General features: G+C 34.1%; 1 protein-coding gene across 2 annotated transcripts; it reads left to right on the top strand.

Annotated features, from left to right (window-relative positions):
* The first annotated feature begins 43,951 nt into the window (after positions 1 to 43,951).
* On the top strand, positions 43,952 to 56,880 carry LOC105791090 (uncharacterized). 2 transcript variants are annotated; one of them, XM_052634425.1, is made up of 5 exons: positions 43,952 to 44,168; positions 44,268 to 44,430; positions 44,538 to 44,631; positions 44,948 to 45,147; positions 54,620 to 56,880. In XM_052634425.1, exons 1-5 carry the CDS (start codon positions 44,109 to 44,111, stop codon positions 54,667 to 54,669), a joined length of 567 nt encoding a protein of 188 aa, XP_052490385.1. In that variant the 5' UTR covers positions 43,952 to 44,108; the 3' UTR covers positions 54,670 to 56,880. The 2 variants fall into 2 exon arrangements, with proteins under 2 accessions (XP_052490385.1, XP_012474444.1); XM_012618990.2 differs by lacking the exon at positions 54,620 to 56,880 and adding an exon at positions 49,132 to 49,403.
* Positions 56,881 to 72,089: the final 15,209 nt, after the last annotated feature.

Here is a 72,089-nt window from a genome sequence, read left to right as displayed (position 1 = left end):
TTGTACATTTGTACGATACTTGGCCCTCGATTGCTTATAAACCTTTCTCCGAAAGAAAGTTTAATTCACCAAAGAAAATAATAATTATTCGTTCTTTTAGTTTTAGCCGAATATAAATACGTAATATTAATTTAAAATTAGTTTTACAAAACGACTCTATTGATATTTATAAATACTTAATATAAATATTATTACAAAGGCATTGCCGATTGATTTTAGTTTGATTAGTATGGGCATTGTTGTAAGAAGATATAAGTTCAAATGCATTAAAGTACATTAACTTTATATTTATGGGTTGGGGAGGAATTGATAGTATCACAATTTGTAATGAGATTATTAAAAAAAAGTTATTATAAGGGTATTTTATTTTTTATATAAAATGTTTACATTGGAATTTGAACTTAAGACATTATCATCTCTAAAATCACAACATTACCATTTTAGCTAAAACCTCATTTGTGTTATAAAATAATAATAATGCAAAGAATACAAAAATAATAAATTGAATAAAGAGGATTTTATTGTATTTTCTTCTTTTCATCATCATTCCAAGTAGTATACTCCTATATATATATAGGAGATTAAACTCCTCATTTTCTAATACATAAATAAAAAGGGGTTACAAGGAGATGAAATGTGAAGAGTTAAAGAAGATGAAAGGTAAAAATTGATTATAATAAACATCCACTTAATAGCATTCATAACCCTCCCCCTTTGATATTCATTGTATAAATGATATGCCTCATTAAAAACCTTAAAAGGAAAAACCTTGTGGAACAAAAACTTAATGAAGAAAAAAAGAGAGTACATAATCATTTGACACACATTATGTCACAACCTTAAAAGAAAAATGAAGTGCTAATTTACTCCTCTTCATGTAAGCATCACTTAAGATCTTTGAAATGACGCAACCCAATGCTGAAAATTAACTTCTCAAATGTAGCGATAGGGAGTGCCTAATTGAATTCTCGATTATTCTTCGCATCGGATGAGGGGTGTTACAACAGTACATTTTTTGCTCCCCTTATTTGAACATCATTTTATAACTCAATATTAAGACATTCAATATTATTTATCAATAGTAAATCATCAACATATACAATAAATTTTGTTGATGTGTAATAACAATAAAATTCAATTGCATTTTTATTCATTAAATGTTGCCAACAACTTTATAAAGCATGATGTATTGTATCATTCACTATTACCAATACAATGAGTGTATTGGACACATAAAGAATTGATATTTCGAGGCCATTATTTTATAACATCATTGTATGACCATTTGTTATTATTGAATGTTCGATCTATAGGTTGAGACAATTTAATTTTTAAATATACTTTCATTGTAAAGTTTATCTATCGAATAATTATTGCTCTTGAAAATTCTTCAGAACTCCAATGATATTTGATACATTAATATCAACAATGACGATAATAACTTATATGTATAAATACATTAATTAATAAAACTCTGAACAAAATCATATCCACATTTAATGATTTTCTCATGAAAGTCAAGTTTTATGCTTTAGGCATCAATATTATCAAATAATTTATATCAGTTGAATACAAATTCACTAGACCTAAAAAATAATTTTATTTGTGCCGGACTATTGCATCCACAACAAATTAATCATTCTTCATAACCAAATACAAGTGTTGTAAAATTTGTGTTACGAGTAAATTTTATATATTATGACTTGTATTTTTCCACTTTTATGCTAACAGTACAATTTATATCATATGTTTGGACTTCATGTCCGAGATACATTTCATAAGTTATAATAAAACGTTTATTTATTTTGATGACATGTTCTCATCTTAATGCTTTCAAGTATATTTTCATTCAAAATTTTTATTTTTCCATAATATTTCCTTTTGTCAGATCCATCATCTTTGGTTATGACACAACTAATTGAGATATCTCATTATATTCATAATTTCAGGTACCTAAACCTCTTCTGGGGGTTTTATCAAAAGTTATGCATTGGGTCTCTTCATGAGTACCCGCCTCTTTTAGCATGTGACCATATTCATTTCTTTATCCTTTTTTTCAAGAAATTTTCATTTTATAGAATCGATTGGTTTATCATGCTTCTAGCATGCCCAAGACTTATTTTTATTACATTGTCCTTCTGAGGCATATAATCATTTGGAGCATTTTAGTTGGTATGTATTAGCTAGTATATGCAATCTCTAAATGTCATCACTAAACATGTCTGGCAAATAATTTATCCTTCAAACTTTATGCATATAATATTAGTGAGGATCGCAAAAAAAAAAGACATAATTATTTAACCAATTTGTCTCCCCTTCATACTAAGAAAACTTGTAACATGACAATAATTTTTCAAAATTATAAATATATCTCCTTAAACTTTTTCACATCTAATGAAAATTCTATATTCTCTCAACTTCATACTTGATGGTCCATCTTAGTGCATTATGGTGGAATATAAAATAGATATTGCACATCCAAATATTCTTTAGATGAAATCTATTGGCTTATAAATGAATGTTAGTTCTCACAAGACAAATATTTTTTACATGTTGGCTTGATGCAAATAAAATTACATACTTATTGTAAAACTATTCTTATATTAATGGTTAAGCAATTAAATTAAGGCATAGTTTTGCTAACCATTAAGTATGAAATATATAGGCATAGGCAACTTAATATTATCCTAGCTAAAACTATGAAAATCAAGCTTGGGATATAATGCACCAACGTTGTTAGCACAAATTGCATACTATAGAGATTGTGCACAATTATTTCAAGAAAAACATTGTAAACTTCTGGTTGCACACATGTGATACATGAGCTCATATATTATTTGGTTATCATCCAAAAATGCAATCGACCTCTAACTTTAGCTAGTATTAGTTCAATATCTTATCCAAATAACTAGTATTGATGAAAAGTATTAAAATATAACTTCTAGTTATTCAATAAAATCATATAAATTTTCATCAAATTATTTTGCATCATCATTGACTCGAGATGGTCTAACCGATCATACCGACACTATGAACTTCTTTTCACTATCTCATATGTCAACCATATACGTGTAATGTATTCCTTCACGAAATATTTATAACACAAAACACGAGTATCTCATGTCATTTCTATTCATGATTTTAATGTAAAACACATAAAGATTTCCCTCAATATTTATATCTTCTCGATCTAAAAATAACAATATTATGTTCTACGAGATTTTCCATCATAAGGAGGTGCAACATTAGCTCTTCAAGAGCTTTTACAATCTAATACAATATTAATTAACTCTTGAGAGCCCGCAATAAAATATCACTTTGTCATATAACCTTAATAAATGTCTAATTTATTTTAAATAATAAGAAATTTTGCAATTTTTTTCAGCATGGATGATAAAATTTATGATCTTCAAAAACTTTATTATTTATATAAAAATAAAATGAATATGTATAAATAAAGCATATATTAAACATAACAAATAATAAATTCATGTTACTAAAAAATCACTATGGTTAGATAATATTTTTTATATATACTATAACACAACAAATTGCAAAATTTTACAAGGTCGATCAAAGTAACTTTACACTATAAAGGTTTAAACACAAAATTTTCTAACCTCCACTCAATCATGAAACTATCCAGATAGGGTGAATATCCCAAAGTTCATGACAATTAAGTAATTTTACTCACATTCTACAATAATCATATATTTTAATCAAAATTAAAACTAAACCAACCAATTCTATTAAAATGAACAAATGACAAAATAAAATATTTATCTCCACATAAAATCCCAATAACTAAATGAGTGAAGGGTTTTAAAATTCATAGAATTACAGATAGAGAAATATATAAATTAAGCTTATAATAGAAATAAAATCAAATTTCAAAAGAAATTGATTAGATTGACTTTAGATTACCATGGATGAGAAATAGTGATTATAAGCATCATTTGTAATGAAGAGAAAAAGATCATCCCCAAGCAAATATCAAGTAGCCATTGATTCTAATGATTCTTAAACCAAACAATTACATTTCAATGCTTGGATCCCAACAAAATTTTGGCACATACTAAGAACATATTAATTGTCATTGTATGCATGGTCAGCTTTAGCATCGTAGTAAAAATTTTCATCTTTTGCCAAAAAATTATCCTCCATTTCTTTATTTTGGGATAACGAAATTTGTATCAATATTGTTTCCTTTTTTTTTCAATTGATGCTTTGATAAAGTTTTACTAGATGCCTAAACATACGACAGGTATGTGACCAATGCATTTTCATACCGCACTGGTAGCATGAATTTTCAATAACCTTCGTGTCGAAACCATTTTTTTATTTTTGGAAAAAATAACAAAAATTAGTTGTCGATGAAAATTTGGAGTCGCCACCAATCTTTTATTAAGGTGTGATTGGGTCACCTAAAAACGGCTTTGGTCTACGAATTTTAGAAAAAATAGGTCCGGGAGTCGGTTACGTATGAGGAAGGATTAGCACCCTCATAACGCCCAAAAATTGGTACCTAGTTAATTAATTAATGTCTTAATGTCAAAAATTTGAAAAATATAATCCTAAGCAAAAACTTAAAAATGTTACGTATTAAGACCTTTATCATTTCAGAGAAAGAAAATGACACACCCAATACGTTAGGGCACGACATTCTAATTTCCTCAAAAATGAATTAGGCCAGAATACTCGTGTAATAAAAATTTAAAAGAATATCCATTTATTCAAGATTTAAGAAATCGCGACCCAATACGTTAGGGCACAATTCCTCCAAAATCCTAAACTTGGAATACTTCCTTTATTATTTTAGAAAAATCTTCATTTCGAGAAATCAATGCGTCACATCCAATACGTTAGGACACAACGTGTTGAATTCCCAGTAATGAGTTCTTATTTTTTTGATTAAAGAGAAATGCTTGATTGTTAGATTTAACGAAGAAAATCGGAACCCAATACGTTAGGGCTCAATTTCCTTGAAAATCTTAAATACAAGCATTATCTCAATTTTGAAAAGTTTGAAATCGAGTAAAAAAATGATGTGATGCTACATTAAATATACAATGCAATAATAAATATTACAATGGCGAGAAATAATATGAATAAATGGATAAACAAAATCGATAAGATGCAAAGTATCAAATAAATAAAAATATGAAAACATAAATCAACAAAAAATAAAAAAAAAAAAAAAAGAAAAGAGAGTGCGTAACATATGCATTGGAATTATGAGAAATAAAACACATGATTTACATATAAAATTTGAATTATAAAATTTATATAATGCATTTATGAAAAATAAATAAATATACATATGTAAAAATTTTAAATATATGTGTTAAAGATATAAATATGCATTTAAGCATATTCGAAAATATAAAGAAATGCGTATGTATATGAAAATATAATAAATATTCGAGAAAAATAAATATATATATACATGTAAAATATATTAAAATAATATCTACATTAAAAAAATATATGTATTTATAAATATGAAAAATATTAGTTAAAAATAAATATGTACATGTATAAAAATAAATATACATGTATATATATAGATTTAAAAAATAATAATACTTACTTTATTAAAGTTAATTAATTTTAAGAAAAAATATTAAAAGAGACTAAATTGAACTACAAATATAAAAATCTGGGATAGATTCGCAAATTAATAAAAGAAATGACAAAATTGAATGCACGAACAACAAAGGAGGACCAAAACAGAAATTAATCCCGCCCTCCAAAACGCTGCGCAGCGACGGACCCAATTGAAACGAAAATGAAATATACGGCTAAATTTAAAAAAAACAAAATGGGTTCGATTGAAACGCGTCGCAAAAGGGAGGGTCTAATTGCGCAAATTTCCCCTTTAGGCCAGAACGCGCGGACCCTGCTTCTGGGTAGGGTCAACGCGCGGATCTGCCTTAGTAAAACGACACCGTTTTGATGTCTTTATTTTAACCCCCCTTTTAGAAAACCTCATTTGCAGCCAAACAAAATAAAATAAAAAACTCAAAACTCCTTGTTCTGTCTGCTAGGGTTTTACACCCATTCTCAGTCGCCGCCGTTTCGCCACTCTTCCGTCGCGGCTTCACCAGGATCGGTGACCGAAGGCACGCCGAGCCTTTTTTAAACCCCTCTTAGCAGATTCGAGGGCAAAAGTAAGCCTCTCCCTCTTTTCTTTTTATTGTTTTAATAAAACATGAAATGGCGACCAAAACTGAGAGAAGGAGACTCGAAAAATGAAAAAAACCCTCCCTTCTTTTATATTATTCGTTTGTAAAAATAATCAGCATAACAATAAAAAAAACCGCAAGTATCAACCTTTGATCAATTTTGCTCTCTGTATTGCGGAAACAATAGCCCTTTTTTATTTGATTTCTCTCCTCCCGTTACAGTATATTCGATGGCCATTTATAGCCCTAATAAAATAATAATAAACAATCAAGAAACAAATTTGTTTGATATTCATTTGATCTGTAAATCCTTTTTCTTTCCATATGTTGTTGTTTCCTTTCTTGATGTGCAGGTACGAAGATCGTGGGAGATTCGGAGGGCGAGGCTTTGGCTTGCGGCGCGAGTTTCCCCCTTGAAACCCTAGGGTTTCCTGAATCTGTTTTGGGCCACCGTATTTGGGCCTCAAAAATCGGGTCTGGATTTGGGCCCTATAGGCCTGTTGTAGTTTGGGCTTTTTAGACCCGGGCCAAAATCGGGTATTACAGCCTTCGAATATTTGGATCACCATTTTCTTGTTTTTCCTTATTATTCTTTTTATAGTGGTTAGAAGTACTACTATTACAACCACCATGATAACAATTATTAGTACGTCTCCAACCACATCCTCAATTACAACGACAACCACGATCTCTATATTTTGATTTTTCATAATTGTTATATATTATTACATTCACTTCAAAGAATGAAGCCTTTTTCACCAGAAGGCATGAGATCGTTTCAAAATACTTTTTAAAGTCTTTTTCACAACATTGCTGCTGTAGGAGCACATAAGATATTTCAATCATATCAAGCTTTAGAGAGTATTATCGTTTTCTAATGGTCAAATCATTCTTTCAAATTATTACGCAATTCAAGAGTCAAGAGGATTTTTTGCAATTACATATTCAACTTTTAATCATTCATGAAGATGATATTAGACAAAAACAATGGTTTTGCTTTGTCTATATAAAAGTCATATTCATTTATACTCATAAATCATGTGTGGCTCTATTAGAAATAATCTAATAGGCAACATAGTTATCATATCAATAACATATGTTATGAAATATATACATATTTAAGCAAAAATATTCAAGTTGTTGATATATTTCAATCTTATTCAAAATCTTATATCATAAACAAGCATACCATGGAATATATAAAACATAAATCCATACTTAAATACAAAAAAACTGAGCATCATTTTTAACTTTTTTTTATTAAGAATATTGAAATCTCAAAGCCTTTCAAGCACGCATAGAGAATCACATACCTTAGGATCATTGCTTCAACAAGGGTGTTGTATGTCTAGATTACTTGTTCTCCAACAGAATATTGAATACTATCGAGCAAGCTCCTGCTAGTAACGTGTTATAAAATAATAATAATGCAAAGAACACAAGAATAATATATGAGAATAAAGCGGAATTTCTATTGCATTTCTCTTCTTTTCATCATCATTATAAGTATACTCCTATATATATAGGAGATTATACTCCTCATTTTCTAATATGTAAATAGGAACTGAGTTATAAGGAGATGAAAGGTGAATAGTTAAGGAAGATGGAAAGTGAAAGATTGATTATAATAACATTCACTTAATAACATTCATAACAATTTGCTTTTTATATAATTTTTTATAAATAATGTTTACTCAATGTTTCACTTATATCTTGGATGGGCCTTAATATAGTCTTGGCAAATAATAAGCTATGCTAATAATAAAACCCTTAATTGAGTTGGTGTTATAAGATTACCAAATACTAATTTAGTCAAGACAAATACTAAAATACCCCTAAATAATAAAATAAATAAATAGTAATTTGCTTGTAATAAAAATCGGGTAAGTTACTTAGTAGGTCACCCAACTTTTAGGGCACTTTCATTTTAGTCACACAAGCATTAAATCTTTAATGCCAGTTGATTGTACATGCCACATCATTTTTATACTTTTAGCCTGGTCACCCAACTTTTAGGCCACTTTCATTTTGGTCACCCAAAAAAAATATTTTTAATTATTTGATTAGAGTAAAAAAATTAAAGAATAAAGAGAAAAAGCTATAGAAGCTAAAATAATACATTAAAAAATTTCAAATTGTATTTGTTTTTCCCATTGCTGAAAATTCTAATTTTTTTTAATATTGAATTTTTAAATTTTAAAGCATCAAAATCAATTAAACAATTTGTTGAAAATTTTTTATCTTTTGATAACGGAATCAACTCAAATTACTCATATTTAATAATTGTCTACAAAACTTAAATTTCTTTTGGTGATATAATCTTGAAGCTTCCACGCTATGCTAAAAGTAAAGAAAAAAATCTTTTCAATTAATTAAATTAACCGCTTGATCTTCATTTGGGTAAAGAAGTGATAAAAATAATATGAGTTTTACTTGACATGGACAATAAAATTAATTAATTGCAACAGCTTTTTCTTTACTTTTAACTTAGCATGAAAGATTCAAGATCACATAGTGAAAAGTAATTTAGGTTCCGTGAGACAATTATTAAAAATGAGTTATTTGAGTTGAATTTAATTTGGAAACATAAAATAGAATTTTAAATTTTAGAAGATGATTAAATTAATTAATTTCATTATAGTAAAAATCATTTGACATTATTGATGGATAAATTTTTTCAATATTTTATTTAATTGATTTTAATTATTTGAAATTTAAATTTCAGTATTGAAAAAAAAGAAGTTCGGTGAGAAGGTTAACAAGTACAATATTAAAATTTTTAATGCATTATTTTAGTTTTAACTGCTTTTTCACTTTAATTTTTAATGTGTTTTTACCCTGATCAATACTTAAAAAAATTTGGGTGGCCAAAATGAAAGCAACTTAGAGGTTGAGTAACAAAAATGAAAGTATAAACATGATATGGCATGTAAAGTTAACCACTATTAGAAATTTAATGCTTCTGTGACTAAAATGAAAGTGCCCAATGTTGAAACCATTTTTTTATTTTTTAAAAAAAAACAAAAATTAGTTTTCGATAAAAATTGGAAAAATTGGGAGTCGCCATCAATCTTTTATTAAGGTGTGATAGGGTCACCTAAAAATGACTTTAGTCTACGAATTTTAGAAAAACGGGTCCGGGAGTCGGTTACGTATGAGGAAGGATTAGCACCCTCATTACGCCCAAAAATTGGTACCTAGTTAATTAATTAATGTCTTAATGTCGAAAATTTGAAAAATATAATCCTTAGCAAAAACTCTTAAACGTTACGCATTAAGACCCTTATCATTTCAGAGAAAGAAAATGACACACCCAATGCGTTAGGGCACGACATTCTAATTTCCTCAAAAATGAATTACGCCAGAATACTCATGTAATAAAAATTTAAAAGAGTATCCATTTATTCAAGATTTAAAAAATCGCGGCCCAATACGTTAGGGCACAATTCCTCCAAAATCCCAAACTCGGAATATTTCCTTTATTATTTTTTTAAAAAAATTTCATTTCGAGAAATCAATGCGTCACATCCAATACGTTAGGACACAACGTGTTGAATTCCCAATAACGAGTTCTTATTTTTTTGATGAAAGAGAAATGCTCGATTGTTAGATTTAATGAAGAAAATCGGAACACAATACGTTAGGGCTCAATTTCCTTGAAAATCCTAAATACGAGCATTATCTCAATTTTGAAAATTTTCTATTTTTAAATTTGAGTAAAAGATGATGTAACGTTATATTATATGTACAAATATCGTGATAACAAATACAACGATAATAAATACAATGATAATAATTTTAACGATGACATAGAAATAATATGAACAAATAAATAAATGGAACTAAAAACAATAATCCATGACATGCCAAAATGCCAAATGAATAAATAAATGAATTTAAATACAATTAAATAGCAAATGAAGAAAGCGACCAAAATAAATAAAGAATAGAAGGTATATAATATACACGTTGAAATTATGAAGCTTAAAATATACATATGATTTACATATAAAATATTTATATAATATTTATATTATCAAAATAAATAAAATATGTGTATATATATAAATATGAGAAAAATATTAGTTTGAAAAATAATATATAAATATGTGTAAAATATATATGTATATAGATTTTTAAAAATAATTACATATGAAAATTGTGAAAATATATAAAAACTATTAAAATTAATTAATCTTAAAAAAAAGACTAAATTGAAGCGCAAATAAAAAATGGGAAATCCGTAAATAAATAAAGTCTGGAGGATTAAATTAAACGCGCGAATTACATAGAGGGGCTAGAAGGGAAATTTTCCCTTTTCCTCTAAAACGGCGCCGTTCAAAAGGGTTAAATTGAAATTTAAAATAAATTAAAGGACGAAAACAAAAAAACTTAATTGGAAATATATTAAAAGGCGGAGGGGCCAAAAGCGCAATTTGCCCCTCCGCATGAAAAACACGCGGATCCTAGGCCGGGTCGGGTCGGATTCGAATTACCCAGGTTCAAAACGATGCTGTTTTGAAGGGTTATTTAAGCCACTTACCCTTCCCAAAATTTCATTTTAAGCCTCCTTTAAAAAAAACTACAAAAAGCTCTCCCCTCTCCCCAGACGTCCGACCTAGGTCCGGTCATCGGTGGATCAAACCTTCGCTACGGCCGCCGATCTCGACGCAAGCATCGCCATCTCTGGTGGTGAAAAAGAGAAAATTCGCAACGGTCTCTTTGACCTTTTTAAACCCCGATCTGAGTTTGAAGTTTCTAGAAAACCCTCAGAAAACGCGAATGAAGCACGAAACCTTTCGGTTTCTGACCACCGATCCTCGGAGTCGATCCTCCTACGGCGTCGTCTTAAAAGCAAATAGGTTGTTTCCTTCCTTTTTTTACTTTTATGTTATTCGTTTGTAAAAAAAATAGACATAACGATAAAAAAATGAAAAAAATATAAATATCAACCTTTTAATTGGTTTTTTGCTCTCTGTATTGAACCTTTTTGTTTGCTGCAAAAATAATAGCTAGTTTTTCTTCTTGATTTCTTGAAAATCGGGTCTCTGTTACATTGTATTGGTGGCTTTTTTATAGTCGAATGAAACAAATCTAAAGAAGAAACAAATATGTTTCTTTATTTGATCTTCGGATCTTTGATTGTGTTCCCTTTTTTGTTTTTTCCTTGATGCGCAGGTATGAAGATCGAGGGAGATTTGGAAGGCAAGGCCTGGTTTGCGGCGCTGTTGATCTTGAGAAACCCTAGGGTTTCTGATTTTGCTTTGGGCCATTTATTTTGGGCCACCATATTTTAGTTTATTTCAGTTTGGGCCATATAGGCCCACTTATAATTTGGACTATTTTATTTTCTTCATATAAGCCGGGTAAAATTGAGTTATTACAGCTGCCCCTCTTTGCTCGTTATCGTGTAACAGGAACAGAGCAAAGACTTTAAAATGCCCAATTTTGCCCGGTCGTGTTGGACCTTGGTACTCTTCAAGTAGCCTCATTCCTTCCTATTGCATCTTCAGAGGTATAGGAGCTAGTGCTTCAATATACTCCATTAGTCTGCTCCACTGCAACTTGAAGGAGATAAGACTAGATGCGATATGCTCTCTGCAACTTCAGAGAGATAAGATCTAAGGTTTTAATCCGCTCCCCTGCAACTTCAGGGAGATAGGATTATCGGCTCTAATCTGCTCCACTGCAACTTCAGGTAGATAAGATTTGCTATCTTCAATCTGCTTCACTGCAACTTCAGGAAGATAAGACTTGCTTACTTAGTCTGCTCCACTGCAACTTCAGGGAGATAAGATTTGCTATCTTCAGTCTGCCTCACTGCAACTTCAGGAGGACAAGACTTGCTTGCTTAGTCTACTCCATTGCAACTTCAGGGGGATAAGACTAAATGCGATCTGCTATCTGCAACTTCAGAGAGATAAGATCCTTGATTTTTATCCACTCCACTGCAACTTCAGGGAGATAGGATTATTGGCTACCGATCTATTTTCTAGGGAACATGACCTGTAAAAATCTATTTTATGAACTTAATTATGCCTAGTGATTAGGATGTTATGATCAAAATGAATTCAATGCTCCTAACTAGACATGTATGAATGACATTTGAATGAATGCAGAATGTCATTTTTCGAGAATTATTACTCAATTTATCATTTAAAGTTTATTAAGGTTTTGTTGCTAACGCCTTTTGCTTGGCTGACATCACCAAAGAAACACTCAATCAAATCGCCCTCCATTGTGAACTTCAAAGCTCAATCCATTAGGACGCATAACTTGTACCATCTTCCTTCCAGTGTAACCTAATGGTAGGAAAGTTTGACTCTTCTCAATCCTCTCCTATCGTAATTCAAGGATGCAGATCATGAAACTCTTTTACACCATTCCCCGGGTGTCCTACCAAATGCTCATGCATAAATGAAGGATTTCCTTTCTAGAGGGAACTTCCAAGACTTCTTGCCATCTCATTCGATATTTAGACAACCAACTCCAAAAAAAGCAATCTTAACTTAGACTTTCTCTTTTAAATTTGGTGTGCTCTAGACAATAGTCTTATTTCAGGTTTAGAAATTCTCATAGTAATATGCAAAACTTCTTTTGTGAAAGTTTATTAGTCCGTCCATCATTATTCTAATGTGACATGTTTGCACAAATGATCAAAAAAATATTGAGTAAAAAAATGAATTAATTCAGGTCATAACTCGAATAAATAGAAAAGGGATTTATTGATAGCAAGTGTCTTGAAAAGAAAATGTATTCAAGAACAGCAAAGAATGAAGTATTTACAAGAAAAAAAACAAACTTGGTACAAGTAATATGAAGACTAGGTGCCTTGGATATCACCGCTTGAACTTCTCCGTGCGAACCAAGAACCATTCTGAATTTAACATGTGTTTAGGGGATCTATAGTACTTTGTCGATGCCCCAAGACGTCGTATATCCTTTTCTTGTTGACTTAAGTGTAGCAGGATCACTATATGCCCCAATCTGACAATGTTTGAGCCACCCTTTTTGGGTTTTCAACTCAAACCTCTTTTGGTCTTAAGATGCCCTTTTCGGGTTTTCGCCTTGGCTTCTCTATCTTTTTTAGGGGTCAAAGTGCCCTTTGCGGGTTTTCACTTTGATTCCTCTTTTTGCCTTCAAGTGAAATATTTCTTGACTGAATCAGAATTTACGGGATTCGGTAAGTTTTTACCATCCATTTCACTCAAAATCAAAGCACCTCCAGAAAAAACCTTTTTTACAACATAAGGTCCTTCCCAGTTTGGCATCCATTTCCCTCTGAAATCCTTTTGTAAAGGGAGTATTTTCTTCAGCACTAAGTCCCCTTCATGAAATTCTCTAGGACGGACCTTTTTGTTATATGCTCTCATCATTCATTTCTGGTACGTTTGACCGTGACCAATAGCTTTTAGTCTTTTTTCTTCTATTAGACTTAACTGATCATACCAAGATTGGATCCATTCGGCCTCATCCAACCTTAGCTCAGCCAATACTCGGAGAGAAGGAATTTCAACTTCAATGGGTAAAACTGCCTCCATTCCATAAACCAAAGAAAAATGTGTTGCCCTAGTAGAAGTCCTGACAGATGTTCGGTAAGCAAGAAGAGCGAATGGTAACTTCTCATGCCAATCCTTGTAAGTTTCAGCCATTTTCGCCACAATCTTCTTAATATTTTTGTTGACCGCCTCTACTGCATCATTCATTTTTGGACGATACGGTGACGAATTATGGTGTCTAATGTTGAACTGACTGCAAACTTCTGCTATTGTACTGTTATTCAGATTCAGCGCATTGTCAGATATGATTCTTTCAGGGATTCCATATCAACATATGATCTCTTTCTTCAAAAACTTACTGACTGCTGACTTCGTGACATTAGCATATGAGGCTGCTTCTACCCATTTAGTGAAATAGTCAATAACCACAAAAATGAAACGATGTCCATTAGAAGCCTTCGGTGATATTGGTCCAATGACGTCTATAACCCACATGGAGAAAGGCCATGGAGAAGTCATAACATGAAGAGGTGAAGGAGGCGCGTGCATTTTATCCCCGTAAATTTGTCATTTATGGCATTTCTTGGTATGATTGATTCAATGTCTTTCCATAATGGCCCAGCAATATCCAAATCTCATGATCTGTGTAACCATTGTGAATCCATTGGCGTGCATTCCACAAACACCCTCATGGACTTCTTCTAGAATTTCCTTAGCCTCTACGGCGTCCACGCACCTCAACAGTATTCTATCCTTTCCCCTTTTGTATAGGATCTCTCCATCTAAGACATAGTCAATAGCTAGTCTCCTCAATGTCCTCTTATCATTCTCCGTTACCTGATCAGGATATTCGCGATTCTTCACATATAGCAATATATCTTGGTACCAGGGACGATTATCATTCACCACTTCTTCAATGCTGTAACAGTGGGCTGGGATCTCATAAATACTAATTTGAATGGGCTTCATGTCCTCTAACTGATTCACTTTAATCATGGAAGCTAAAGTAGCAAGAGCATCAGCCATCTGATTTTCCTCCCGTGGGAGATAACAAAAGGTAATGTTGTCGAATTCTTCAATCAATTCCAGAACCAATCTCCAAAAATGAATCAACTTGGGATCTCTCGTTTCTCATTCCCCTCTTAATTGGTATATTACCAATGCTGAGTCTTCATACACTTCTAGTATCTTAATCTTCCGTTCTATGGCTGCTCGAATCCCCATGATGCAAGCTTCATACTCGGCCATATTATTAGTGCAATCGAAGTCTAATTTATTGGTGAAAGGATAATAATCTCCGTCTAGAGATACCAAGATTGCCTCAATCCCATTGCCTAACGCATTCGATGCTCCGTCAAAGTTTAACCTCCAAGCATGATTTTCTTGGGGATTCTCTTCAGCATTTGCCACATACATCAAATCTTTATTCGGGAAATCAAAGTCCAGAGGCTCATAATCCTCTAAAGCTCTGCTAGCCAAGAAATCTGCTTTCGCACTTCCTTTTCTGACTTACATATAATTCCCTATACGACATCAGAATCGGCGTAAATTGAAGCTTCTTCGTATTTTGCCTTGTGTCAGATTCTCGTTTTGATGATCCTTGTTGGTTAACAGTCACTTTTCCCGGTTGATTCACTGTAATCGTATTTGAATATGAACTTGTGTTGTTGACCTCATTTTCCTTCTTCTTCGAGGCCGACCTTCTGCTACCCTCTCCAGTATCTATCTTCCCGCTTCTGATAGCATTTTCTATCATTTCTCCATTCATAACTATGTCAGAAAATCTTTTAGTAGCACTTCCTAACATATGTGTAAAAAATGGGGCCTTTAAGGTGTTAACGAAAAGCATCGTCATCTCTCTTTCTAGAAGAGATGGCTGAACTTGTACGGCGACCTCCCTCCATCTCTATGCGTATTGCCTAAAAATTTCTCCTGGTTTCTTTTCCATATTCTGCAGAGTGATCCTATCAGGTACCATGTCAGTCACATGGCTGTACTGCTTTATGAACGCTTGTGCCAGATCTCTCCATGAATTAATTTGGGTGCGGTTCAATCGATTGTACCACTTGGATGCTACCCCTGTGAGGCTATCCTGGAAGCTATGTATCAAGAGTTGGTCATTATTGACATAACCGGTCATTCGTCTGCAGAACATGGTAATATGAGCTTTGAGGCTACTATTTCCATTGTACTTCTCAAACTCTGGCATTTTGAACTTGTAAGAGAGTACCAAATCCGGGACCAGGCTCAATTCTTTAGCATCCACCCCATAGTAGCTCTCTGCACATTCCATCGCTCTAAATTTCTCTTCCAGCCATTTGTACTTCTCCTCTAACTGTTTTGGCAACTCATCATTCATTTTCTTCTTTCCAGCCGTCTCATCGAAATCAGGGATAGCAGGATTAACAAGGTTGGCTCTGGGGTTAGAGTCTGATCCTGCCTGAAGATTCATTAGCATTGCAGCGTCGCTCTGAAATTGCTGAGGATTAATGGTAAAAGAGGTCCTACGCGGGTATATCTCAACTTGCTCGGGGGTAAAGTCTGGAGGATAGACAGGTCCCTCATTGTCTCCTTCTTCAACATTGAGCACATAGCCTTTTCCTTTATCAGTTCCCTTGTTGAACCATTGAGTTAACTGAGCCATCATACTCCCTTAAGATTCCATCATTTTGTCTATCATTTTTTGCTGCTCATTCATTTGCTTTTGAAGCTGCTCCTGCATTTCCTTTTGGGACTGTTCTAGCCTTTCCATCCTTTGATCCATATCCTTAGTTTTTGATCGAGTACCGTAGCAGTGTTTAGTAGGCTGGTTGGTTTCCAGATTAACTGAGAAGTGATTTACATTAATTAGAATCTTTTAATATTTTTAAATGCATATGAAGTAATGCAATGCATGAATGCAAAAAAGGCGTCAATTTTGATTCTATTCCATTTAAGAAAACTTTACTAGAAAGCAAATTTCTTTGCATAAAGTGAATTAAAAATAAAGCTTTGCTCCCGATCTGATTCTAATTCATACTTAACACTCAGCATGTCTGCTTGTACTGCCAAAGCTTGTACGTGATCAGCTACTTCTCGGATCTGGACCACAGCTTCCTCCATAATATGATCCTTGCTCCTAACTTGGTTCTGAAAGTATTGTAGTTGTTCCTTATTACGATTTTCATTTGCTTCCAAGTGCTTGATCCGATTTTCACAATTTTTCAACGCCGTTTCTAGCTCTTCGATTCTTTGCTTCATTTCCTCAATCTTGCTCAAACTTGCTTTCAACTCTATTGTGGAATTTCGATTTCGATACTGACGAAGAGATCCTTCCAACACGATCACCTTATCCTTTAACTTGCCCTTTTCCTTTTTGCTTTCTGACAAACTCTTTTCTAAAGCCTCGTTTTGCCTCTGCATTTCTTGGAATTTCTGTTCCCATCTATCAGCTTTGTCCTTTTCTTCTCGAATTTCTTCTCGCCACTGTTCTGACGTTTTTCCCAGCCCGACAGTTCTCATTGACAGACGCAACTTTTTATAATCTGTCTTTAGACTACCCAGCTCCTCATCAGCCTTGTTTTTCTCTTTCCTTAATTTCTCAGTTTCAAGTTTCTGAACGTCTACGTCCAATCTCAAGTTGTCTTTTTTTCCTCCATTTGCTTTATCTTCTTTTCTAAATCTGCATTTCTTTTCTCAAAATCTCGTCTTATGATTTCCAACTCAGAAGGAATAACTCGCAAATGCTCCTCTATTGGCTGGCGACCTTCTTGATTTACCTTGGGTATATTGTCATTGATTCTCTTACCCCACCATTCATTATACTCAGGAGTTGTCATCGGACCTACAGCTAACCCCTTCATTCGGCGAGTCTATTTCCACGCGCTAGACATCTCTTGAATCTTCTTTCTATAACCATCATCTTTGTATGAAAATTCACAATCAGCTATCCCTTGGGTCGCAGGTATAAATTGTCTTGACCTATACTGTCTCAGCACCAACAATAGGGCATATCCACTAGCTCCCCAAATCCCAAGTAGTGGAACCCAATCAAAATTACCACACCTATACAGGATCTCATCTGGAAGTAACCAAGGAGCTCTCCACTCAACATCTTCCTCCTGAAGACTTTGAAGAATCGCCATCCACTTCTCCTTTAAAATGTCATCTCTCCTCGGCGTAGCTACTATCTCCTTTAGTGGTGAATAATTTTCAGAGAAAACCTGATACGAAACCTTATCCACCCTCCAAAAGTGACTGTGAAACCACACAAGTAGAAGTTGTGCACATCCAATAAATCTGCCCTCACCTGTTTTTCGGCATTCACTCAATGACTTGAAGGTTTCTGCCAAAATTGTCAGAATCGGTGTGACCTTCTTATCAAGCCGGTCAAATAAATAGGTGACTGCTTCATCCACATGCCCCAAGGCCTTGGGGAAGACAATCAAGCCATATATACTTAAAGCAAAGACATCTAACCTCTTTCTCACATCTGGATGTGTTAGAATTGCATCTTTCAAACTTCTCCAAGGAACGCATTTACTATCCCCCATTTGCTTAATCCGTGCAGCAACCCATTGCTCACTCATCCCTGTTATATCTATCAGCTTCTTTGAAAAGGTCGGCACATTTACCGCTCTCGAGTAGACCCTGTCCACTTGAAACTTTGAACATCGGAGTAAAGCCACATATTCTTCTATCGTAGGCACCAAATCGACATTCCCAAACGTGAAGCAACTGTAAGCAGGATTCCAAAACTGGGTGAGGGCTTGAAACAAATGCTTGTCTACCTTCACATCAAGCAAATAAGACAAATCCCCATAATTGTCATAAAATAACTGTCTAACCTCATTATTCCACTGATCCCAGATTTCCTTCAACTCCTGCAAATTGTTTTCAGTTACACTGATGCAAGTAAAATCCCATAATTTCGATACATACCCATAGGCCAGGCTATCGCCCTTTTCTTGCTGCGTTGTTTCAGACCAAGTTCGGACAGCCGCATTGTCCTCCACTTTATCAAGAAACCCTTTTTCCATGACAAACTTTCTATCTAGCAACTGAATCTGAACTGACGCCTTTCATGATGAAATGAAATGTCATGCCATGCAAACAAAATAAAACACAAAAGTCAGTATCAAATATAAGCATATAATCAAGGAAGAGTAAAACGTCTATTAGGACATCTACTAGGGTTTAGTGTAGTTCTACCTAAGGCAAGCTCCTAAGGCTCATTATATGCGGTTTGGCTCTAAAGTAAAGGTACCGAACAGTGATTCCTTGATCTTCACCCATTATAGGCTCATATAGATCAAGTTCGATTCGGGGACACATTTTCCTATGACTATCTGAGTTGAAAATCTCACGAAGGCATAGGTACCGATATATCCCGAAAGCGATCCACTATCCTATACGAAGGTGAAAACCTCACGAAGGAATAGCTTCTCACTCCCACTTAGAGGGTAAAATTATCCAGTACATGTAATGTATAATGCAAAATAATTTAAAGTACTTAAATCAATTAAGCATGAATGCAAGAGGATTTTTAAAAAATGAATTTCATTTTTTCGACTATAAGACAAAAATTAATCAACTTTGCGGCTCGACTCTCTTATTATTATTATTTTTTAAAAATGTTTGGTCCCCAGTGGAGTTGCCAAGCTGTCGAAACCATTTTTTTATTTTTATTTTTAAAAAAAATTAGTTTTCAATAAAAATTGGAAAAATTGGGAGTCGCCACCAATCTTTTATTAATGTGTGATTGGATCACCTAAAAACGACTTTAGTCTACGAACTTTAGAAAAACGGGTCCGGGAGTCGGTTACGTATGAGGAAGGATTAGCACCCTCATTACGCCCAAAAATTGGTACCTAGTTAATTAATTAATGTCTTAATGTCAAAAATTTGAAAAATATAATCCTTAGTAAAAACTCTTAAACGTTACGCATTAAGACCCTTATCATTTCAGAGAAAGAAAATGACACACCCAATGCGTTAGGGCACGACATTCTAATTTCCTCAAAAATGAATTAGGCCAGAATACTCATGTAATAAAAATTTAAAAGAATATCCATTTATTCAAGATTTAAGAAATCGCGACCCAATACGTTAGGGCACAATTCCTCCAAAATCCCAAACTCGGAATATTTCCTTTATTATTTTTAAAAAAAAAACTTCATTTCGAGAAATCAATGCATCACATCCAATACGTTAGGACACAATGTGTTGAATTCCCAATAATGAGTTCTTATTTTTTGATGAAAGAGAAATGCTCGATTGTTAGATTTAACGAAGAAAATCGGAACCCAATACGTTAGGGCTCAATTTCCTTGAAAATCCTAAATACGAGCATTATCTCAATTTTGAAAATTTTCTATTTTTATATTTGAGTAAAAGATGATGTAACGTTATATTATATGTGCAAATATCGTGATAACAAATACAATAGCAATAAATACAATGATAATAATTTTAATGATGGCATAGAAATAATATGAACAAATAAATAAATGGAACTAAAAACAATAATCCATGACATGCCAAAATGCCAAATGAATAAATAAATGAATTTAAATACAATTAAATAGCAAATGAAGAAAGCGACCAAAATAAATAAAGAATAGAAGGTATATAATATACACGTTGAAATTATGAAGCTTAAAATATACATATGATTTACATATAATATATATATAATATTTATATTATCAAAATAAATAAAATATGTGTATGTATATAAATATGAGAAAAATATTAGTTTGAAAAAAATATATAAATATGTGCAAAATATATATGTATATAGATTTTTAAAAAATAATTACATATGAAAATTGTGAAAAATATATAAAACTATTAAAATTAATTAATCTAAAAAAAACTAAATTGAACTGCAAATAAAAAAATCTGGGGAAATCCGTAAATAAATAAAGTCTGGAGGACTAAATTAAACGCGCGAATTACATAGAGGGGCTGGAAGGGAAATTTTCCCTTCTCCTCTAAAACGGCGCCGTTGAAAAGGGTTAAATTGAAATTTAAAATAAATTAAAGGACGAAAACAAAAAAAACCTAATTAGAAATATATTAAAAGGCGGATGGGCCAAAAGCACAATTTGCCCCTCCGTATGAAAAACACGCGTATCCTAGGCCGGGTCGGGTCGGGATTCGGGTTAACCCAGGTTCAAAACGACGCCATTTTGAAGGGTTATTTAAGCCACTTACCCTTCCCAAAATTTCATTTTAAGCCTCCTTTAAAAAAACAAAAAAAAACTACAAAAAGCTCTCCCGTCTACCCTCTCCCCAGATGTCCGACCTAGGTCCGGTCATCGGCCGATCGCAACCCTTCTTGGCCGTTGATCTCTGCCTGCCAAACCTTCTTGTCGTGATGGCGAAAAAAGAAAAATTCATGATCGGTCTCTTTGAACTTTTTAAACCCCGATCTGAATTTGAAGTTTCTAGAAAACCCTCAGAAAACGCGAATGAAGCACGAAACCTTTCGGTTTCCGACCACCGATCCTCGGAGTCGATCCTCCTACGGCGTCGTCTTAAAAGCAAACAGGTTGTTTCCTTCCTTTTTTTAATTTTATGTTATTCGTTTGTAAAAAAAATAGACATAACGATAAAAAAATGAAAAAAATATAAATATCAACCTTTTAATCGGTTTTTTGCTCTCTGTATTGAACCTTTTTGTTTGCTGCAAAAATAATAGCTAGTTTTTCTTATTGATTTCTTGAAAATCGGGTCCCTGTTACAGTGTATTGGTGGCTTTTTTATAGCCGAATGAAACAAATCTAAAGAAGAAACAATCTGTTTCTTTATTTGATCTTCGAATCTTTGATTGTGTTCCTATTTTTATTTTTTCCTTGATGCGCAGGTATGAAGATCGAGGGAGATTCCGAAGGCAAGGCCTGGTTTGCGGCGCTGTTGATCTTGAGAAACCCTAGGGTTTCTGATTTTGCTTTGGGCCATTTGTTTTGGGCCACCATATTTTAGTTTATTTCATTTTGGGCCATATAGGCCCACTTGTAATTTGGACTGTTTTATTTTCTTCATATAAGCCGGGTAAAATTGAGGTATTACACCCTAAACGTTGAGTGACCAATTAGAAATTTACCCCAAAAAGAACCATTACATAAAATCACTTCTAAAAAAATAACTTTCCAGGTCTTTTATCCGAAAATTAATATATCTAACTACTCAAACATTATTTCATTTCTATAGTTTTAAATTTAAATTTTTAAAAATAATTAAAATAACAATTTGTTGAGTATCTTTTTTTTCTCTTCCTTCCCTTGGATTCTATTCTTCATATCCATAACATGTGGTTCCCAGATGTGACGTACTAGGGACAACTAAGTGCCATGCATGACAACACATTACCCTTCATAGGGGTGACACATGTCCAGAGTGATACTCCCAAGGAAACTAAGTTGATGAGCTTAATGCAGACAAGTAGGGAGTGGGCAGGCTAGACAGTGGTGACCTGAGTGGAGTGTCGAGCTAGACGGTGGTGAGCTGAGTGGTGTGGCGAGCTGAGCTGAGCTAGGTGGCAAGCTGAGAGTTAGGAGATCCTATAAGCAGGGAGGTGTAAAGTGAACAGGGTCGGGTCAGACACATAAATTTTTTTCCCTCGCGTTGTTAAATAAGATTTATAAAATGACTCTTCTGAGATAAGCTTACACGAGTGAAGCATGTGATTGAAGCTTAAAACTTGTTGCGTAAATTTTTTTCATACGTGTCACGCCCCATTTCTTTTATTTAAAATTTGCTAGTTCATGAGCAAGTAATAAGCATTGGCCTAGTGGTTAAGAGCATACCTAGTTCCCCTTAGGTCCCAAGTTTGATTTCCCTCTATCATTTTATTTTTATTTCCAGTTTTGACTCCTTAGTCAACCCTCTATGCCGTCCGACCCACTTACCTTATAGGAAAGATTTTTTTCCTCTCTTATTCCTCTCTACCTTCCTTTCTTCTTCCCCTTTTTTACTCCCCTTGCTCCCCCACCTTCTTTTTCTTCCCCTTAAGTCACTCCTTAACATTTTCCCTCCCCCATTGACCTTGTTGTCCAATGCACCTAGACAAACAAAAAACATTTTGTTTTCTCTTCTCATCCATTTTTTTCTCTCAATTTCTTCTCTCCTCCTCCTTTAACCACCACTCTTCCACTTTTTTTCACCACATCACCACCGCAGGCCACCATTCAACACCAAAACACCACTATTGCACCATCATCTCCTCCATATCTTCCTCTACTTGTCGCCACCACTGCACCACCACTATCGTCTCCTATCTTTTTCTCCGTTTCTCCTTTTTTCATCTCAATGACTGTAAATGAATTCTATTCACTATAACACCTATATTTTCAATTATAAAATTATTTTTCCTCTAAATAATCTATTTTTAATTATTTATTTTGTTTCTTTAGCCACTATCGTTCCTCTCTAATTAAGCTCACCATCAAAACGTAGATCATTCGATATAACAGATAAGTGTTGGTGTTGACTGTGGAATAAAAAGGATTCAAGGCCCAAATCTACATACTTGGAGTGCTGGAATTGGAGTCAGTGTGGACGGATTTCTTATTCGAGGTGTGGGTTTAAACAAATAAAATTTGTACAATTATTTATTAAAAAATAATTATTTATGATTAATATATATAATACGCTTTAAAATGTGGTTAATCAAATACATTGAGTATTCATAAAGATTAACAAATCCCTTAATTGGATCGTTACCAAGTAAGTAACTCTGATTTGTTATCCATGATGTCACAAATAGGTTTGTGTGTTGTATTATGATGGATGAATTTATATGTTTGTTCTAACACTCATGTTATGTGATCAAATGACACATTTGTGATTAAGTAAATCTGATATCATGATAAATCATGGATACTGTTATTTCTATTCTGATAAGCATGCCAATTGATATATTTCTATTTCTGTATGCCATATCACGATGTATTGGGTTGGGACGATATTGAAAGGAGGAAGTTTTTGGAAATTTAATGATCGACACATTCTGTTGGTATATCCACATATTCTGGTGGCTTGTCCACATATTTGTATGTTCTAGCAGCTTGTTTGCAATATCTGGTGGCTTGTCCGCAATTTTGGTGTGTTATTGGATGGATGGGTTCTATGGAACTCATGCATATTGATATATGTGAAATTGGACTGCTTATATATATGTTGCTATATTCTAAAATGTACGCTTCAATTACTGTTTGTTACTTAAGTTAAGACTCACACTGTGATTACTTAGCTCATTCTTTAGTTCTTTAACATTTCAGATAATCCCCAAGGGTAGGACTTAGACATGACGATCGGTGGAGTGCTTCGATGGTTTTTATTTCAAATTCTTAAAACTTTATTATATGATAATTTTTAGACTCTACTAATCTTTTTATGGACTGTGTCATGGGACATTATATTTGGAAATTTTTAATTTCTTCCTGCATGATTTGAGGTTTTAAATTGTTCATTGATGTTTTATCGAATATGCATGAAAAAGACATGATTTTTAACAAAAATATGATTTTAATAAAATTTTTCTACTACAGTAATATGAAGTTTGATTTTAACAAAATATACTCTATCTTATTCAAAATAATTGATGTTTTATTGATTTTGCATGGAATATTTATTTTAACAAAATATGGTTTTTGCAAAATTTTCGATGCGATATTTTAAAATATGTTGTTTTTCAAAAATGCAACGTAGTCTTTCTAAAATATTCAATCTTTACAAGAGTAAATCTAAAGATGCTTGACGAGTTTATTCTTTTGAAATTAATATAGTTTTCTTAAAACAAAACAAATAAGTTGAGATCACTATTCTAAAATTAAAGGCAAGTGATTTTAAAGAGAGAATAAAAATAGGAACGTTTTTCCTGCAATTCCAATGGCCAATGTATTCTTCAGGTTTTGGCAATAACGTCTAGGCTAGATTTGAGAGGTCATAGTACGTTAGTGAGTTACAATTGTAAAAAGATTATTGGACTTGTTTCTTAAGGAAAAGAGCCGTTTTGAAAAAAAAAAATTCTTTGTTAAAATAACTTCTGCTTAGCCCTAACTTACACTTATCTTGTGATTTTTCAAAGGGGCCGCTTGTGAAAAGGAACTCATCATTTATAGGTAAACACCCTTGAATTTTCAATGATCATTTTGATTGTTTTAAGCGTGATAGTTTATTATGGTTATAGTCAGAATGCGTTTGTGTGGAAAGGGTGGTGGTCGTACTGGCCGTGGTAACCAGGCTCATGGGTCTAGATTTGTGGATGAGGGTGATGTCTGTCAAGTGTGTTATGAGGCCTGTGTACCTGTGCAGGAAAACACCTACTTATGCTTGATAAAATAGGAGGAGATGGTTTGTCATCTCTTTGTTCGAGATTTTGAATTGCTAAAATTCTCCTTTGATTTTCGATTGTCTAAAGCGCAAGAAGATTTAGTGACACGGAGGAAGGTTTCTTCACGTATTAGAGGTAGGTTTCCACCTTCTATTCACCCTTTATTTGTATTGTTCTTCAAGAATATGGGATCACCTCGGACAACTAGCTAGTTTCTTGTAGTGGATTTTGGTTGCCTACTTCATCAATTGCTACCTTCAGGGTGAACCTTCGTTGTTATCTATCTTTTAGCATATTTACTAGTTAAAAGCTTCTAATCGAAGGAGCTCCCTCGGGTTGGTCTATTTCACCCCTCGATAATGGTGCAAGTCTGTCATTCGTAATTTTTTGTCGAATCTTCATCTCAATCGTTGTGAATACATATGGATAAGGAAGAAGCTCGAGAATGATTTCGAATTTCCTATTAAGTGGTCCATTCCAGGTGAAGTTGTATGCATGCAGTGCCAACCCATCGACTCTAATGTCAGCATGGCTTAGCTTAAGAGATTATGTAAGGGCCATGTGTTGCAACTTGAAGACTTTTTTACTATAAGGAGTATATTTCGATTCTGTCTTCTAGAAAATAACCCTAATAGATGGTGGCTTATCGATGATAAAAATGGTGCAAACACCGATACTGTACTACCTGCAGAGCTTGTATGGCCTTACGATGCCACCAATGACCTAGGTTTAATTTTGTTAGGAAAAAAGGGATGAACCTTTAAACTTTTTGTATTCTTACTATAAGTTGCGTTCACGCCACTAATCTTCCATATCTGCTAGCGGTCAAGAAGGTTGTGTGAGCACTCTTGCGATAACTATTGGTGTTAATGATAATGTTATTGGTGATGCAGGCACTATAGGTGTTTACGTGGAAGGTTGGCATTCGAAGTCTAACACCCTATACCGACCCGATCGCTAGGTCCATGTACTGAATGTCACAACAAATCTGAATATCTTGACAAAATTTTTACCTAATTTTACTATTTACTTAAACAACCCAACTTCTCCCATAAGTAACTACTGCTAAGACTCATTTCATACTAAAAATAAATCCTTACAGCTTTGGTTCCTTAAATAAACATGGCAGTTATTTACAAGTTTTAAGTTATTGATCAAATTACAAATGCAAACATTTAGACCCTGAGGCGTGGCCTCTAAGGGCGCCCCTCTATATACGTGAGTTAGCTACCATGTCCATCTCTTAACTATGATGAAAATTGGCTTGGTCCCTTCAATTGATTTCCAAGTCTTTATCTACCTTGCATCCAAGCAATAATTTTTAATAAGTTCAAAGGAACTTAGTGAGGTCTATACGTAAAAATTTATAAAAGACTACTTAGTTTCTAAGAAAAAGAGATTTTGTGCACAGAGTTAAACTCCCTGGATTTTTTAGGGGAACCTACGAACTTAGTTGGCGTAACCAATACTTCAATCACTCTGAGCAGAATGTTGGCAGGTATAATTATTGGTCTGGTTATAACCATGTTTTATCTAGGCATATTTTCATAAAGGTCTTACCCCCGTTATTCACTGCCTCAACTTTCATTGTACCCTTCTTGGTATGCCTCAATACTACCCCATATTTGTCAGTACAGTCAGTGAAAACTATTGGTGATTATTCAATTAATTGCTCTAACTACGGGTCCTTAACTTAATCCCTTTTATTCTTGAATAAGGTCTTTTTTACGAAACTAAACTATAATGCTTGGTTGGTTTACACCTTATTTTCCTTGGTGGACTCGTGCCCCCAAAGTAATCCTATGGTACTTATTCTTTTAGTCCATTCATTTAGGATACTCCAATAGTTAGATAGTTCCCAACATACTTCTTTTACTTAGGTATCCTTTGACTGGTCCCACCCTTGGAAGACCAACAAGATCTTTCCAAAGCTTTATGGCCCTGATGGACTTCTGCTTCTTACTATTCCTCGCAAACTTTATTGATCATTTAGCCTTGAGCTAACATTTCCTCCCATGAATACCCTTGTTGTCTACTCATTCTTTCAACTACGTATTTTTCAATTTCCAAATTAAGATTGTTTCTTATTATAGCTTATTCCATATATGCTTAAACAGTATGGGATTCACGACTTCTCTGGCAGACTCTTATTGGCAGACATGACATTTACCATATTGTCTAAGGAATTCTCTCTCTTTTCATGCATAACTAAGTTTAGACACTTCCTTGGATTCACTCATTATTGTCTTTAGTGAGTCCCATTTTTATCTTGTTAGCCTATGTTTCCAGACGTGCCAAGTCCACTTCGTCTTGTAACTTATCGTGCAAGTCGCACCGCGACTTCTTTTTTATACATTGGCAGATCTCCTAGTTTATTGATCTGTAGACTTCACATGCTGCCATAGTCGAGCTATAGTCTTCCACATGTAACTGTATGTTTATTTTCATAGAGGACTACCCCATGTTTACGGTCTCGACAGACTCCCCATGTTTCCATAGCCAAGCTATGGTCTTACACATGTAACCCACGTTTAATGTCCTGGTGGACTACCCCATGTTTACGGTCTCGACAGACTCCCCATGTTGCCATAGCCAAGCTATGGTCTTACAGATGTAACCCATATTTAATATCCTGACGAACTACCCCATGTTTACAATCTCAACAGACTCCCCATGTTGCCACAGCTAAGCTATGGTCTTACACATATAACCCATGTTTAATGTCCTGGCGGACTAACCCATGTTTACGATCTTGACAGACTCCTCATGTTGCCATAGTCAAGCTATGGTCTTACACATGTAACCCATGTTTATGGCCTGGCGGACTAACTCTTGTTTACTATCCCGGTGGACTCCTCATGTTGCCATTGCCGAGCTATGGTCATACACATGTAACACCATGTTTAATGTTCTGGTAGACTACCCCATGTTTACTATCCTGGCGGACTCCCCATGTTGCAATATTCAAACTATGGTCTTACACATGTAACCTCTTTTAAGGTTTTGCCCCGAAAGATCTTACCACTGTCGAGGTGTTGCTCCAAAAATTCGATAAATCATCGTCATGATGTCGCTCTAGCGAGCCAGACGATAACATTCCACAACGCAGCCAAACTCCCTTGAATTCCCTTAACAATCCACCCATTCCTCCATTCCGCCACTTATTCTAAATTCATCTACCCCGTCAAATAGACTCCCTTCGTACTTCGTCCACAATATTAACAAGTATTTTTATATGTTTCATTCCACCAAATATTATCATAAACAATATGACATTTATCTAGTTGTTAGTCACAACCAATATTATTCAGCAACCAAACTTGGAAGAGTACACACTCACAATATTATCCATACACCAATTACTCATTTTCCATAACTATGAAGCTTACTAGTTTCACAGTCTCTCCTAAGTTCTCTTCTTCTCTAGAGCAACCGAAAAAGATAAAACAAGTAAAAAGAAACTTTCAGATTGAATTAAAGAGAACTTTTTTCTTCTTCTCCATAATGTCCACTTTCACCTATTTATATCTCATATACATGGTCTTCCAAACCATCTTAGCCAATTCCCGAAAATCATTATGGCTCCCACTGTGGAACCAATCGATTCCATCCTAACCAAACAAAAATTGGAACTCAACTATTTACCCAACGATCACAAAATTTTCCAAAATTCCTGGTAGTGTTCGTTAACTTTCCATGCGTTCAAATAGGTCCCAAAATTCCCCTAAGTTCGAGTTCTTAAAGATATCTGAGTGTGACACAGAGGAATCTACAAGTTCATCAGAAAAACTTAGACACATCATGGATGTCAGGTCACTTATGTAGAATTTGCGAGGGAGAAATCCTAGTACCGTAACCAGCAAGGGTAGTGGCTGTGCTTGCAACAAGCAGAAGGAGGTGATGAGCTCTGTAAATACTAAGGTTAACAACGATGATCGAGTAACGGAAGAATTGACTGAAGCTTGATGTAAGAAGGGGAAGGATCGCACGAGAAATTCAAGAGATATAATGGTAACAGTTGCCCTTCCTGCCCCACAAATTGATCCCATTCCAAAATAACTACCTTTTCGTGTTCCTCTAGGGGGTTCACTGAAATTAACATCCCCGGATGGTGAAGTAAATACCATCTTTCGTTGGTCTGATTAGGTTGACGCGAAGAGGTATCATTATTCTCCTAACGATGTGAAAAATAAATGGGAGGAATATATGCCCAGAGAGGTCAAGGAGTGTGTGTTTCCCTCTGGACCCTTATCTTGTGCCAAGAGGCCCTTGATAAGGGAATTGTTATGGTCACTTCAAGTGTCTGTCTAGGAAAGTGAGGTTATTAGTTAAGGTATACGATGAGTTACCAATGAAGAAGAAACTAAGAGAAATGAGTTCACGAGTGCACTTGAAGCTAGTGAGTGAGCACTAGATAAGGTCTGCAAGCTTTATAAGGAAATGGAATGGATGAGTAAGGAGATGGAAAAATGTCTCGCTGATTGGCAAGAGAGGGGAAACAGATGAATGAGGAAATTAACTTTCTAAAAATAGAGAAACTGGCATTCAAAGAGAACATAAAGGAGTTGAGGAAGAAGCATAGTGCTAAAATAACAGATATTAAAAAGCAGCAAAGCGAACCATTATCGAGCTACCAAGTAGAGACGATAAAAAATCTTTAAAATTATTTTCTTAAGTTGAAATCACACATCTTGTTGCATGCTTAGGTTGTTTTTGGGCATTTCAATGTTCAGCGCGTAGACTTCGACGCTTTAAGTCACCTTACTAATGCCAAGTTAGGTTTCAACATTTTTCCCCTTCTGGAGCAAAATGGAAAGAGTTTGCAGAAGATTGGAAAAAGCCAAGGAGACTTTTCTTATCTAATGAACTTGTTGACGTGAGCGTTGTTTGCGCTAAAGAGGCAGCTGAGGATAGGGACGATGAAGAAGAAGACACTGCTGCCACCGTGGATGGTGTACACCAAAACAACTAGCTTTATATATGTCGACCTATATTTGATGTGTTTTGTTCTGTAATTTGAATTGAATTGTGTTAGATTGATTGATCTTTAATTTTGAATCATTCACTATGTGTTTAGTTTATTTTTTGTCAATCTATTATTTGCATGATTTTGAATTGTTGTGATCAAATTTAATTTAATAAAAACACACCTATAATAAGAATTTCGAAGAATTCAAATACACAAACTAATAGAACATTATCAAAGATTGAGTGCTTGTGTTTAACAGCGTAAAGATATATATAATTATGCGAGTTATATTTCCATGATTAGGCTTGTTTGCCACACTGCACAACGATAATGTGTGAGCAATATTGGTTGTTATATAAGTTGAGGGAAATGATATTCTTAAATTACTAACACTAAGATTCTGAAAATCTTTAAAGTTTGAAGGTTGTGATCTTAAATCGGCGAACTTTAAAGGGGAGTTACCATCTTAAATCGCTAACTCTATGGTTTTGAAAATCTTTGAAGTTTGAAGGTTGCGATATTAAATTAGAAAACCATAAAGGAGAGCCACGGTCTTAAATGGCTAGCTCTAAGATTCTTAAAATCTTTAAAGTTTGAAGGTTGCAATCTTAAATAGGTGAACCTTAAAAGGGAGTCGCGATCTTAAACGCTAGTTCTAAGATTATGAAAGTATTTGAAGTTTGAAGGTTGCAATCTTAAATCAACAAACCTTAAAAGGATGTCACGATCTTAAATCACTAGCTTTAAGATTCTGAAAATCTTTGAAGTTTGAAGGTTGCGATTTGAAATCGCAAAACCTTAAAGGAGAGTCGCAATCTTAAATTGCTAGCTCTAAGATTTTGAATATCTTTAAAGTTTGAGTGTTGTAATATGAAATCGGTGAACCTTAAAGGGGAGTCGCGATTTTAAATCGCTAGCTATAAGATTCTAAAAATTTTTGAAATTCGAAAGTTGGCAATTTTTTAACAACACAAAATTATTACTTCCAGTGAAAAGAAGCTTAATAAGACCAAATCATGCTTACACATAATATTTGTTTATGTGGCATGTGTTCCATGTGTAAGGAAGGACGGAGACATCTATTTTTGCAATCTTATAAGCATCGAAACCTATCTTTTCTACTATCTTGTATGGTCCTTCCCAATTGGGAGTCATTTTTCTCATTGAGATGTTGGTAGACTAGTTTCGGTGTTTCGTAGAACTAGGTCGCCGACCTGGAATTGTTTGCTCTTCACCATAGTGTTGTAGTACCGAGTGACCTGTTGAGCTCGAATGACATTCTTTGTAATATCCCTAAACCAGGTCTAGTAGTTTCGGGTATATTTTTCAAGTTCGGAGCGTGAATTTAGGAATTTATCAGGTTAATAATAATTTTGAATTTAATTTAGAAGGTTAATTTCATCTAAAATCGATTAAACAATAATCCAAAAAAATAAAAATATTTTTGGAATATTAATTTTAAAGTAATTAAATAATTATTAGTGAAAATAATTAATTTGGGTCAAAAAAGAATTTTAAAATAATTTTTATTGGGGTTAATTTGAGTTAAATTTAAATATTAATTAAATTAGATTTAATTGTAAAATAAGGGAAATTTTGGAGTATTTATTTGGAAAATAAACCTTTAAATTCAAAATTTTGGAGGGAAGGATCAATTGGTAAAGTAAGGGAAATGTGGGAGTGGCCATTGGACAAATTTCCCAATTTTTAAATTTCTGGTGGGTTGTTTCAGTTTTAAACACAATGCATCTAGCCTACTTTTCACACCATTTACATCAGATTAAAGAGTTATAAAATTTCTTTTCTTTGCATGGTTTTAAAGATCTATCATCAGAGAATAGATTCAACAAATTTCCTTCTCAAAATACTTTCTTTTCACCCGAAATTATTCACAAAAGTAGCTAAAAATATTCGAAATTTCTCAAGATTTTCAATCAAAGGATTTAGAATGAATATCAAAGGTAACTATTATTTCTAAATTTATTTTTATGATGATTAGAAGCATATTTACATGATTTGAATGACAATTACATGATTTTTTATCAATGTCATATTCTTCAAAAGCTTAAGGTGCTTTCTTGGTAGATCTTGAATTTTGAGAGGAAATCCACAAATCAATGGATGTTGCAACTCAAAATGAATCTATTAGAAGGTTTTTTATCTTATTTATCAAGATTAAACATGTTTTATAAGGTAATTTAAAAATATTTGAATTTCATCATCTTTATGAACCGATTTTCTGAATTTTTATGAAATTGATTTAAATGTGAAATTGATGCTTAGTATATGTTTATTTGGTATAATATTGATGTCTGGAAGTGATTAGGAGGTTTGGAGTCATCAATTTTGTGAAAAATCAAGTTTTCGACTTGATGATACAAATCCGGTAAGGTAACTTTGAGTGAGAATTTCGTGTAGCCTAGTTGATGAAAATTTGTGTTTATTATATCTTTTGAAAGGTGGTAATATCTATTTTATCTCTGTTGAAGCTCTAAATCTTGAAGAGGATCGAGCTAATCGAAGTTGAAGCTTGGATTTGCTTGGTTGATCACTTAGTTGTAGTTGAGTTAGTTGTGTGGTGAGTGTTATTAAAAGACGATTTGGTAAAGTGACCCTTACTTATGCTTAATTAGTGATTAATTACTGATTCCAAATATTTAATTGAGTTTTGCTTGGTTAATTTTTCAAGATTATTGATATGTGTTTAGGTGATGAAATTTTTGTTAAGTGTTGGTAAGTGAGCATCTAGTGATTTTATGTGCTTGATTTGATTGATTATAATGGTGAGCTAAGCAAGCATGCTGGAGTTTTTGGTTCATGGTATGTTGATATTTCAATTGATAAATGAACATTGATAATAGGTAATTGGTATGCTAGATTTAATTTGATGTTAAAATGGCTATGTTACATGATTCACATTTGCATTTTGGGACTTTAAATTGAGCACATTATTGACTGAAATTATGTTATGATTGATTGATTATATTGGCATTATAGCATGGTGGATCCATTGGATATAGTTTGCAAGCTATAGAATTTGTAAGTACTCACCATATTGATATGTTATTTGTGAGCAATGAGGCTCTAGGTGGACTAATTTGAAGTAGATAAGAGAGTGTTAAGCTTGTGTTTCCACTCAATGGGACTGATTTGAGGTGATATAAGGGAGCATGTGGCCTTGGCCCACTCAATTCGAGACTGATTCTGGTTTTAATTGGGAGTAAGAAGATCTGTTTATCCAATGTATGATCACCCGGTTAAGCCAAGATTGTATATGCCAATATAAATGTATGAAATGTTATATTATAAATTGATGATTATATGCCATGATTAATTATGATTTTTGATACATGGTTGAGCATATGATATTGAACTATTATGGATTGATATTGTGATTGAAAAGTTGTATTTGATTGGTTTCGATTTAAACATAATTTGGGTGCTAATTTACTTGTTGTTTTATTAAAATTCACTGAGATTTTTAAGCTTACTCCTTCATATTCGTGCAGTTAACCGACGTGATTGAGGAGTTAAGGAGCCGAGCAAAAGAGTTCCAAGAGATTAAGGCTTGGTAGAGATTTAGTTACATGTTTTAGAGATGTTAATCGGACATTGTAGAACTTTTGAGACTTAGTTTAATTTTGGTTGTAACTGAACTTGGACATTGGACATTTTTAATTTTGGGTGGTTTTATAATATCATATATGCATGTTTAAGTTTGATTATTGAATAATTTACGGTGTACTGTTGCTTGATAACATGGCGATTGATAACACGGTGTGTGATGCATGATGTTTACACTAACCATTGTTTAAATGAAGCTTCCATGGAGTGGTTTACTAGTGATTAAGGTATGCCACTTGTTTGAATTAACCGGTGGGTGATATGCATGAAATTGAATATTTAATTCTATTTAATTGATGCTTAATTGGTGTTAATAAATTCAATTGAAGGTGTATAAATATGTATGATATTTAATTGTAGTTAAATCGGGTTTAATTGGCCATTAAAATACTAAAAATCAGGTTTAAGCACAGAAAAACTGCAATGCTCTGTTGGGGGTTTGAATTCTGGTCTTTTTAAATTGGTTCTCTAGTTTGTTTAAATTACAAATTAGTCCTATAACTTGATAAGTCTAATTAGAGCCTTAAATGATAACAAAACTTGACAAAATTTTAGGATTACACTTGTAATTGATAAAATTTGTTAGAAACGCACTCAATTTAATATTCGGGTATAGTACTGATAGTTTGAAATTGTTACAATTTAGTCTTTAATGATAAAACTTGAATAAGATATAGAAAATAAACTCGGATTAAACTAAAATTTTTAGGGCTTACATAAATTGACTAAATTTGGGTTGGTAATTTATAGATCTAAATTCAGATTAGTTTAACTATAGGTGGTAAAATGACAAAAATGCCCTTAGGTTAAATTACTTATAAAAAGTTTAAAATTAGTTCACAAACTTCTTCTGCATTAATAAATAACTAATAAATAGATAAGATTGAGGTGTTATAAGGTCGGGGTGTGTCTTGGGAGGTCGTTAGCCGGAGAGTCACTTAGGTGGCTAATGTAACGCTTCAAATTCGGGCTAGTTCGTCCCGGTTGGGTTTGGGGTGTAACATTTTTTACTTTAGTTGTTTCCCTAACTTCCTCAATAAGGTCTAAACTAAGCAGCAAAGCTTCTTGGTTGGTTTCATCATTGAAATGAGATGTTTTGTTAAAGCAAAGGCCTCTTTTAGCAAGTATTACGCTTTCGTGCCATATACCAACAAAAATGAAGTTTCTTCTGTTGTTGCATAAAGGGTGGTTCAAAGGGCCCACAAAATTCCTGGAAACTCTTCAAGCCAAGCACCCTTGGCATCGTTTACCTTCTTCTTCAAAGCTATCAAGATCTTCTTATTTATTGCTTCAACTTGACCATTTGTTTGAGATGTTTTTATTGAGCTTTGATTGAGCGAAATTAGTAAGGCCGCACAAAAATCTTTGAATTTCCCCTGGAACTAAATCCCATTGTCTATTATAAATAGATGTGGAACACTGAACCTACAAATAATGGATTTCCATATGAAAGACTCCATTTTCCTTTTAGTTATTGTTTCTAAGGCTTCTGCCTCTACCAGTTGGTGAAGTAATCAAAAGGGACAAGTATAAATTTCTTTTGTGTTGTTGCCATTGAATGGTCCTAGGATGTCGATTCCCTACATCGCAAATGTTCAAGCTCGGACATAATTTGGAGAGGCTAGGCTGGAGATTACTATATAGGTGCAAACCTCTGGCAGGCATTATAAGGGCGCACTAACTGATGTAAGTCCTTCTGTATAGTTGGCCAATAATAACCTTGTTGAAGAATCTTCTAGACTAGCGATCTTCCTCCTAGGTGATCACTACATATCCTCTCATGGATTTCTCTCATGAAATATTATGCTTCACTAAGAACCAGACATCTCAGCAGTGGCTGCGAATAGCCCTTTTTACACAGTACACCATCTAACATGATGTATTTAAAAAAAAGGGATTTAGGAAATTTAATTGAGCAAAACTACCTTGCTGCCTTGTATTGTACCTTGGCTAACTCTTTCTTACTAATTTCTTGATTCTCCTCTTATAAATCTTGGATGATAAGAGTCATCCATGTTTGTTCATATAGTCTGTTAGGTAGTTTTTGGTTATCGCATTGGGAGTGGCTTTGTATTCTAACAAAATATTCCCTATTTATTTTATCACAATGGAAGAAGCTAACTTGGACAGGGCATCAGATTTAGTGTTTTCTACTCTAGATAACTATCAAACCTCTTCCTTCTCAAACCAAGGGAGTAGTTCATTGGCCATAGTATGATACTTTATTAAGATGGGCTTTTTTACTTCATATTCTCCTGTCATCTTTTTTGCGACCAATTAGGAGTCAGTAAAAAACACTACCTCAACTACACCCAATTATCGAGCCAATTGTAAACCAAAAATGAGTGCTTCATTTTTGTACTGTTGTTGGACGTTTGAAAACCAAATGAGAGTTTGTACTACCACTCATTTCCCTTAGGGTCCCTAAGGAGGACATGCTACTACTCTTTTTTTTGTTGTGGACCCATCCATATCGATTGTCCAACATTTTGATTTTGTAGCTTGATTACTATGTTATTGTGGTTGGGTGACAACTTCTACATTTTGTATATAAGTAAGATCTTTAGCATTATATTTGTAACTTAACTATAATAAGATACTTTAACAGAGGATATGTATCATAAAGTTGTTATAACACCCTATACTCGGCCTGGTTGCTGAGCATGAGTAACAAGATGCTACATCAAATATCAAACTCCTATATATTCACACAGTCTCCAATACATCCAACCATCGTCACTTTCAAATATTTAGAGGAGTAATGAGTCTTAAACACCTTAGGCAACATTTAAATCAACTTATCAAACATTTATCGACATTAATAACAAGTTAATCATGCATGGAGGCCATCTCACAAAAATTCCCAAAGAAATCACTTAGGTATCGATACTCAATCTTAGGTAACGATATTTATGAAGATAGGTATCGATACCACTTGAAAAACTGGTACCTTTTTAGCATTTTGTTTCTTCGCAAAATAATGGAACCAAACAAATTATCGATACAAAGCAAAAAGTATCTATATTTTCATCACGAGTATCGATTCTCGAAGAAGGGTATCCATACCAATTTAAGCTACTGACTCCCTGCACATTCGTTTCAACATAGAGGTATCGATACATATGCTCCGAATATCGATAGCTCTGTACATATAAGCAAAAATTACAGCAAAACATGGCATTTAACACAACCAAACATACACCACTTCAACATGCATCTATAACCTCAATATTCAACATCAAAACATCCATAATTGCAGTTCAAAGCATCATTAATGTTTTCAAGCCAAGACAACCCAATCATAATAATATCAAACATCCATTAATTCCTAAGAGTCTAAAATCATATCAACAATTTAAGACATAATAAAAATCAACCAAAAACGTTTACCACATTGCCTTATTCCCATAGTTCAAAGAATAATATGAGTTTCACCTACTCAAAACCTAAAGCCTAACTTGGATCACTTTCTTAGAATTTCGAACCGTTCACACCGCAACACTAACTATCTACAATGTTTGGAAAAAGTGGGTAAGCTTAAACAAGCTCAGTGAATGATTAGAAAAACCACCAAATAAACATGATGTCATACATTAAATGAGAACATCTAAAGCACAACTTCATACATATTTAACCAAAGTGACATACTAGAATATTCATGCATCAACTGTCATCTCATCTTACTTTGAAATCACATAATTAGATATACATCACAATTTATAATATTTCATTTAATGATAAATTGAAACTTGAGGCTATGAAACACAAAAATGGGCTCTATCACCCCGCATTGGATACACAGATCTCCAACACACCAATGACTCGAATAGTTACACATATCCCAAAAGCGTAGTGTTTAGTTAACACTCTCCAACACACCAACATATCTCGATGAATGGAGCTTAGCTCACATTCTCTTATCTCTCCATATTGTCATGGGCCTCAATGCCCCAAAATCATAACACATGGGTGAGTACTCACAAATCCTATAGCATGCCAACTATATCCAATGGTCTCAAAAGCTCACAAGGCCAAAATATCCACAATAAAACACATATGTATACTTACCATTTTTTGCACAATTTAACTGCACATTTACATCATTAACACATCATCACAGTCATTCAGCATGTTTAACATGCCCGCAATTAATATTTTTCATAATAACCATCTCAAGCATATATCTCATATCACATTAACACTTCATAACACAAAATCCATATTGCATAATCACATATCACACAAAAGTAACATGGAGAATAAGAAAGCTTACACTCAGAACTTAAGATAGGGGTTAGGTTACTCCTAAGCTTCCATTTAACACTATGAATTGTGTCTACACGTAGCGATTCCAAACACTCACTGTTCCAAACAACTGAAAACCAAAAGTCTCAATTCCTACTCGTTCTCAATGCTTAAAATTGATTCAAATCCTCTAGTTACTTGCCTAAGAATGATTCCAAACCTTCATACCACTCAAAACTGCTCAAAATCATGGTTCGAAATTTTCGACATACAATGGCCATCTTTCATGAAAACTTAACAAAACCTTGAAAACTTTTAATGAAACTTTTAATGAGAGTTTAGAAACCTTCTAATCACTTTAAAACAAGTTGAAAAACACTTTGAAACATCAATTTTATTCAAAATCCCAAATTTCACCATTAACTCCCTAAATTTCGGTATTTACACAAAACCTTTGATTCAATAGATAAAAACTCGATTTAAATAGCTAGAGTTCATAAAAAACTATTAGGAAAATGAAATATTACCTTGATTTATGGGAAAATGAGCGTTTGGTGCAAATCCATGAAAATTCATAAGGTAATTAATAACAAAATCAATGGTGTTCTTGATGCGATTTCTCGAGACTTGGAAAGCTAAAAAAATTACTTGAATGCAAAGGATCATCTTGAATGGTTCAAACAAGGGTGGAGACCTTGACCTGAAGCATTTGAATGCTTTAAGGAACCAAAGTTATAATAGAACTCGACCCGTTTAAACTTGACAATTGCTTGAAACTTGGTATGCGAAGTCGTCACACTCTGGGGTGGTGGATCGAAGTGATAAGACAATAGGTGAACACCACAAACTTGTAAAATGTTTGATAAATTCAAGAAAGTTCAGTTAAGAACCTTGGAGAGAAGAATCTCTCAAAATAATTTTAATATTCAAAATGTCCTAAGTTGTTTACAAATGACAAGCTTAACTATTTATAGGACTCTAAAATGACTAATGAAATTCGACAATAATGGTGTTCATACACAGCTTAATCATGTTCACACTTAACTTTAACATGTTCACACACAAATATAAAATTCATTTCATGTATTAAGGTTTAGTGCATTCTTTGGCCGAATAGACATGTCTTGTCCCTTGGTGCATTCATGTATACTTAATTAAGAAGCAATCACTTTGCTCCATGAATGTTCAGCCTCTTAATTCCTTTAAGCCCCCTTGGCTGAATGTTCCTTGCATGGGACTTGCACCATATTAATTGACACCATAATGAACATGTAGGTGCTTGGAAGTGAACATGCTTCTAGAAGGTACACTCCCCACCGTCCATGTATCTTCATGAATGTATGTATCCTTCTCCATTAAGTTAAGTTTGAGAACATGCTTTTGTTCCCCCATAAATTTAGTCACATGAACCAACATTAAGACTTGAGTTCTTGAAAATTCTAGAAAGGTCTTGTGCATGAATTTGGCTTGAATGTAGGAGCTTAAAGAGTCATTTTTGTCCCAATTGAATAGTCACATGCACAAGTATAAATAGACATTAAACTTGGCACAATTCACTTCACAATTAAGCTAAGACAATTAACAAAAGAATTTAGACACTTGACTCTTGATCCACTTGCATATATCATATATGCATACCATGACACACACACACACACGTCCACTTAAGAACAAATGAATCAAACATGCTAAAATAACACACAAATGCATGTTAAAAATAATTATCAAATCAATTTAAACATAAAAGAAATATGACAACATGTATGATAAAATTTGTGGATAAAACAAAACAAAAATAACTTGACACATGACATATTAAGACATCAAACATGAAAATATTAATTAAAACACTCGCTTGACGAATTTTATTTTAACTTTAGGCCCCTTGTGCTTGGGCTAACTTTGAGTCCTTCGATTCAAAACACATGATGTGATCGGGATCACATCAATTCTTGATGCTTTTTATTTTGTAATTCTAGGGAGGTTTAATGTTTGGAAGATGATAGAAAATAAAAGATTAGAGTTTTAAAAATCAAAATCGATAAATGGGGTTTTGATGATTCAATTGACGGCAAAAAAGGGGAAGGGAATGTTTCTATTCTCTCTTTTCTACGTCAATATTAAGGTGAAAGGGGGATAAATTGGGCTGATTTTAAAACTTGGTATATTTGCTTTAAAACTACTCTAAAATTAACCCTTCTGTAAAATAATCCTCTTTTTAAAATTGGAAGTCTTTTTCTACATCATTTTCAAAAATTGATTTAATTTTCAAAAAGCCATAGGCAAATATATATTTGGTTTACCATACTTCAAAATTTCTAAACTCATTCCAAGCCAAAATCCCTAAATTACCCTCGAAACTTCTAGGCCTAATTTTGAGATGTGACAGTGATAGTTTAACAAAGAACATGTGTAGATAAAGTCACACTAAATAAATATGTTACCTGAAAGTATTGATGATTTGTCAAAGGAACACTCTACCATGAAATCTGTGAGGATCTGAGCTTTAATGGCTTTTCGTGGCGAGTATTCTATTCAAAACTCTGCTAGCTCAATTTCCCATTTTTTCATTCTTCTCTAGGTGTCTACCTTAGACAAGATATCCTTGATTGATTGTTCCATCATGATCCACACGGGGTGGGCTTGGAAATATGGGAGCAACTTATGAGCGGCTACCACCAGGGCAGAAATGATCTTTTAGCTTTTGATTATCTTTGTTTGTCATTTTGTAGGACTTGCTAACATAATACACAGGGTATTGCCGAGTGCTTCTATTCTCACTAACAACGCTGCTACCGTCTCTTCGAAAGTAGCCAAGGGAAAGAGCTTCCCCTGGCTGCGGTGACATTAATAGTGGTAGCGAAGTCAGGTACAACTTAAGTTTCTCAAAAGCACATTGACATTCTTCCATTTATTTAAAAGGGGCCCTTAATGCCTTGAAGAAAGGTAAACATTTATTTGCCATCTTAGAACAAACCTATTCAAAGCCACAATTCTTCCCATCAAATGTTGAACATCCTTGGTTGTTCTCGATGAAGGCATGTCAAGAATAGCACGAATCTTTTTATGGTTCGCCTCCACATCTCTTTTAGGAAATCATGAACCCTAGAAACTTTCCCACCTTCACCCCAGAAACGCACTTTTCTAGATTCAACCTCGTTTTATAAGTACGCAGAATGGAAAACGCTGCTATCAGATCCTAAATATGCTGCTTTAAAGTACTACTTTTATCAAATGTCATCAACGTAAACCTTCATGCTACGACATATTTGCTCCTTGAAAATTTGTTCACTAACCGCTGATGGGTCGCTCTCGTGTTTTTCAAGCCAAAAGGCATAATCCTATAACAGAAAATGCCCTCCTCCATCACAAAAGTGGTTTTATCTTGGTCTTCCATCTCCATTAAGATCTAGTAGTACCCTGAGAACGCATCCGTGAAGCTTATAAATTTATGGCCCGCTGAAGCGTCCACTAACTAGTCAAAAAACAAAAAAAGGAAAACTATCCTTCAAACATACTTTATTTAAGTTTTTGAAGTCAACGCACATCCTCCACTTGTTATTGGCCTTTTTCACCATTACCATATGTCCTATTCATCCTTTATACTGAACTCAATCCTCCACTTCTCTTGTTGGTGCGGTCTCTTAGGTTTGTTAACTGACATCACACTCCTAAGATGTGTTTTCCTCTTTGAACTAGAAGTTTCCCAGTCATCATCAGCGCCTATAATAACATGTATGGTGCCTTTGACATGTATTTTTCCTCTATCCGCAACCTATGATCCTAACCCTGATGTTGAAGCATCTTCCGTCACAAACTATTTTAGCTCACCATTTCTGACAGCTTCTTCGATGGCCTCCTTCAGAGAAAAACAATCCTCGGTCCTGTGGCCCTTGTCATTGTGAAAATTGCATCTGTCCCTAGAGTTGGATCTCACCTAGCTAGGTCGCATGGGGGGTGGGTTCACCAAAATTCCTAAGTGTCTGACCTGACTCAGGATGTAGGCACACGATGCATTTTGTGGGGTATAAGTTTCAAATTGGTCGTAAGGAACATACCCTTTTGTGGATTCATGTTTGGGCCTCTGAAAACTCTGTGAGGAACTACCCTGCAAACCCTTGTGTTGTCTCCTACCTTGTATACACAGGCTTTGGGAAGAAAGCCCTGGCTGACTTTGAAAATTCTACAGCCCTCTAGCTTGTCTTTCCTCCCTATACAAAACATCATGAGTTGTCCTCTTTACCTCCTCTACCTTCGCGAACCTGTGAGCACTCTCATAAAAGTCTGCCAAACTCTGTGGCCTATCATTTGTTAAAGAATATCGAACATATTTGTTTATTACTGACCACTCCTATCTCTGTCCTCTCAAACGAAGAGAGAAAAAGAATCAACACTAGGATTAAAACGAGTATAAATATCACGGCTTTACTGTAAGTGTAACAGGTCAGTTGTAATATTTGTAGTGTTACAATGGAACACTGGAGTATTCCAAGGATCATGAGTTGTCCTCTTTACCTCCTCTGCCTCCGCAAACCTATGAGCCCTCTTATAGAGGTCTGCCAAACTCTGTGGCTTGTTATCCGTGAAAGAATATTGAACATATTCGTTTATTACTGATCGCTCCTATCTCCGTCCTCTTGAACAAAGAGAGAAAAAGAATCAACACTGGGATTAAAACGAATATAAATATCGCAGCTTTACTGCAAGTGTGACATGTCAGTTGTAATATTTGTAGTGTTACAATGGAACACTAGAGTATTCCAAGGATCGAACCCAAGAGAATCGTGGATTGAGCAATTTCTAAATGACATGCGTGCGAAATAAAGAGTCTAACCAACTAATCGCAAAAATTATATTACGGCAGACCATAAAATCAAGTAGAATTCAACTAATCTACTATCTAGCTAACAAGTACAAAATTGTAAAACATGAAAAATTATGAAATTAACAATTAAATAAAAAACGATGGTTGGTTGATCTCGATGTGGTTCACTAACCCTTAAATTAGGGATCAAAATCACTTAAACTTTGAAAATGGTTCCATATTAGCTCTCGGCCTCTGTAACGCCCTTAACCCAACCTGATTCACCGGATCCAAATCTCCAATGTTACACCCTATAATACAAAGCAAAATTTTTAAAAGAAGTCAATGTATACTCGACTTAAAACATACTTCTTATTAATTTATCTAAGGTCTCATTATTAAAGAAAAAAATGAAAGTACTTAAAAATAAAATAATAAATCAGACTTGTTTTAACTTATTACAACACAAAAGTTTGCTAAAGACAGACACTTTAAGGTGTAATTCTACTATACGCCATTTTTTCCAAATAGTCCAATGTAGGCATAATAATCCGGATCATCGCTTTGGTTGCGAAAAAATAAACTCTTGCGGACGGTTGTCGATCTCATCTCTCGTATTTTGGCATGAAGATGGTTGCGTCGGGAATCTCTCGTTCGGGTGAGTCATGTCGACTTTTTGCTTACTCTAATGGTCGAAAATGTGTCCACGCTCACCGCACCAATTGTTGAGTATCTTTTTCTCTCTTCCTCCTCTTGGAGTCCATTATTCATATTTATAAGGTGCGATTCCCTGATCTGACATACTAGGGACAACTAAGTGTCATGCATAGTGAAATGTTACCCCCTAGGGGTGACACGTGTCCTGAGTGATACTCTTGGGAAACTAAGTTGAGGACTTGAATGCAGGCAAGTAGGGAGAGGGCTAGCTGAGTTAGGCGATCCCAGAAGAGGGGAGGTGTAAAGTGAAAAGAGTCAAGTCGGACACAAATCTCCAATCGGATAGCGGTGTGCCCTATAACAAATTGTCAGGTTGGACAGATCTCGAGCCGCGGCATGCCCTATAACACAATTCATTTAAGAAACTTTCAAGAAAAAAATCATTTAAGAAAAATAATTACTTTACGTTTTCCCATGTCTTTTTTTTATTTATAATTACATACATTTTTATTACCCTATTATCAACAATTACTGTTTTCCAAAAAGTAAATATTAATTAAATTCTTTTTATATTACTTTCGTTCTCTTCATCCAGACTATTCGTGTATTAACATCAATCAAAGATTTAAAATCATTTCTAGAGTCTCATCTTGGCGCTCTCTCTAACGTCACTTTTGCCTTGCTCCGCAGCACTTGGAAAACTAGAAATTAAGAAAATTTAATACTAAAAACTAATGAAAAAAAAAAATAGCAAGTAGCTCTCAATTCAAACCAACAATTTGGACTTTAGATTAAGAGAATCAAGATGGAGGATTCTGGAGCAATTCTCTACCAAATTTCATGCCTCAAGGAAATGCTTGATCAGGTACTCTTTCTTTCTTTCCCTTTTTCTTTTTTCAAATTTAATGGGATTTCTAGTGAAGAATCCCACAAAATTTTCATTTAGGTAAATCTTATTGGTTAGGTTAATGAAGAAATCGAATCCAATATTCAAGTAACGCGGGAGATTGAATCAGAGATGGTCAAGTGTACGGAGTTCGAAGCTGCTCTCACTACTAGAGAATCCCTGCTTACCAAGTCGCTATACATTTCTCACTTCGAAATCGATGGCTTGCTCTCCTTCATCGGTATTTCTTCTTTCGTAATTTGGTACTTATCTATATACATACATATACGGATATATTTTTTTTTTCGGCTGATTTCTTTGGCTGAGATCTTTTTCTTTGGATTATAGCCGATTCAAGAAATTCGCTTAAATTTTTGGAGGAGGAGTTGAGTTGTCTAACCACGAAACGAGATGAGATGCTAAAGAGGATTGAAGATAAACGGTATCGTTGGTTTATTTTCTTTTTTATTAATTTGAATTAAAATTTTGCCCGATTAAATCATTTTCTGCAGTTATTTAACATTATTTTCCCAGTTTGCAACTAGGATAAAATGAGTATTAGTTAAAAATTAATGCAGCTTATATTCCTACAAATTTATCTAAGTAATTTGACCTTTCATATATTTATGCCGGTTTCATATACTTTTATTTGTTATAATTGTGTTTAAGGTTTTATATAATTATATAAATTTGATAGGCTAATTGTATTAATTATATATATATATATCAATATCAATTGCTCATTGTAAGTTTAACAGAGACGGATTTACCAAACAGTGCTTCGAATTTCAAAGGGAGATTGACAAGGGGGAAAACAACGAGCTGGTGAATTTGCTGTCAGAGAAAGAGCTTCTTGAGAATGAAATTCATCTCTTGGATAAGAAAAACAATGCTTTGAGAAATTCGATGTCCGCTTTTGTGGAAGAAATTCTTGAAGACCTTTATACTTCAAATGCAGGTAATACTATATAACTTATTATTTTAGTATTAGTTTCCAAATTTTGAGGATTAGTAATACATGCAGAATTAGCTTCTTACTTAAGTAGAACATTGAAGAATAGGCATGTTTTTGCCTTCTCTCCGTTGTTTGGATTACATTCTTTTTCATTCCCAGGATCACTTTTTATTTAATGGCCTGTCTTTAGACTATAGCAACACTACAACCATATGGATGCATTTTCTCCCTTCCTTTTTATTGGACCCGGAAACCTGATAATTGGGGAATAGTAGAAATGTACAATTTCCACGGTATCAGATATATAGAGAGAGTTTAGATAAGAAGCTAGGGAGCATTACAAATGAACTCCATCTGCTCAACAGGACACGAAACACTCGTTTGTCACAACTTACTACTAGTGACCTTCTATTGTCATTCGTCAATGTTCAGCATCTGTTTTGTCAATATCCACTTTAATTTTTAAACTATAGAAACCATTATCCCTTACTAAGACTGGGTCATCTCTTAAACCCACCCTTGGTTGCCTGATTAGGAGGGACTATCTAAGTTGTGTTTGGCCACTATAGTGCTGGTGGTTTCTAGTTGGTTTTAAGAATAGATCTAGACTGAAGAACCAGATGAATGTTGGATTACATATTAGCAAGGGATTTGTTATTTGGACCAGTACATTTGCTTGATGTACGTGTTTACGTCCTTATTCTATTGGCCGGTTAATTCTATGTTCCCCATTCCTTTATCCTCCAATCCCACGGTTCATCCCTTCCATTACTTTTCAATACGTCCATCACGTAATGAAGTTGTGCAACACGCCAAAAGTTACTAAGAAATTTAACATCTCTATCTCTAACAATGGTCCTATGAATTTCATGCAAACGTACCTCCTCATGGCTAACGCCATGGAAACATATATTGTGCTCCTTACATATGTGAATGATGATTAGAGTATGATTGTTCGTTGATTTTTTCCTATCAACCATTTGTTCAATTGCAACTAGATAAATTAACTTCAGGAAGAAAATAGAGATGAATATTAAAAAATTATTCACAATTTAAAACTTCCAACTTCTACGGGGCCTACCCATAGAGTAATCTACTATCAACAACGAGTACAAGTTGTGATTTAAGTTCTACTCCTCACCAAGTAACAACCTTACTCCTAACTGATTGACTCAATTCAATTTACATACAAAATTTGCACTAAAAAGTAGTTCCTAGTTGAACAAATAATTTGCTCTCTTACCCCTAACCTAGGCAAGACATACAATATATAAAATTAAAAAGGCTTGTTGAATTACAGTAACTTATTCACTAAAATAGTCACCTAAAAAAGTCTTCAAATTATTAGCATACTAGCAGTGATCTAGAAATCAAACTATTTTAATGATGAGATCTTCTATTTAAAAAAACTTCAATTAAATTACAAGTTTGATTTCTATCTTTACATGTCTTGATTCTTGCACATAAAATCTTCTAAAATGAGTTGCTAACCATCTTCAATATCCAGCAACTAAAACCCCAAACTGACAATCAAATAAGTCAAATTATAATGCTATGTTAGCTTTTTCTTACTGGCGTTAAAGCTGACAATGATAACCGACACTAACAAAATTTTATGCAAACGACATAGATTGAGCGATGCAACTTTTAATGACGATTGACAGTTTTGAAATGTCTTTAAAATTTGAATATTTGCTTTTATCTCTTTTATTTTATTTTAAAATTTGATTTTCTAATTCTGTCTTTTGTTTAAAATTTGATTTTCTTTTATCTTATTAATTCTTGAAGACTGTTTACTCATTGTATGTACCCTCAACTTATGCCAATCAAAACACAATTCACTCTCATTTTATCCCTTTACTCTCTTTTAGTTCTTCTTTACTCTTTATGGTAATCAAATCCACCAAGCTTTAACAAGCCTAATTTTTTTCTCCATCCCTTCCCACCGCCTCACTCAAAAATATGATCTCTAAATCTTTTGTCGTCAACGTCGATAACATTGTCACAGTTGCGCAATTCAATCTTGTTATTCAACTACACGTTAAATTGGCTAGTAGTCACAACTTCTCTTTTTGGAAAGCACTAGTGTCCATGCTTATGCGTCGCCACAATCATTATTGACATCTCAATGGTTCCACTCCTGCCCCTACACATATGTGACCCAAAACAATAGAGAAATTGATAATATCAAGTTCTTTGGTATCACCAAGATCAACTAATCCTAAATGCTATATTGACTTTTGTTGATCCAACTCTTGTCGGCATTGTTATTGTTGTTGCCACCGCCAAGGCAGCCTGGAATGCTTTACATACTGCGTATGCTAACAAATCTCAAACCATAATACTTAGTTTGAGCGGTTGATTAGCTCATCTCTCTAAAGATTCCCATCCTGTAATAGACTACCTTCACCAAGTTTAATCCCTTCGTGATGAACTTGCCACAGCCAGAGCAACAGTATTTAATGAAGACTTTATTGTTAAGATTCTCAGTGGTCTTTGAAAGTTAGTTGATTTTCTCTTTGCAGATATAAGTTTAGACATATGGTATGTTGCAACCAGATTAAATGATCACTATAAGTAAAATAGAGATGGATACCAAAACTCTGTTTATGCAGTTCAAAAATTTCCTACATCTGCAAGGTTTTGAGTTAATTCACTATACTTCATGTGATTTAAGTCCCACTTATTTACAAAGTAGTAACCTCACACCTATACTCGAAACAGGATCACTCTTCCTCTAAGAATTTTTTCCTGAAAGTTTAGATGTAAATTAAGTAGCTCAATTCAATTTACTTACAATATCACGCTTAATGTAACAATTCCTATATGAACAAATAAATTGCTCTCTCATTGCATAACCAAACCTAAACAAGCTAAGTATATAAAGAATGAAATAGGCTTGCTAAGTTACAATCGATCACAATTACTTATTCCACATAAATAGCCACATATAAAGGTTTTCAATTATCTTCATAATGAGGAGGTCCTCCCGGTCTTAATATCTCTTTAAGATCCAATCTTCTATATAAGGAAACTTGGATTGTATTGAAAGTCTTTAATTCAATTCTTACTTTGCTTGTTTCCAACACGTTTGAGCTTCAAAATTGAGTTGTTGACACACTTTAAGATCCATCAAATAAAGACCCAAATAGTTTAGGTAAAAAATTGTCAATTCATATAAGTCAAGTTTTATCCAATATCCAGCTATTTCTCAAGTTGCAACTCCCATTGTAGATAGAAGATAAAAATTGGCACTAACAGTCTTAGATATGAATTTAAAGATCTATCTGCTGCTATCCCTGCTAGAGATTCCACCATATTTTATGAAGAACTCTATGAAAAACTACTTGATCATGAGCTTTTTCTAAAGCATAAAGAAGACCATAAACCATTATCCACTCCTATTACAGTTTCTATTGTGTAAAAGACAACCAAACTACTTTCCAGAACACCAACAACAGACATCTGTGTTCAAACACACCTACCAACAATTAACCATGGCATGCACAACCATGGCGTCCTAGAAGAAACAATTAGTAGCAGCCCTTTAACAACAATCCTTATTGTCAATCATGTGATCGCCTTGGTCATGCTACTAAAGTCTGTAGAACTGGGTCACACAACCATCTATAATCTCGAGCAAACTTTACTGCTCGTAACACTCCTCAATAAGCTCTTTTGATAGTTGATAGTGTAGCCACGCATCATATTGCCTTTGATGCTCAGAGCCTCTCCCTAGTACATGTATATCGTGGTTATGAAGAAATAGCTATGGGAAATGGTAACACTATTCCAATCTCTCGTATCGGTAACGTGAACATAAGTGCATCAAATCATTAGTTTAAATGACTTAATACTATGTACTCTCTTGCCATAAAAAATAACGTTATTTTTGTCTACCAATTTTGTCATGACAGTAATACATCCATTAAATTCTTCTCTTTTATTTTGTGAAAGATCTAAGAACACGACGCCTCTTCTATGTAGAAAAAATAAAGGTGGGTTGTATGAGAGGCCATCGGGCAACGTAGCTACTCTCCTAATGCAATGTTGTTGTTCCCTTTCATCTATGGCATTGACGGTTAAGTCTTAAGCCAGTTTTCAAGTCTTGTTTCTGGTTTTAGTACCTTTTCAATTCATAATTCCTGTTATTCCAAGAAAATGCACCGCCAGACTTTTTCTAAAAATTCCTTACAAAGTACAACGACATTGTAAATACTTTATGTTTTATTTATTGACAAAAAGTGCTATTATGTTTTATTTATTGGCCAATTTTCCAAATACATGTGGTTATTCACCTTAAAATAAAAAAACCGAAGTTCTAGAAGCTTTTCAAACCTTACACCAATTACTAGAACGGTGGTTTAATACATATTTTATCATTTTACATTGGTGGTGGATAATTTTAACGATTGACATCCTATCTAAAAACTCATGGAATAAACACTTAATTTCACCTCTATATACTCCTTGACGGATAGCCTTAGTTGAATAATGACGCCGACATGTCATTGAAGCCGCTAGAACTCTCATACATCAAGCTTCGCTACAATCCTATTTTTGGAGCTTTGCATGCCAACAAGTCGTATATCTAATAAACGAATGCCCGCACCTAAGATACAAAGTAAATGTCCATACAAAATTTTATTTCAAAAAGTTCCATAATAGGACTCGGTTTCTTGGAAAGTAACATCCATCCATACTAACAAAAATTCTCCGATGAATACACCAACATTACGATCATTGACAAAACAAACACACCCAAATATGCTTGGTAGAACAGTATTAACATTTTTACCTTTTAAAGTTTTCAAGGAACTCTTGAAATTAAGGGTCTTGGCATTCTATTAATGAGGTAAGCAGCTACAAGAATTGCATCCCCCAAGTATGGTTTCAAAAGATTTATAGAGAACATAAAAGATCTAACGACTTCTAGCAAATGTGTATAATACTTCTCATCCATTCCGACATATGATATGAATGTAAGATGTTATTGGAGCACGTATGGAACTTTAAAATTTCAACCTTAAAACATTTTTCTTATAAAATCAAGTTTGGGATGATTTAATGATTTAAGAAACATTTTAAAATAATTTAGAATTAGTTCGGATGTGATTGGAGGTACTTGGGAGCCCCTAGAAGCTGGAAGAGGTTGAAACAGTGCAGTGGCCAAGTCTGACCTAGATTTATCGGTACCTCTAGAGAGATGTACCAATACATTTTTGTCCAGAATACCAATATTTTCTCCTTAACTCGGTTGTTCCAAAACAACTGAGCCAGGTATCGAAACCTTGGACCCTTAGAGCCAAATTGAGCTACTGACTTAGTTGTTTCGATACCTAAAAGTAAGGTACTGAAACTTTGAAGCAGAGGACCAAAAGTTCAAGTTAGAAATACGTCCAACACATACCAAAGCACACTTTAACTAGGCAATCATAACACATGCTCAAAAGGGGCTTTACAACATGCAAACACAAATTCATTTATGGTCACCACGAGGTTTTGAATTACATTTATATGTTTATGTATATGCTAAGATTCATACACAAATACAAATTAAAATTTAAGTCTTTGTGTATATGCCAAGATTCATACACAAATAACATTTAAATGAATGACATGCAACCTCAACCTCAAGCTCGAATGGTGGTTCGATGCTTCTGAGCTAGAATCACAAACTTCTCAACAAATCTATAATCTATACATTTAAACAACTAATGTGTGAGCTTGGTGAGCTCAGTAAGTATACAAGGATAAGTTTACTTGTCTTTTTCCTCATTAGTGTTGAGCATTTTAGAAGTGTTTATTACAGATTTTACTCATGAAATAGTGTTACTAACGAATTCATTTTTTATTTTCGAGTAATGAGGGCTTAACTTACATATTATTGCGTTATTAGCTTATCACATTATGAAGTTCAGATAATGTTTAATCCAATGTATCTCCTTTTTAGGCATGGTTTCTTAACATGTTCACACGTAAGTTCTTCTTATGGTCATTTGTTCTATATGTAAGTCAAACGTTTTATTTCCAATTCCTTTATAAAGGGAATATAGAATCAAAAGTTTTGATTTCAAATTTATGTCTTACGGTGCAAATACAAATGAGTTGATCCATAGTTTTTCTTTATTGATAAACACTTAATAATTTATAAATGATATCTATTTATGTCACAGAAGGCCAGAGCATGGTGTTGTTTATTGAGATACACGTTTACTGAATTACTCATTAACTTGTTATATAACCCTTAGCACATACCATTTAGTTCCCGTATAACAATTTATATTCATAGAGAAGTCTCATTATCAAAATTTTAGTTCATTTTGCCCTTAATAAACCTTAGTAAGACAGAATTTTGATATGTGGGACTCCAACCAAACACATCACAGAAAAATAACAAGCTAAAAGCGCTACCAACCGAACACACCAGAGACAGATTCATAACGCACATAAGAGCTACACCTGAAGACATCTTCTAATGCAGTCTTCTAACACATGCGCACGAACTAGTCCCTATGACATTCCAATTGTATCCTCATTAATCACTAAGTTTGCTAGGGCATTTCACATACTCATCACTTAGGCAAATTTCCAATTTTCAAATAAAGGAATCATATTTATACATCTTTATTAATCATGGCACATTTGGACAAAATTCTTGTCTATTTCATCATTAAACTTATTCTTCATTCATCCATAAGTAGATTTTAGAGTTCACAAAATTTAGATTATATTTAGATAATCCTTTGTCTAATTTTACATATAGGCATGATAAATGCTTTCACATATATGTTCAAGTCCATATTAATTTAGGCCTTATCTACATGTTCAATTTTCATATTATGGTTCCATGAACTATAGGTAACAATTTCATTTGTCAATAACATTTTCAAAAGATCCATCGTGACCTTAATTACAAAGCCAAAATTTCATTTATAACATATACACACTTTACCACATACCAAGTCCATTTATTGTACAAAGTGGTTCTATTAATATATTACTCACTGAATTATCCATAATTTTCACATATACCAATTCACATTTAATAACCATTATATGGCGACCTAGTTTTTATAACACATTATTAGTTAATGTGGCACATATAGTCAAAGGCTTACCAAGTTACATATTTTCAAATTACTTCCAATACTTTAGGCAATGAAACTTACACATTTATTTCATCATCAACTTCATATTTATTTCACAATTTTATCATTTCCATAAGAGTATATAAGGGTATTTACCTCTTAGATGCACTTATACTCAAAATCAAACATCCAATCACTTAAATCCATCTTCACTCTAGCTTGAATTCTAATTCTCATCATTTCCACATTTTATCATACATAAAATATAACCACATATTAGCACTTTAAGTTTTCCAAGCTTTCTCATAGTGATAACTCTCAAATATCAAATTAAGAGAGATGAAAAACATTACCTTTTACCTTAATAAAGCTTTCTCTCTCTAACTTCAACTTTCTCTCTCAAAATCCATTCAAATCTTATTTGCAAATGGAGGATATGAAGGTAGAAATCTTGCAAGGAGGTTATTTTCTAGGTGACAACAAAAACTCAAAGTGGGTGATGGAATTTTTTAGTTAATTTAAAGAAAAGCAAGAAATTGAAAATTGAGGAGAGTTTCCATGGGGAAAGAATGAGGGACGGCTAAGAGAGGGAGAGGATAACTGATACGAGTCTCAAAGGCCCAACCCAAGCCCAAACAAGAAGACAAACCATGCTTACTTGAAATCAGGCCAAATTGTCAAAGTGACCCAATTTGTAAAGTTTTATTTTTTTTAAATACTTAGTTTAAATTTTTATGTAAATATTCAGTCCAAGAGGCCCAATTAAAAACCCTTGGCCGAATTTCCATTTAAAATTAAAATAATTAGGAGTTTGCTTAGTTTTAGTTTTCTAATTAGATTAGGAAAATATTTGAAAAGCCTATATAAAGGCTTGGCCAGCCACCGTGTTAGATACTTCTCAATTATATCAAAAATATCAGATTTGTTTAAATGCAGAATTCTCTTTGAGTTTTCTCCAAGAATTCTCTCTTGAGTTTTCTTTAGAAGTTGTTTTAACAATCTTTTGATTGTGGAGCCATCTTCACCTTCTTCTTGCCATTGATATTCTTTGGAGGGAGATTAGAGCCGTTTGAAGGAGTTGTGAGATCTTTCGGATTTCAAGGCTTCTTAGGACTTATCTTTTAATTTCTTGCTGTCAATTCTTTCTTTATTTCTGCTTGTGTTGAATCTTTATCTAATTTATTTTCTGTTCTTATTGTGTTTTCAGCCTTTTTCTATCTTAAGGAATCAGCCCAAAAATCCCGAATTTCTAGGGTTCTTCCATACTCTTTTTGGGTGGAATTAGATTGTCGAAATTTGGGGAAAACTATCTTGGTGTTCAATTGGGTAGAATCGCAATCTCTTTTAGGGTTTCAAGAAACCTTATTAACACTTATTTTTATTCTCAATTTGATTCTTTGCTAATTTGGGGATTTTATTTCAGATCTGGAAATTCAAAGTTCTAATCTTTTAATTTTCTGTTTCGTTTCAGATCTGATTGTTTAGGGTTTTCATAGGAGTTTCTCGTGACTTGGCAACTTGATCTTGGTCCGCGCGCAACCCCGTATCATTTGGTATCAGATTTTGAGCGTTTTGGGTGTTCTTGGTTGATTTCTAAACTGATCTCTATTTTTTAAACTACAAACAGTAGTTTTACCCAGAAAAAATTTTCGAAAAAAATTCATTTGAGTGGGTAAATGTTGTCCGATTGATCTAAAATTTTACATACATATTTGTGGCACTGTTATTGAATATAAAAAATTTAATCCCACAAAAAAATCAGTTGAAAAAGTCAAAAAAAATTAAAAAAGATGAAATCCAATAAAAATTTTAAAAAATATTCAGCGGGTTGAATTTGGTGCCCAAACTTTCCAGATCAAAAATTCAATATTTAAAGACATTCCAGATTTAATTTCGTGATTTTTGGAGATCGGGAACACCTCGAACGAAGTTGTCAAGTTACTCCACAGTTTTTCGGGTTTTCTGGTTTTAGCAATTTTTATTGATTCTTAGCTGTAGGTTTTCATTTGTTTGCTTTTTATTCTCCATTTACAATATCTAACACCTTCTTGTTTCTTGTGTTAGTAGGATTTAAACGTGTGCACAATCCTTCCTCGGTGCAACACGAATCAATTGGTGTCTCGTCAGTCTTTGGCATCCTAGTGCAAATTAGGATTCTTTGGTAGTCCGGTTCATACACTCTTTAATTGGTTGATATAAACTCTACTAAAGCACTCACAAGACTGAATTCTACCTCATTGAGAATTTGATTTTTCTTTTTGAGTGATTAACGGTGAGGTTTGCTAACTTTTATTTTTGAGTGTTGAGTGTTTATTTTTTGCAGATTTTTTAAAATGTCCAAAGGTGATAATAATGATGACACATTTAAAAAATTCTAACAACAGTTGGAAGAACAGGCTGCTGCACTTCGAGCGTTGACGGCTACTATCAATGAGGTGCGGTTGAATCAAGAGCCTCAATAACGAGATCCAATTAAAGACGATGTAGATAACCAGCCTCCTGCTTATAGGCGCGCTCCTCGGCATGTCCTTAGATTTGATTATGATCTTCATGATCGTGGACAACCCTTTTTGGCAAAACCAAAGAGCGAGCAGCAACGAGAACATCTCTTTCATACTCGCTGCCATGTACAAGGTAAGCTTTGTAGAGTTATTATTGATGGTAAAAGTTGCTCGAACGTAGCCAACACGACGATGGTAGAAAAGCTTTGCTTAACCACTACCAAGCATCCACGACCTTATCAACTACAAGGGCTTAGCAACGAAGGCCAATTTAAGGTCACTCAATAAGTGTGCATCGCCTTTTCTATCAGTAAGTATCAAGACGAAGTCGTGTGCGACGTAATACCTATTCAAGCTTGCCATTTGTTGCTAGGAGAACCATGGCAACTAAATCGAAAGGTCACTCACGGTGGTCGTACCAATAGGTATTCTTTCAAGCATCAAGGAAGGAAAATCACCTTAGTGCCGCTCACTTCGGAACAAGTCCATGAGGGCCAAATCAAACTGAAAAATTCTGTTGTTAAAACAAGTGAGAAAAAAGAAAAAGAGAATGAAAAAGAGCAAAAAAAGATTAAGAGTGAAAAGGAATGTGAAGCAAAAAAGAAAAGTGAAAAAGAAATTGAAGAAAGAAGAGAAAATAAGTTAGAAAAAAGAAACAAAAGAAAAAGACAAGGAAAGGGTAGTGAGGAATGTTTCCACTAACCAAGATATGAATTTTTCTTGTATTGCTACTTTTCAGGTTCCCGAAAGACCGAAAGATAACTTTCAACTTCAATACCTCTCAAATGAAAGACGCTTTCATACAATCAACATAGGCAAAGATGAAATCCAACCACATGAGCCCGAAGGTAAGCGAGGTAAGGAAATTTTAGCAACCAAGTCCCGTGCAGATTTCAAAATAATTGATAAAACTTTTGGTGACTTAGTTCTTAAAAGATCCCCTCATTTTGATCCAATTAATTGTTATTCTTTGATTGTGGTTGATAAAATCATTACGAAAGGAAGCGTGAGTTGTTATTCTCTTAATTTGCCTTGTGTAAAATCCTCGAATTTGTGTAAATCTATTTTGGCAAATACTTTCTATTATTTTGATACTTGGTTTTTGAATAAGGTAACGAGCTTTGCCAAGTTTGTTTTCAATTTATATTCGTGCCTTAAACAATTTCTATGGTTATACATAAAGTTTGAGTTCCATTTGACAAAGGTTAACTCAACAACGGAGCTTCGATTACACTATGCCCCCGATGAGCGAAGGTTTGTATTAAATGAAAAAGGTAAAATCGACCCTTATTCTTCTGCTTATAAAGGTAAGATGCTTGAAACTTTTAAAACACCTTTGTACTCCGGGGATAGTGACAAAGATCGTGTTGATGATTTAAGTTTTGTAAAATACTTAGATCAAAACGTGCTTGACTATCCTATTTTATTTATTGATGATCTATCTGTTTTAATGATTGATAAAAAGATTATTGTTTTTGATGCATGTGTGAGTGAATCCATAGTTCGTCGATTAATGCATGGTATGATTGCGCAACTCTGTGAACCGTGTGAATCTTTTCAAATACCTGCTTGTGACGATTATGTTTACCATTTGATTTATTACTCGCAATTTATTCATGGTTTGTGGAAACAATTTGAGACGACTGAATGCCTTAAAACATGTCCATCTTTGTTAAAAAATATTTGACGAGGCATTGGCGAGTAAATTAGCTTGTTTGCATGGTAATCTGAATCTGTCAATTCGCATGCGTGATACTTGTTTTGTTATGCTTATGATTGGGCTACAAGTTTGTTTGCGTTGCTATTTACTAACTCATGGCTATACTTTTCAGTGGATTCAATTGCCATTAGTCCCATTCGATCGAGGAAAGTCGAGTCCATTTGATTTTTCAGATTCGAGGATGAATCTTTTTGAGGAAGGGGGGAATGATACGAGTCTCAAAGGCCCAACCCAAGCCCAAACAAGAAGACAAACCATGCTTACTTGAAATCAGACCAAATTGTCAAAGTGACCCAATTTGTAAAGTTTTATTTTTTTTAAATACTTAGTTTAAATTTTTATGTAAATATTCAGTCCAAGAGGCCCAATTAAAAACCCTTGGCCGAATTTCCATTTAAAATTAAAATAATTAGGAGTTTGTTTAGTTTTAGTTTTCTAATTAGATTAGGAAAATATTTGAAAAGCCTATATAAAGGCTTGGCCAGCCACCGTGTTAGATACTTCTCAATTATATCAAAATATCAGATTTGTTTAAGTGCAGAATTCTCTTTGAGTTTTTCTCCAAGAATTCTCTCTTGAGTTTTCTTTAGAAGTTGTTTTAACAATCTTTTGATTGTGGGAGCCATCTTCAGCCATCTTCAGCTTTCTTCTTGCCATTGATATTCTTTGGAGGGGAGATTAGAGTCGTTTGAAGGGAGTTGTGAGATCTTTCGGGATTTCAAGGCTTTTTAGGACTTATCTTTTAATTTCTTGCTGTCAATTCTTTCTTTATTTCTGCTTGTGCTGAATCTTTATCTAATTTATTTTCTGTTCTTATTGTGTTTTCAGCATTTTTCTATCTTAAGGAATCAGCCAAAAAATCCCGAATTTCTAGGGTTCTTCCATACTCTTTTTGGGTGGAATTAGATTGTCGAAATTTGGGGAAAACTATCTTGGTGTTCAATTGGGCAGAATCGCAATCTCCTTTAGGGTTTCAAGAAACCTTATTAACACTTATTTTTATTCTCAATTTGATTCTTTGCTGATTTGGGGATTTTATTTCAGATCTGGAAATTCAAAGTTCTAATCTTTTAATTTTCTGTTTCGTTTCAGATCTGATTGTTTAGGGTTTTCGTAGGAGTTTCTCGTGACTTGGAAACTCGATCTTGGTCCGCGCGCAACCCCGTATCAATAACAATTTTGCAATTTAGTTCAAAAGCGATTTTTATCATATTAACACACATTCCAACTTATTTTCATGCTAAATAATATATAATTATTCACTTTTCTCATTTTGGTTAAATTTTCACTTTAGTCTTCCAACTTTTAAGAATTTTCAATTTAATTTTTTCCCATATTTTCGTATTCACGAAATTTTTTATTTCCATCCCCAATATCAAATTTTCTTTCAAGAAATTATTCACTTAACTCGTTCTCCCAATGCTCTGAAAATTTCATTAGATTCGATCTCAGAACAATGCAAGATCTTTTATGGGAAATTTTGACGCATTGCATGTTGATTCTTCCTTTCGACCACTCTATTTTATGTGTTAGAACTAGGATAATTTATTTGATGAATTATCTCATAAGATTCCAAATGAGCATCAAAATTGTACTTTGTACTGTTATTAGTTCTAAAAAAATTGTATGTTAGCATCAAATTGAGTACACACCATTTTGTGGAAAGATTGGAAGCATGAAAACATAATTCTTAACAAATACACCCAAGTCATCCCAATGCAATAACAAACAAAATTGACAAAAAACCGATTATTAGATAATAAAGTTTGCTTAGTTGATCCCTAAACATCAAAATGAATAGTCATAAAAGGAGTGTTCCTTCTATTATTTATCAAAGGATACAAGTTTTTAGTATGTATAGCATATTCAGAAGTTTTACAAAACAATAAATCAAATTGAATCTTTGAAAATAAATTGAGATATAATTTTTTTCATGACAAAAAATGATGGATGTCCTAACTGTTTGTACCAATGTATCATTTCTTAGTTGATAACTTCATTTCCTCAAAAAACAACTTGATACATAATAGAACCATTACTTCCCTCCAACATATATAAGCTATCATGCAATCTGCCATTGTCAATCTTCCTCAATGTTTGAACCTGAGTTGACTTAACTTGTTTTCTCTCAGGCCTTTGGTGGGTTGACTTTGTAACTTCCAGCATGTTCCCTTAGTGTGCCATGGCTTCCCAAAATAATCGCACAAAATTTTTTTTTCTTTAAGATTACCACCTTCTTTTTGCTCTTAAGGGCCACTAGTGATCAACTGTGCCTTCTCTACTAGTGTTGTATATAACATGGAAATCTTACTTTTTTTCATGCTAGATAATGAAATATGCTTCATGAAGTTATGGGAAATGAGTTTTTTTAAGGACTTAAAACCTGAACTAATCATATTAATGGTTTAGTCCGGCTAAAAAATCATAAACGCCTTTTCAACAAGTTTTTGAAATTTGGCTACATCTCTAATATTATTTGCTTAAATTTTTTTGTACTAACCATAACTCACTTAAATTAGCATAATGCTGAGAAATTGAGATCTCACCTTGCTTTGCGTTATGGACTTCATTTCGTATCTCAAACATTTGAGCATCATTTCCTATTTATGAATAAGTGAGAGTGGTTGTAATTTATATTTTGTCACAATATCAGGAAATAAATATGATCTGAAAATATGGGGCTAAATCGAGTTGAGAAGGCATGACATAAGAAATGAGTTTTTTTAGTCCCATAAATTAAAAATGGGATCATCTACCATAGGATTCTTTTCTCCAATAATATAGCCTTGTGGTTCTCTAGCTTTGAGACAAGACTATAACCATGTCAGGTAGTTATTTCCATAAAGTTTTATAGGATTAATTTATAATGGTGTGTTGTCAGATTCGATTGAAATGATTTTTCACATCTGTCATCTTATGAAAAACAAGGGAAAATACACATTAAAGAAATCTAGAAAGAAAAAAGGTTGAATAGTAGCAATAACCCAAAATTAAGCAAACTTTTAACCACACCAAATAGAGACACTATAGTAAACATGCTAGAAACATTGCTCTAAGGTAAATGATGATGACGAAATGAAAAAATTCGGTGGAGTGAGTGATATGTGCTAGCACGTGAAGAAACTATTAGTGGCTTATGGAGGTGAGTAGGGCTCATGCGTTAAGCTTTTGGTGACTAGATATTTGGGTTTTGCTGACGATGGAGTTATTTTAACTACTCTAGTATTTTTGGTAAGGAAAAAGGGACCTAAAAGGTTGAGTACAAAATTTAATTTTTTTAATGTTTATGTAAATTTGAAAAAATTTTAAAAGTTAGACCTTAAATTAAGATAAAAGCTCTGATGCCAAGTTAAAAATCAAGAAAATGAAAGCTAAAGAAGAAATAAAGAAAAATTAATCTTTACTTGTGTATTGAATTGTGAAAAGTACATAGTTATTTATATTACATGAAAAGGCTTATCTAAGAAAAATATTCAAGTGAATCCCTAAATATTAGTAGTCTATGCTACGTATGTTAATAGAAAAGAGAAAAGGATGATAGAAAAAGACAGAGAATTTTGAGTTATCAATATTCCAAAAATGCATAACTGCCTTTGGTCCTTGTTCCATATTTATAGGAAAGAAACAAAAGGAAAACAAGCTTTAAAAGTTGGTTAAAAATAAACGGTAAATTAAATATCATTAATTAAATGAAAATCCCCTGTCTAAATAACTTGTTTTTATGTATCGTTTCACAAATCAGCACCCAAAACATATCGTTTTATCGTGGTGGTATTTTAGCTCATGACAAATACCCCTTGCTCAAAAGGATCCTTGACCTTAATGATCAATGTGTAGGAAGTTCTCCTTGAGCTATTGCAGGGGCTTCCATGTGGCATCTTCTGCAAATGAATGTCTATTCTACCAGGACATTGGTGACAGCAACATTTCCTCTTTTCACCATTTTCCTCTCTAAGATCTTGGTAAGTTCTTTTGCCCATGTTTCTTGGTTCATGGATCATGGGTAACTATGGTTGAACAGGAGTTGCTCCCACATGCTTTTTCAACTGTGAAACGTGAAAGGTGGGATGCACGCGAGACCCTTGAGGAAGCTGAAGTCTGTAGGTCACTTTCCCAGCTTTACTTTTTTACTCGAAAAGGCCCGAAAATTAGGTGCCAGCTTTTGGTTCAAGACCCTTCTCATCGTGTGTTGCCTATAGGGTTGGAGCTTTAGATAAACAAAATCCCCAACCTCGAAATGCCTTTCAGATCTGTCTTTGTCTGCTTGTTGTTTCAATTGGTCTTGGGCCATTTTCAAATGGAATTGCAATAACTTTCTAGCAACATCTCTTTGTTGCAGTTCTCTATCCATAATAGCTACCATGGAAGCTCCAGCTAAGTAAGGCATGTGTAAAAGAGGTGTTTGTCCATACAAAGCTTGTATGGGGTGACCTAAATAATAGAGTAAAAAGAGGTGCTGTACCACAACTCGGCTAAAGGAACATTCTTTTTCCAATCCTGAGGCCTTTCTCCTGTCATACATCTCAAGTTTAAGGCATTTGTTCACTACTTCGGTTTGCCTATCTGTCTTTGAGTGATAGGCTGTGGACAGATGGACCTTGGTTCCCACTCTTTTGAAGAGGTCTTGCCAAAAGGTACTGACAAAGACCTTACCCCTATCAGAAATTATGGAATCGGGCATCCCATGTAACTTGTATACATTATCCATAAACTCTTGTGCCACAACTGTAGTAGTGAAAGGGTCAGCCATAACAATGAAGTGAGCATACTTGGTAAGGCAGTCAACCACCACAAAAATGACATTTTTCCCTATAGAAATGGAGGAACAACCCCTTTCTGGAGTCTGGAGTGGTTGCAAAAGGCTCGGAGGTGCTATTATTTCTATTTTACATTTATGGCATGTCTGACACTCTTTCACCCATCTTTTGACATCAGTGGTAAGCCCCTTCCAGTATAAAAGGCTTGTCAGTCTCTTCTTAGATGCATTTACCCCCGAATGTCCTCCTAAGGTGCTATCATGAAAAATGTGAAATAGTTCCTGCTTAAGACTTGCAACACTTTCCACAATAATCTTCCCTTTTCTTCAAAGGAACCTACCATCCTTGGAGTACTTTGGATACTTAGAATCTTGTTGTTGGACTTCTAAACATAATCGTTTAACCTTAGGATCCACCAAATATGATGCTTGTACTCAAGCCAAATGATCAGAACTAATGGTGCTACTAGTGAGCTTTAGGTATCGCCCCTCTTTCAAATCTTGCTTTCTTGATAGGGCATCTACTGCTAAATTACCAGAACCCTTTTTATAAACCACCCCATAGTCATAACCAAGTATTTTTGCTACCCACTTCTACTAAAAAGGAGTGATTGCCATTTGATCAACCAAGAATCTTAAGCTTTGGTAGTCAGTCCTGATTTTAAAGTGCCTCCCCACTAGGTATGAATGTCATTTCCTCACAGCCAAGAGCATAACAAGCATTTCTTTTTTATATATGGAAAGGGCTTGATGCATTATTCCCAACCATTTGCTTAAGTTTGCTATTAGTTTCCCTTGCTGCTGAAGGACTGCCCTTACCCTGTATCCAGAAGCATCAGTGTCCACACAGAATTCTAAGCCAAAGGCAGAGAGGGTCAAGACAGGTGCTGAGCATAAGGCCTGTTTCAAGTGTTCAAAAGCAGCAGTGGCTTGTTCATCCCATCCCCACGTATCTTTCTTAAGTAAGTTGGTGAGGGGTCTTGCAATGACATCATAATTTTTTAGAAACCTCTTGTAGTACCCTGAAAGGCCAAGAAAGCCCATTAACTCTTTGATGGAAGTAAGAGTAGGCCAAGTTGCAACACTTTCTATCTTAGTTTTTGTTGGATCGCCGGCACCCTTATGGCGCAGCGAAAAAAATAAAATTCGACGATCCTAACCAAGGATCCATGTGTGAGGAACGAATCAGGGTGATAAAGGTTACGAAATTATCGAATGTTTATCTGAGGCGGCTGAGGCGGTGGAGGGAGCGGGCCGAAGGCCCACGACCGAAATCGTCCTCAGATCTCCATCCCCAAAAACACGACAGGGAACTGCCACGATGGGAGCAGGGAGTGCGGGGGCTCCGCCCGCCCCCGCAGTACGAACTGTATACCCCATTCAAAATGAAACTTCAAGATTTGATAACTGTTATCAACAGAATCGTGTTTTCGGGATTTTAATCCCTAAGGTTTCATGCCGGAACAACCCTTGTTCCACTAACCAGTTAACTCTTACTGGAAACTGTCAACACCACCGTCGCACCATTATAGACTTATTAACACTTAACAGTAATAACATAAAACCGATTAGGCCATAACACCATTATTAACATTTAATCCATTGTCAAAAGGAACGATTATCAGATTACTCTTAAACGATTTAAACAGTCAGAAATTTAATAGAATTAAAGCATGCATCTCATACAATTGCATCACCCAAGTATTTAAACCTGAGTCTGTGTCACACAAGTGGCTTTGATACCACTGTTGGATCGTCGGCACCCTTATGGCGCAGCGAAAAAAATAAAATCCGGCGATCCTAACCAAGGATCCATGTGTGAGGAACGAATCGGGGTGATAAAGGTTATGAATTTACCGAATGTTTATTCTAAGTAGACAACAACGTCTCAACAACGTGTAGTCAGATCTACAGTCGAAACAAGTCGTAATCTATCGAGACCCCGACCTCTACGTAATCCACCCAGTTGACTATGAACGAAAGAAATCAGAAATCCCCAAAATAGTTTTGAGAGTGATTTTTCTTTGACGGCTGCTAGACCCAAAAAACAAAGAAAAACGGGATTTTTATATATCTTTTTATTTTAGGGTTTTTAGGAATTAAATAAATATAATAATATTTTAAACCAAAAATTATAATTACATTAATTAAATATAATTTCGGTAAACCATATATTTATTTGAATTCATATGCTAACCAAATTCATGTCCTCATTATGCGTACAACAACCTTGTACATAATGTGCTAGAAATTTTATTACCGAATTAAATTAATTTTATAATTAAATAAATTAATTTAATTCAAGCGACCCCCAGAAACAATACCAACTATGGTTTATTCCATTCATTTGAACTATAGGGTGTGACCCTGTAGGTTCCTGTAACGTTAGCAGTAATACTAGAACGATTCTAATGTTACAAACAATGAGTGGCATCTAACAATGCATCATTGCTACCTAAGTCACAAGAGATCATGATTCAACATAACCTTTTTATGATTAACCTTTTATGCAATAATCCTTAAGTCCTTTATCTCTGGATTGGACACAAGTCATGGAATAGTCACACTTGCATAGTCCATTCCATGTTCCTTGATATCTTAAGCAGACTACGATATACAAATAAGTATGACATCTCATATCAACTTATTTGAGCATGGCCATGCATTTCTAGTCTCACTTAATCAAGTGGCCTAATATATTACTCCCATTATGTAGGAGGGATTTATTCTATATCGACCAACCATATCCCTTTACATCGATTGTGGTATATCCAACATCAACCTTTATAGAACAACCGATTCTGATTGTACGTTTGATCGTATCAAAATATACTACTCACGATGTTGGGATTATGATGATCTCAAGTCTGAGGATCATATACATATTAATCACTATGAGTAATGTCGTGAAAATTACATAATAATCCAAGAAACATACTCATAATGGGTCAGTCCAATAATTTGTTCTCTAACACACATATTCATGCATCGATTCTGACATTCCATATCAATGACAACTCTTTATCATCAATCAACTACATGTTAGTCTTAATGCATTATCGTTGTCCTATCCAACAATAATACTTGACTAAGGATCTTTAAAGAATAATATGATTATTCTTAGGACATTATTATAAAACAGTTTATTTATACACAGAAAAGAAACTGAAATAATAATGGTAATGCCTTATATTAATAAAAATGATAAATCAAGTATGTTATTACAACCATCTCATGATTGATATTTGGGCATACTCTAACAGTTTTATCTATAGAAACAATCCTCTTGGTGATGATATGCCAAGTACTCCACTTGCTCAGTCCCGAATGAGCATTTGCTCTACTTAACAAAGAGTTGATGTTGTCTTAACAGTGTAAAAACTTCCCTTAGGTACCTCAAGTGCTCTAACTAAGTGGGGGAATATACAAGAATATCATAAAAAACACAAGTATTGTCTTCCTTAGCCGTGGTTTGAAGATGTTGTTCATTAACCCTTAAAAGGTAGATGGGGCATTAGTGAGCCAAAAAGGCATCACTAAGAATTCATAGTGGCCCTCATGTGTTTTGAAAGTTGTTTTGGGAATGTTTATTTCATTCATTCAAATCTGGTGGTATCCCGATCTCACGTCCAGTTTGAAGAAGATCCTAGCTTGTCCCAATTCATCTAGTAGCTCCTCGATGACGGGAATTGGAAATCGATCTTTGATTGTCAAATGGTTAAGGTGTCTGTAGTAAACACAGAGCCTCCGTGAACCATCCTTTTTCTTGATCATGACTACTAGTGAAGCAAAATGACTCGAGCTGTCCCCTATTATCTCAGCATTGAGCATCTCTTTTACCAATATTTTAAGCTTAGACTTCTGGATCATAGGGTACTTGTAGGGTCTTACTTCGACAACTGCCCCTCATTTTAAGGGGAATCTTATGGTCTTGGAGCCTTGCAGGGGGTAGGCCTGAGATACTCTAGAAAATATCCTTGAACTTACTAAAGAGCAGCTGCAGTTCCTCTGGCACTGCTTGCATTGAAATTGTTCACAATGTCACCTGGTCTCGACTGGTCAAAACTAAGGCACAAGGATCTAACTCAATTTCAATCGAGGAAAAACATTTTTTTTTCTATCCCTGACTCATCATTTCAATATTACTAAGCGTGATGCCCTTGATAATACAATGGGTTCCCTTTGATGTGAACTGTATTGTCATGGGTTGAAGTTCCAATTGATGGACCCTAAGGAGAGCAACCATTGTATCCCGAGAACTACATCACACCCCTTGAGAGGTAAAACCATAAAGTTAGTAGTGAAGCAAATCCTTTGGACTTCCCAACCCACCCCTTTACGTCTCCCATAGTAAACAGATGTCTTCCATCAACTACAGTGACCCTTCTTTGCTGTTGATGCCCCACAGGTAAGGACAACTTGGACACTAACCTAGAGTTTAGGAAGTTGCGTGTACTCCTCGAATTTCGAGTTATCAATATTCTAAAAATGTATAACTGCCTCTAGTCCTTGTTTCCATATTTATAGGAAAGAAACAAAAGGAAAATAAGCTTTAAAAATTGGTTAAAAATAAACGGTAAATTAAACAGCATTAATTAAACCAAAATGCCTCGTTTAAATAGCTTGTTTATGCGCATCGTTTCACTAATCAGCCCCCAAAATGCATCGTTTTACCATGGTAGTATTTTAGCTCGTGACAGTCTAATCCTTAAAAAATAATAATTACTAATTAGTTGTTAATTGGTAAGAACAAAGATATGTTTCGTGCTCATTTTTAGAAGTTGAGTATCGAGTTGTTACAACTAATTCTAAAATCAATTGGCTAGCACATCGCTTTTATGACCTTCGCTTTCTACTTACAAATGTCCCATGGGTTTTTTGTGATAATGTTAGCATTACCTACTGTTGTACAAACTTTTTCTTTTGTAGCCAAATGAAATATGTGGTCATTAATTTTTAGTTTGATCACAAGCATGTTGCTGATCAATTTGTTGACATCCACATAAAGTTATCGTCAAAGACTTTTTTGCACAAAATTTCTTCAAATTGGGTTTAGTTGAGATCAGCAATTTGTGAAGGCATAATGATGATCGACATTTTCAAAATGTCTTTAAATTTTGAATTATTTTATCTCTTTTATTTTAAATTTTTTTATTTTTCATCCTATTAATTGTTGAGGACTTCAATTACTCCCTACGCATACCCTTAATTTTTATCAATCAAAAAATAATTTACTTTATGATATATTTCAATTCACTTTATGACATTTTTCTTTATTTTATTTTTCCTTTTACTTTTTAACTTTTGGCATTTTGATGGATGTCGAATTCACCAAAAATAAAAGTTTGATGCTTAAAAAATATTTCGTTGTAGGGAAGTAGAGTCGGTCTTGTAGAGATCAGTTTACTATTTTTTATTTTCTTACAACTAGAGTGTTTTGTGGTCAATTTCGTTGAAAGTAAAAGAGGGCTTAAAGTATATTGTAATTAAATAATAAAATTTAAATAAAATAAAAATAAGACAGAATATTAAAATTTTGAAATCAAAATAAGTTTCATCAATATATTGAGAACTCTAGTACTGAACACGACTTCAGTTTTGGTTCTAAATTGATCATGAATAATGGATCCCACTCCACTTGATGATAAGTGAGTTATAGAGATCGAGGAAAAATTTCAAACCTCAAATTTTTCTGTAGTGGTAAATTATTTGCCATAACAGCCGATAGTTAATTCTTTCTAAGAAAAATCCCGAGATCCATTCCTTTCGTTTAATTCTTCGACAACCTTATGAATAACAAACCAACTTAAGTCAACGAACTCAACTACGTGGGCCATTAAACTAGATCGCTAACTCCCCTAACATCATCCAACTACATCAAATTGAACTGAACTACTCCAATTTTTTCTAAGGTAAAATAAAACATCAACTATGAATTGAATTATTTTACCAACTGTTTATTTCTCCAAGCATCTAACAAGGAGCTCTTCTTGAAATTGTTGGAAAATCATTATTAAGTGATGAATAATAATTGTATCTCTTGGTTTAACAATGCATTTTTCTATATAGTTGTATCTTTTGAAAAAATATATCTCTTAGTTTAATATTGATATTTTTCAGTCATTGTCTTTATTCACTCATGTTTATTAATTTTTCAACAAATCTCTTCATTCATTTCCTTTCCTCTATATAAAGCCAAGCTAGGAGATTTCAAAAACACATCATCGAAACTATCAATATAAAAAATTCCTTCAAAATTGATTTCTGTTTGTAATAGAGAAAGGCAAGATTGTGTTCGATTGATCATTGTTGTTGTGCTACTACTGTGATCGTTTGTTGTTGTATCCTGGGAGACAGACGTTCAACATTACTCAAAGCACCGAGGAGAGGATGAATCTGTCTTAAGGAAATTGTTTATTACAGGTATTCTATTGTGTTTCTGCTACTGCATTGTATTGCATTATCATTGTTACTAACATATTACTCAATTATGAGTCACAATGAAAAGCTTGCAAAATTCACTAGAGAGAATTATAAAACATGGCAACAAAAAATGTTGTTCTATTTGACCATGTTGAATATGACAAATTTCTGAATGATGATCTTCCTATTTTTAGAGAGGATGAGGAAGATGTTATTATCGCGCCTTCAACATTGCTGAAGCATGGAACAACTCTAATTTTCTATGTCGTAACTACATTTTAAACAGCTTATCTAATGAACTTTATGAAGTATACAGTATCAAGAAAATGACTAAGGAATTATGGGAATCGCTGGACCATAAATACAAAACTAAAGATGTTGGTGCTAAGAAATTCTTAGTTGCCAAGTTCATAAACTTTGTAATGGTTGATTCTAAAGCTGTTGTAAATTAGGTGCATGAATTCCAATTGATCATTCATGGTATTCTTTTAGCAGGGATTGAGATAAGTGAATCCTTTCAGGTGGCAGCCATTATTGAAAAACTTCCCTCTGCTTGGAATGACTTTAAGAACTATCTTAAGTATAAGAAAAAGGAAATGATGGTGGAAGATCTGATTGTCAGACTTCGAATTGAAGAAAACAATTGAGGTGCAGCTAAAAGGCTAAACAAATCAAGTAATCCTAACTTTGCTAAGGACTCCAAGAAAAGAAAACATTCTTAGACTAGGTCTAAATTAGGACCAAAAGGTGGTGTTTTCAAGAAGCCAAAAAAGAAAATGCTTTAATTACAATAAGATGGGACACAAGTCATCTGATTGTAGGCTTCCAAAGAGGGTCAGAATAAACGAGGCCAACATTGTGGAAAATATTTCTAATGAAGTATTTGATCTTGACCTCTGCATTGTGATTTCTGAAGTCAACTTAGTTGATTCAAATCCAAGAGAATGGTGGCTTTATACTGGTGCCACATGTCATATTTGCTGTAACAAGGACTCTTTTGTTGAGTTGGTTCCTTGTGAGAAAGGGGAGAAACTCTATATAGGCAATACTGCAACTTCTAAGATTAAGGGGAAAGGCACTATGATTTTGAAGTTGACTTCTAGCAAAGAGTTGAAACTTCAAAATGTGTTGTATGTGCTTGATATACGCAAGAATCTAGTCTCTGGGACCCTCCTAAGTATGCATGGCTTTCGGATGATATTTGAATCCCAGAAGTTAGTTTTGTCAAAAGGGGGAACATTTGTGAGAAGGGGATATGTATTAAATGATATATGGAAACTTAATGCTATCTCTGTAAAAGCTAATACTATGAATAAGAATAATGCTTCTTCTTCTATTTATATGCTTGAGTCATTTGATTTATGGCATGGTCTGCTCAGATATGTTAATTCTAATACTTTACATAGATTAATTAACTTAGAGCACATTCCTTCATTTCATATTAATTATAATCATAAATGTGAAACGTGTGTTGAGGAAAAACTAACAAGGTCTTCATTTCAGTCTGTTGAAAGAAATACTAAATCACTTGATCTAATACATAGTGATATTTGTGACTTAAAATTTATTCAAACTAGAGGAGGGAATAAATATTTTATTACCTTCATTGATGATAGCACAAAATATTGCTATGTATATTTGCTTAAAAGTAACGATAAAGCTATAGAGAAATTTGTTCTCTATAAGAAGGAAGTTGAAACCCAACTTAATAAAAGAATTAAGAGGGTGAGAAGTGACCGTGGTGGTGAATATGTTGAACCATTTGGTAAATTTATGCACAACATGGTATTATTCATGAAGTGACACCACCATACTCTCTTCAATCCAATAGAGTAGCATAGTGTAAAAATCGAACCCTAAAAGAAATGATGAATGCAATGCTAAGAAGTTTTAGGTTGTCACAAAACATGTAGCGGAAGTTGTTTAATTAGCGAATTACCTTTTAAATCAGGTGCCCCATAAGAAAAAGAACAAAACACCATATGAGTTATGGAATGGTAGAAAACCTTCCTACAACTACTTGAAAGTGAGGGGGTGTCTTGCAAAGGTAATGGTTCATTTACCGAAGCAAATGAAAATAGGTCCTAAAACGGTAGATTGTATTTTCATTGGTTATACATGCCACAACAATGCATATCAGTTTCTTGTACATGAATCAAAGAATTCTAAAATTCACAAGAATACGATATTAGAATCTAAAAATGTCTCATTCTTTGAAAATATATTCCCTTGTAAGACTAGGGAAGATGGGTCAAGTTCAACAAAACGAACTTCAGAAATTATTGATAGTCAAGAATTTCAACAAGAAGTTGAAGTCAAGGCAAAACCAAGAAGTAAAAGGGTAAGGGTGGAAAAGTCCTTTGGATCAAATTTTCTAACCTATATGTTAGAAACTGAATGTCAAACTTATAGTGAAGTTATATGCTCATTTGAAAGCATTTTTTGGAAAAATGCTATCAAGAGTGAAATTGATTCCATTATGAAAAATCATACATGAAAATTAGTGGATCTACCTCAGGGAATTAAACCACTAAATTCTAAATGGATTTTCAAACGAAAAATGAAAGCAGATGGAACAATTGATAAGTATAAGGCCAAATTGGTTATAAAAGGTTATAGAAAAAAGGAAGGCATTGGTTACTTTGATAAATTTTCTCTTGTATCAAGAATAACTTCTATAAGGATGATACTTGCTATTGCCGCTTTGCGGAATCTAGAAGTTCATAAAATGGATGTTAAGACAGCTTTTGTAAAAGAAGATCTTGATGAGGAGATTTACATGGAACAACCTGAGGATCATGTAGCTCTAGGGCAAAAAAGAAAAGTCTGTAGATTGGTAAAATCTTTGTATTGACTTAAGCAAGCACCAAAGTAGTGGCATGAAAAGTTCGACAGTGTCATGATATCAAATGGATTTAAAATTAAAGAGTGTGTCAAATGTATGTATGTCAAAACCACTGTTGATGGATATGTGATTCTATGTTGATGACAAACTCAATTTTGGAAGTAATAATGAAATGGTAAAATGTACCAAAAACTTGTTAAATTCAAGATTTGATATGAAAGATATGGGACTTGCTGACGTGATATTGGGAATCCAAATTAAAAGGTCGTCTGAAGGTCTCGTATTCACTCAATCACACTAAATAGACAAGATTCTTGAGAAATTAGGCAAGGATGATTTTGGTGTAGCCAGAAATCCTATAGATATAAATCAACATCTGTCCAAATACGAAGGTGAAAGTATTGACCAAGTGGAATATGCAAGAGTCATAAATAGTTTAGTGTACCTTATGAATTACACTAGACCTAATATTGCTTTCACCGTAAGCAGATTCACAAGCAATCTAAGGGAGAACCACTGAAAATCAATTGTAAGGGTATTGAGATATCTCAGATATACTCAGACTATGGATTACATTATTCCATAGATCCTACTATGTTAGAAGGATTCTCTGATGCCAGTTGGATATCTAATATTCAAGATACTGAAGGCACAAGTGGTTATATTTTCACATTAGGAGGAGGAGCTGTGTCATGGAAATCCTCAAGGCAAATGATTATAACCAGATCCACAATGGAATTTGAGTTTGTAGCTCTAAACAAATCTGGAGAAGAGGCAAAATGGCTACAAAACTTTTTAAAGGATATTTCTGAATGGCCAAAGTCTGTGCCCATAATATGCATATATTGTGATAACCAATCAACAATTGGTAGAACATGGAACGTAATGTATAATGGTAAGTCGAGACATATGCGTCATTGACACAATACCGTTAAACAATTGATCTCAACTGCAGTTATGTCTATTGATTTTGTAAGATCAAAAGATAACACTGTAGATCCACTAACCAAAGGGTTAAACCAAGATCAAGTTGATAAAACATTGAAAGGAATGAGACTAAAGCCCATGAAAATTTAAGGCGTTATGTGAAGAGAAACCCAACCTAGTTGGCTGGATATCTTAAGATCTAGGTTCAATGGGACAACCTACTTGCATAGACCTTGTGAGGTCGCTGTGGGGGTTCTTATCCCGAGTCCGTTCCTATGATGAAAATAGTGATTAAAATGTGGAAAAGGTTAAACAAAGCTTTTAATGACCATTGTCTGTTTCAGTGAAACAGATAACATAAGTCACCTATGTGAGAGTGAAGTGGGGCCGTTTCAAGGAGACTATTAGGGCATAATTCTTTAAGCTCTTGTAAAATAAGGTGGATGTTCATGACCATATGAACATACCCATGAGAACCAAAAATCTTGTCAGGGAGGTATTTGTGTGAGGAATATCATCGTTTACACAAATGGCTGAACAGTTTAAGGACATCGCGTCTACTGGTCAGCTAGGAAAGTAAATATACTTTCACAAGAGAAGGTTCAAGGGTTGATGCCTACTTATCCTATGCAAATACCGAATGTAGAATCTATCACCTCTTTGAGTCTTTGAGTCTTGTTGA

Source organism: Gossypium raimondii, chromosome 8, assembly GCF_025698545.1.
Source record: "Gossypium raimondii isolate GPD5lz chromosome 8, ASM2569854v1, whole genome shotgun sequence".
Lineage (NCBI taxonomy): Eukaryota > Viridiplantae > Streptophyta > Magnoliopsida > Malvales > Malvaceae > Gossypium > Gossypium raimondii.
The sequence above is the reverse complement of the archived record's forward strand: the minus strand, read 5'-3'. Positions and strand labels throughout refer to the sequence as shown.

Excerpts from the sequence above, each read along its gene's own strand:
- LOC105791090 (XM_052634425.1), top strand. The coding sequence starts at position 44,109 with ATGGAGGATTCTGGAGCAATTCTCTACCAAATTTCATGCCTCAAGGAA. Across the intron at positions 44,169-44,267 it reads TCAAGGAAATGCTTGATCAG|GTTAATGAAGAAATCGAATC; the intron begins GTACTCTTTCTT and ends CTTATTGGTTAG. Across the intron at positions 45,148-54,619 it reads CCTTTATACTTCAAATGCAG|TTGGAAGAACAGGCTGCTGC; the intron begins GTAATACTATAT and ends TTCTAACAACAG.